Source organism: Vicugna pacos, unplaced genomic scaffold, assembly GCF_048564905.1.
Source record: "Vicugna pacos unplaced genomic scaffold, VicPac4 scaffold_20, whole genome shotgun sequence".
Taxonomy (NCBI): domain Eukaryota; kingdom Metazoa; phylum Chordata; class Mammalia; order Artiodactyla; family Camelidae; genus Vicugna; species Vicugna pacos.
This window is the reverse complement of record NW_027328741.1, coordinates 29682725-29754813: the sequence shown is the minus strand read 5'-3', so window position 1 is coordinate 29754813 and position 72089 is coordinate 29682725. Positions and strand designations below refer to the sequence as shown.

The 72089-nt window shown below is 45.9% G+C and overlaps 4 long non-coding RNA genes across 4 annotated transcripts; all 4 read left to right on the top strand.

The window, feature by feature from the left end:
* Positions 1-2422: 2422 nt before the first annotated feature.
* Positions 2423-4097, top strand: LOC140694193 (uncharacterized). Its single transcript, XR_012069934.1, has 3 exons — positions 2423-2488; positions 3586-3656; positions 3865-4097. It is a non-coding gene; the product is annotated as an uncharacterized lncRNA (long non-coding RNA).
* A 16175-nt stretch (positions 4098-20272) lies between these two features.
* LOC140694191 (uncharacterized) lies at positions 20273-25284 on the top strand. The gene is made up of 4 exons (XR_012069932.1): positions 20273-20418; positions 23627-23699; positions 24755-24867; positions 25076-25284. It is a non-coding gene; the product is annotated as an uncharacterized lncRNA (long non-coding RNA).
* Positions 25285-41475: 16191 nt separating this feature from the next.
* LOC140694192 (uncharacterized) lies at positions 41476-46497 on the top strand. The gene is made up of 4 exons (XR_012069933.1): positions 41476-41632; positions 44840-44912; positions 45968-46080; positions 46289-46497. It is a non-coding gene; the product is annotated as an uncharacterized lncRNA (long non-coding RNA).
* A 347-nt stretch (positions 46498-46844) lies between these two features.
* Positions 46845-51838, top strand: LOC140694190 (uncharacterized). Its single transcript, XR_012069931.1, has 3 exons — positions 46845-46934; positions 51270-51382; positions 51591-51838. It is a non-coding gene; the product is annotated as an uncharacterized lncRNA (long non-coding RNA).
* The last annotated feature ends 20251 nt before the right edge of the window (positions 51839-72089 follow it).

The window sequence follows — 72089 nt, the reverse complement described above, 5'->3', positions numbered from 1 at the left end:
TTCGCTTCAAACAGAGAGTCCAATAAGCTGATTCACTTAAGAGAGTGCTTCCAATCACCTATGATTTCCTGCTTCCCTCTCCCATCTTTAGCGTTTTGATGTCCTCCTTGCCTTCTTCTTGTTTCTTCTTTGCCACTCATGCTCTTCTTGCATTTCCAATAATGGTTTTCTTCTTTCCATTTCATCTTGCTGCTTTTCTATTCAGGGGAGTATTCTCAACCTTCCTTTTAGAAGAAGTTTTGAACTGCGGAATTCTTTTAAGATTTGCCGGTCTGTGGAATTCTCTAGCTCTGCCATTATTAGAAATGGTGGTCCTGGGGCATAGGCTACCCTAGGTGGCCGCATTTGGCCATTCAGGATATGGTCTGTGTCCTGGCACTCCTCCCTGTCCTGCAATATTGCTGCCGAGATATCAGCTGAAACCCCTCTGGAGGTTCCCTTGTGACTATGTTGTTTCCTCCAGGTGCATTTTAAATCACTGGGATATTCGTGAACTTTGTTGATTTGAATCATACAGCTGCTGGTAGGTCTATTGGGATTCCACCTCCTTTGGATGCTGTGTAATCCCTGAATTCGCATAGATGATTCTTTCTTGGCTTTCAGCACGTTTCAGTCTGATTTTTCTACAGATACATTTTCAGACAGTTGTTGTTTCTTTATCTCTTGCTTTTCCATCTGGGACTCTTATGAACTCTAGTCTTTCATGCCCTGTCTTAACCCAGGATTCAACAGCAATGTTTCATTGGTTTGCACTTGCTTTCCTATGTCTGCTTCTGACCGAGGGATTTCTGTTCCCCTGCCTTCACAGTCATTCACGCGTCCCTCTGCATTATCTAGTCTGCTAAGGGCTGAATTTTGGCCCTGATATGATCACATCCATTGAGTTTTCTGATATTTTTTGGCTCGTCTTTAGACTTTCTCTTCCCCTTTTCTGATATTCTGCCTTTTGTGATTCTGAGACAATGTTATTCTTCAGGGTTTTCCAGACCTCCAATTTCAACACTTGGTCTGGATAGCGTTTTGCAGTCTAGTTGTTTGAAAGCTTATCTTCTGGGCCTTCAATATCTTTGGAACTGAAAATGGTACTTCCTGTTTCTTTTACTGTACTTCTTCATCTCTACTGGTCAGGTAATATCAGGTATCTAATGTAGACTTCTAGGGCTTTGTTAAGTGAAAATTTTAGACACTTGTCTCTACGCAATTCCATGGGATTTCTGTGAGGACAACTTCTCCTAGACATTGATGCCATATTCTGTTCCTGTGTGTGTTGTCTGGTATATCTCCAATTGCTGGTGTTGCATTTGTTGTGATGAACATCCCATACTATTTCGATTAACATAACTTCATTTCGATTACGCATATCTCACAATTCTAAAAGTGCGCAGGACACTTCCTCTTGTGGAAATGAGGCTTCTAAAGGTTCTCAGCTCTGCATTCTGCTCTATGTCATTTTGGAGTGTTTAAAAAAAAGCAAACTGAGAGTGCGCTTGTGCTTTGTAGTGCCACGGGAATGTCCCAATGAAAGCCGTTCTTCCCAGTGCTTCTCTGTCTACTGAAACACCAGTGGAAGCTCATCCATGGATGTCACACATCAGGGCCTGCTGGAATGATCCCGCAGACCTACCTTGGTGTCCTCGGTGCCGTACCGTGCCGGTGCCATCCAAAATGTAGCATCCGCTTTTGGGAGATAGTGCTGAAGGAAATGCTTCCTCTTCTCACGCTGTGGACTTGGACCACTCTTCCTTGGCCTCTCATCCTTGTGGCACGGGTGCACGAAAGCAACCACGGAGCTGTTGCGCATCCTATGCCTCAAACCAAACCATAATCCCAGCCCAGGTTATGAATGTAGCAGATCCTAAGGCTTTTCATTCTGATTTCAAACCCAAGGTCCCCTGGATCCCTCAGACCAGATGCACGATAGCTCTGATTCAGCCCCACACGTGCTCTATTGGCAAGATGCCCAATTGGTCCCTGGTCCTGCAGATGCACTGGGTGTGGCCATGGGACATATCGGTAATCTCAACCGTGCGACCAGTGTGGTTGCTTTATCATTGGTACACAGTTCGGTTTGCTCTCTTGATTCGACCCACCACATCCCACAATGCACTCCAGATCCCTGAGAATCAGCGTGAGCCATCATCCGTAGCCCTATCCCTCACTGAACGTTGCCTCTGCTACCTCAAATTTGGCAGCTCGCATCTTGGTCTCAGAATCAACTGTGGGGATATTTTGCGCTGGTTTCTTTGAGTTCTGTCAGCCAAGCATCTGCTGTGCACTCTTGTAAATCTCAGCACATCACCTTCAATCCCATGTCTCCTGTCTGCTTGAGAGTGTGCGTCCAAGGTAAACAGAATTTCACCCTTGTTGCTCCATCACCAGGATTCCATTCCCTGCTTTGCCTTCTCCTGCTTCCAGTTGTCCCGAGGCCTCATCCTGTCTTTGGAAGTAACAGGCCTCTCTTCGGCAAGTGTCCTGTGCCAAGGGCTGGGTGAGTGGATGTTTCCATTGCTCTGTACATGGGAGTGAGTGAGTGCAGGTTGCACTTCTTCTCTGCCAACTGGGCATCGATGAATCAACACTATCCAGATACATTTCACAGAAATGTGATATTTGCTTAGCTCTTTGTTTCTATACAGCCTTGGTGGGAGGGATTGTCCGAAGACACCTGTTTTGACAGTGTGTTGATATCTCATTTGCAGTCTTTAAGAAGTTTAACAGAATTCATTTACATGTTTTGGGAGTATACGAAAATGAAGTTATTTTTTGAAACACACTGTATCGACCTAGAAGCCAGACTTGTCAATTTTGGTAACATTTTGTCAGCTCTACGGAAAACCTAGACAGAAAGAATGCAAACTTCCAGTCCAAACTCTTAAAGGGGTCATGTCAGCTCTTTACGGTTGAAGCCTCCGAAACCAACAGGAACCATGAAATAACTATTGGAAACATGAAATAACCCCCAACCTTGGATACACTTGTGCATGTGGTGCCCTTTACTCCCAGTGACACCTACTGGCCAATGTTGGCATTTCAAGGGGTAACATCCCTCTCTAGGAAAATACAAGAGGAAACAAACCAAATATATACATTGAGGTTTGAATCCAAAAGCACCTAGAGGCATTATAGCTAGGACAACCCTGCTGCAGTTATGCTAGTCTATTGAGAACCAGGTGTTCTTCTATCAGTGATGAGAACGATTAATCATCCGATCATGTTGGGTAAAGCCATTTAACGCAACCAAGTCTGCACCCCCATGATATAGTGCCCCCGGGGGCTTGACTCAATTGAAAGACGATCCACAGAAGCTGTGTCTTTAATGTCATTGGCGACTTTGACAGTACAGTTCACTTTCTGACATGTACTATTTACCTATACTGTCTTGAAAAACTGAGGCCTAATACAGATTCAAGTTCAGTCAAAGATTCCCCTCACTTACCACACTCCCTTCACCCCAGGGAAGACATAAACACAACATTTGCTGAATCTAGCGGAAGGCCATCGTTTCTAGGTGTGAGCTAAGTATTCAATTCCTATCGATTTCAGCCGAGACTATTTGACCTTTAAGGAGTTCACTGTTGTTCACAGAGTGTGAAGCTGGAGGAAGTCTGATTCTAGGAGGGGCTTGCTCTTCTCGTAATGGCTTCATTGCAGCTCAGGTACTGATCCTTCAAAATGGATGCCTGAGTGGAGGGGAGGGAAGGGCAAGTGCTTGCTAGCTAGGCCCAAACCTGGGAAAAGGCTTACCTGGGCTTGGTGAATTCTGGTCTGAATGGCTTGGGAATGCCCCTTGGGACGTGTGGATTCTCACGACCTCTTCCAAGAACAGGAGCGTTTTGATCATCTCTGCCATCTCTTCTCTTGCAGATGTCAGGGACCTTGGACCCGTTCTTGGAGAAGAGAATTGAGGAACTTCCTCAAGTCCACGTTGGCACTCCGTATGTTTCTGCCAGTATCAGCGAGGATCAATAGGTCTCATGAATGTCTTTTGAGCCTGGTATCCTCTACAGCTGTCTCCACGCCAGTATTCTCCATTGTAGCAGAACATCTCTCATCCATGTGTTCGCATCTCTCCTCAATCCGTGCAGCCAGCTTTTCGCCCAGCTTCTCTTCGTGTCTCCCCTAAAGTCGACTTCACCAGGACTGGGCAAGTCTGAGAGTACCTCGGAGCCTCACCAGTAAGCTGATGACAGGCAGATCTTCCACTGTCTGCTCTGAAAGGTTCTGGAAACTGACCTGTGAACTCAGGTCTTTGGGCAGCAGCAGTATCTCGAACTTACACAGCTTCCCGGACCAAACACCTAAGCCAAGCTCCACAGAGGGCGGCAGCCCCTCCATCACACTGATCCACCCACAGAACTCTGCCCGGTTACCTAGGATCCAACAGCCACAACAAGCCTCGCGGTACACACCAACATTCCACCTGGAATCCAACCGGTAACTGCCATCCCCAATGGCTGCTGCATCTTGTCAGTGTTGGGGGAGGGGCTGCATCCGACGAGAGGTGCCTAAGGTAAATGTGATTCTACCCACTAGCGTCCCATGGGCCTTTCTTCTTCCCTCTTTCCTTTTGTTCAGATCTGTATGCACAGTACCAATGGAGGGAAGTGGGTCCCTTTTTAGTTGATGGTTTCACACGTCTTTAAACTTTCTAACAGTTCACAGTACACAGAGACCCTCTAAAGGAGACTTATGTTCCTATGATATCCGTACACCCGGAATACATATGCGTCGCCTGATTTCTGCTGAAACACCCGCACTCTCAGGACATGGATCCATTTGTTTCATGGGGGCTGAAATTCCAGGAAATGAAACCAACCCCAATGTGCACTTTACTGTCTGTCTCTTTTGCTCTTAGTACACTTTGGCAGATCTACGTGCCTTTGTTATAGGCTTCTTACATTTCTTCTCTACGTAGCGTAGAATATGGCATTCCTTCATCCTGTCGGAAGACATACAAGTCTACATCACGGACTAGGAATCCATTTGATTCCAAATCGGCATTTGGGTTAGGTCACGATATGCTCTTATGAATCAATATTTACGAATATGAATGCACGCCTCTGATTTCCGAAGACAAGTGTGCTGAGTACATGCAAGCCGCGATACTGGGTCGATGCGTGCTGAATGATCCTTGACATCACCTTGAGTATTTTCTTTTGAATAATCATGATTCCCTTGGTAGATGTCAGCCAACCGTACCCTTTTGGTGCTTGTTTGTTGGTTTGATTCTTGGTTGGTCTGCTTCTTGCTTGTTTTGCAAACACGTCAGGCCATGCAGCTCTCCTTTCGCTTCAAACAGAGAGTCCAATAAGCTGATTCACTTAAGAGAGTGCTTCCAATCACCTATGATTTCCTGCTTCCCTCTCCCATCTTTAGCGTTTTGATGTCCTCCTTGCCTTCTTCTTGTTTCTTCTTTGCCACTCATGCTCTTCTTGCATTTCCAATAATGGTTTTCTTCTTTCCATTTCATCTTGCTGCTTTTCTATTCAGGGGAGTATTCTCAACCTTCCTTTTAGAAGAAGTTTTGAACTGCGGAATTCTTTTAAGATTTGCCAGTCTGTGGAATTCTCTAGCTCTGCCGTTATTAGAAATGGTGGTCCTGGGGCATAGGCTACCCTAGGTGGCCGCATTTGGCCATTCAGGATATGGTCTGTGTCCTGGCACTCCTCCCTGTCCTGCAATATTGCTGCCGAGATATCAGCTGAAACCCCTCTGGAGGTTCCCTTGTGACTATGTTGTTTCCTCCAGGTGCATTTTAAATCACTGGGATATTCGTGAACTTTGTTGATTTGAATCATACAGCTGCTGGTAGGTCTATTGGGATTCCACCTCCTTTGGATGCTGTGTAATCCCTGAATTCGCATAGATGATTCTTTCTTGGCTTTCAGCACGTTTCAGTCTGATTTTTCTACAGATACATTTTCAGACAGTTGTTGTTTCTTTATCTCTTGCTTTTCCATCTGGGACTCTTATGAACTCTAGTCTTTCATGCCCTGTCTTAACCCAGGATTCAACAGCAATGTTTCATTGGTTTGCACTTGCTTTCCTATGTCTGCTTCTGACCGAGGGATTTCTGTTCCCCTGCCTTCACAGTCATTCACGCGTCCCTCTGCATTATCTAGTCTGCTAAGGGCTGAATTTTGGCCCTGATATGATCACATCCATTGAGTTTTCTGATATTTTTTGGCTCGTCTTTAGACTTTCTCTTCCCCTTTTCTGATATTCTGCCTTTTGTGATTCTGAGACAATGTTATTCTTCAGGGTTTTCCAGACCTCCAGTTTCAACACTTGGTCTGGATAGCGTTTTGCAGTCTAGTTGTTTGAAAGCTTATCTTCTGGGCCTTCAATATCTTTGGAACTGAAAATGGTACTTCCTGTTTCTTTTACTGTACTTCTTCATCTCTACTGGTCAGGTAATATCAGGTATCTAATGTAGACTTCTAGGGCTTTGTTAAGTGAAAATTTTAGACTCTTGTCTCTACGCAATTCCATGGGATTTCTGTGAGGACAACTTCTCCTAGACATTGATGCCATATTCTGTTCCTGTGTGTGTTGTCTGGTATATCTCCAATTGCTGGTGTTGCATTTGTTGTGATGAACATCCCATACTATTTCGATTAACATAACTTCATTTCGATTACGCATATCTCACAATTCTAAAAGTGCGCAGGACACTTCCTCTTGTGGAAATGAGGCTTCTAAAGGTTCTCAGCTCTGCATTCTGCTCTATGTCATTTTGGAGTGTTTAAAAAAAAGCAAACTGAGAGTGCGCTTGTGCTTTGTAGTGCCACGGGAATGTCCCAATGAAAGCCGTTCTTCCCAGTGCTTCTCTGTCTACTGAAACACCAGTGGAAGCTCATCCATGGATGTCACACATCAGGGCCTGCTGGAATGATCCCGCAGACCTACCTTGGTGTCCTCGGTGCCGTACCGTGCCGGTGCCATCCAAAATGTAGCATCCGCTTTTGGGAGATAGTGCTGAAGGAAATGCTTCCTCTTCTCACGCTGTGGACTTGGACCACTCTTCCTTGGCCTCTCATCCTGGTGGCACGGGTGCACGAAAGCAACAACAGAGCTGTTGCGCATCCTATGCCTCAAACCAAACCATAATCCCAGCCCAGGTTATGAATGTAGCAGATCCTAAGGCTTTTCATTCTGATTTCAAACCCAAGGTCCCCTGGATCCCTCAGACCAGATGCACGATAGCTCTGATTCAGCCCCACACGTGCTCTATTGGCAAGATGCCCAATTGGTCCCTGGTCCTGCAGATGCACTGGGTGTGGCCATGGGACATATCGGTAATCTCAACCGTGCGACCAGTGTGGTTGCTTTATCATTGGTACACAGTTCGGTTTGCTCTCTTGATTCGACCCACCACATCCCACAATGCACTCCAGATCCCTGAGAATCAGCGTGAGCCATCATCCGTAGCCCTATCCCTCACTGAACGTTGCCTCTGCTACCTCAAATTTGGCAGCTCGCATCTTGGTCTCAGAATCAACTGTGGGGATATTTTGCGCTGGTTTCTTTGAGTTCTGTCAGCCAAGCATCTGCTGTGCACTCTTGTAAATCTCAGCACATCACCTTCAATCCCATGTCTCCTGTCTGCTTGAGAGTGTGCGTCCAAGGTAAACAGAATTTCACCCTTGTTGCTCCATCACCAGGGGTCAGACCCTGCACTGGTTTCCATTCCCTGCTTTGCCTTCTCCTGCTTCCAGGTGTCCTGAGGCCTCATCCTGTCTTTGGAAGTAACAGGCCTCTCTTCGGCAATTGTCCTGTGCCAAGGGCTGGGTGAGTGGATGTTTCCATTGCTCTGTACATGGGAGCGAGTGAGTGCAGGTTGCACTTCTTCTCTGCCAACTGGGCATCGATGAATCAACACTATCCATATACATTTCACAGAAATGTGATATTTGCTTAGCTCTTTGTTTCTATACAGCCTTGGTGGGAGGGATTGTCCGAAGACACCTGTTTTGACAGTGTGTTGATATCTCATTTGCAGTCTTTAAGAAGTTTAACAGAATTCATTTACATGTTTTGGGAGTATACGAAAATGAAGTTATTTTTTGAAACACACTGTATCGACCTAGAAGCCAGACTTGTCAATTTTGGTAACATTTTGTCAGCTCTACGGAAAACCTAGACAGAAAGAATGCAAACTTCCAGTCCAAACTCTTAAAGGGGTCATGTCAGCTCTTTACGGTTGAAGCCTCCGAAACCAACAGGAACCATGAAATAACTATTGGAAACATGAAATAACCCCCAACCTTGGATACACTTGTGCATGTGGTGCCCTTTACTCCCAGTGACACCTACTGGCCAATGTTGGCATTTCAAGGGGTAACATCCCTCTCTAGGAAAATACAAGAGGAAACAAACCAAATATATACATTGAGGTTTGAATCCAAAAGCACCTAGAGGCATTATAGCTAGGACAACCCTGCTGCAGTTATGCTAGTCTATTGAGAACCAGGTGTTCTTCTATCAGTGATGAGAACGATTAATCATCCGATCATGTTGGGTAAAGCCATTTAACGCAACCAAGTCTGCACCCCCATGATATAGTGCCCCCGGGGGCTTGACTCAATTGAAAGACGATCCACAGAAGCTGTGTCTTTAATGTCATTGGCGACTTTGACAGTACAGTTCACTTTCTGACATGTACTATTTACCTATACTGTCTTGAAAAACTGAGGCCTAATACAGATTCAAGTTCAGTCAAAGATTCCCCTCACTTACCACACTCCCTTCACCCCAGGGAAGACATAAACACAACATTTGCTGAATCTAGCGGAAGGCCATCGTTTCTAGGTGTGAGCTAAGTATTCAATTCCTATTGATTTCAGCCGAGACTATTTGACCTTTAAGGAGTTCACTGTTGTTCACAGAGTGTGAAGCTGGAGGAAGTCTGATTCTAGGAGGGGCTTGCTCTTCTCGTAATGGCTTCATTGCAGCTCAGGTACTGATCCTTCAAAATGGATGCCTGAGTGGAGGGGAGGGAAGGGCAAGTGCTTGCTAGCTAGGCCCAAACCTGGGAAAAGGCTTACCTGGGCTTGGTGAATTCTGGTCTGAATGGCTTGGGAATGCCCCTTGGGACGTGTGGATTCTCACGACCTCTTCCAAGAACAGGAGCGTTTTGATCATCTCTGCCATCTCTTCTCTTGCAGATGTCAGGGACCTTGGACCCGTTCTTGGAAAAGGGAATTGAGGAACTTCCTCAAGTCCACGTTGGCACTCCGTATGTTTCTGCCAGTATCAGCGAGGATCAATAGGTCTCATGAATGTCTTTTGAGCCTGGTATCCTCTACAGCTGTCTCCACGCCAGTATTCTCCATTGTAGCAGAACATCTCTCATCCATGTGTTCGCATCTCTCCTCAATCCGTGCAGCCAGCTTTTCGCCCAGCTTCTCTTCGTGTCTCCCCTAAAGTCGACTTCACCAGGACTGGGCAAGTCTGAGAGTACCTCGGAGCCTCACCAGTAAGCTGATGACAGGCAGATCTTCCACTGTCTGCTCTGAAAGGTTCTGGAAACTGACCTGTGAACTCAGGTCTTTGGGCAGCAGCAGTATCTCGAACTTACACAGCTTCCCGGACCAAACACCTAAGCCAAGCTCCACAGAGGGCGGCAGCCCCTCCATCACACTGATCCACCCACAGAACTCTGCCCGGTTACCTAGGATCCAACAGCCACAACAAGCCTCGCGGTACACACCAACATTCCACCTGGAATCCAACCGGTAACTGCCATCCCCAATGGCTGCTGCATCTTGTCAGTGTTGGGGGAGGGGCTGCATCCGACGAGAGGTGCCTAAGGTAAATGTGATTCTACCCACTAGCGTCCCATGGGCCTTTCTTCTTCCCTCTTTCCTTTTGTTCAGATCTGTATGCACAGTACCAATGGAGGGAAGTGGGTCCCTTTTTAGTTGATGGTTTCACACGTCTTTAAACTTTCTAACAGTTCACAGTACACAGAGACCCTCTAAAGGAGACTTATGTTCCTATGATATCCGTACACCCGGAATACATATGCGTCGCCTGATTTCTGCTGAAACACCCGCACTCTCAGGACATGGATCCATTTGTTTCATGGGGGCTGAAATTCCAGGAAATGAAACCAACCCCAATGTGCACTTTACTGTCTGTCTCTTTTGCTCTTAGTACACTTTGGCAGATCTACGTGCCTTTGTTATAGGCTTCTTACATTTCTTCTCTACGTAGCGTAGAATATGGCATTCCTTCATCCTGTCGGAAGACATACAAGTCTACATCACGGACTAGGAATCCATTTGATTCCAAATCGGCATTTGGGTTAGGTCACGATATGCTCTTATGAATCAATATTTACGAATATGAATGCACGCCTCTGATTTCCGAAGACAAGTGTGCTGAGTACATGCAAGCCGCGATACTGGGTCGATGCGTGCTGAATGATCCTTGACATCACCTTGAGTATTTTCTTTTGAATAATCATGATTCCCTTGGTAGATGTCAGCCAACCGTACCCTTTTGGTGCTTGTTTGTTGGTTTGATTCTTGGTTGGTCTGCTTCTTGCTTGTTTTGCAAACACGTCAGGCCATGCAGCTCTCCTTTCGCTTCAAACAGAGAGTCCAATAAGCTGATTCACTTAAGAGAGTGCTTCCAATCACCTATGATTTCCTGCTTCCCTCTCCCATCTTTAGGGTTTTGATGTCCTCCTTGCCTTCTTCTTGTTTCTTCTTTGCCACTCATGCTCTTCTTGCATTTCCAATAATGGTTTTCTTCTTTCCATTTCATCTTGCTGCTTTTCTATTCAGGGGAGTATTCTCAACATTCCTTTTAGAAGAAGTTTTGAACTGCGGAATTCTTTTAAGATTTGCCGGTCTGTGGAATTCTCTAGCTCTGCCGTTATTAGAAACGGTGGTCATGGGGCATAGGCTACCCTAGGTGGCCGCATTTGGCCATTCAGGATATGGTCTGTGTCCTGGCACTCCTCCCTGTCCTGCAATATTGCTGCCGAGATATCAGCTGAAACCCCTCTGGAGGTTCCCTTGTGACTATGTTGTTTCCTCCAGGTGCATTTTAAATCACTGGGATATTCGTGAACTTTGTTGATTTGAATCATACAGCTGCTGGTAGGTCTATTGGGATTCCACCTCCTTTGGATGCTGTGTAATCCCTGAATTCGCATAGATGATTCTTTCTTGGCTTTCAGCACGTTTCAGTCTGATTTTTCTACAGATACATTTTCAGACAGTTGTTGTTTCTTTATCTCTTGCTTTTCCATCTGGGACTCTTATGAACTCTAGTCTTTCATGCCCTGTCTTAACCCAGGATTCAACAGCAATGTTTCATTGGTTTGCACTTGCTTTCCTATGTCTGCTTCTGACCGAGGGATTTCTGTTCCCCTGTCTTCACAGTCATTCACGCGTCCCTCTGCATTATCTAGTCTGCTAAGGGCTGAATTTTGGCCCTGATATGATCACATCCATTGAGTTTTCTGATATTTTTTGGCTCGTCTTTAGACTTTCTCTTCCCCTTTTCTGATATTCTGCCTTTTGTGATTCTGAGACAATGTTGTTCTTCAGGGTTTTCCAGACCTCCAATTTCAACACTTGGTCTGGATAGCGTTTTGCAGTCTAGTTGTTTGAAAGCTTATCTTCTGGGCCTTCAATATCTTTGGAACTGAAAATGGTACTTCCTGTTTCTTTTACTGTACTTCTTCATCTCTACTGGTCAGGTAATATCAGGTATCTAATGTAGACTTCTAGGGCTTTGTTAAGTGAAAATTTTAGACTCTTGTCTCTACGCAATTCCATGGGATTTCTGTGAGGACAACTTCTCCTAGACATTGATGCCATATTCTGTTCCTGTGTGTGTTGTCTGGTATATCTCCAATTGCTGGTGTTGCATTTGTTGTGATGAACATCCCATACTATTTCGATTAGCATAACTTCATTTCGATTACGCATATCTCACAATTCTGAAAGTGCGCAGGACACTTCCTCTTGTGGAAATGAGGCTTCTAAAGGTTCTCAGCTCTGCATTCTGCTCTATGTCATTTTGGAGTGTTTAAAAAAAAGCAAACTGAGAGTGCGCTTGTGCTTTGTAGTGCCACGGGAATGTCCCAATGAAAGCCGTTCTTCCCAGTGCTTCTCTGTCTACTGAAACACCAGTGGAAGCTCATCCATGGATGTCACACATCAGGGCCTGCTGGAATGATCCCGCAGACCTACCTTGGTGTCCTCGGTGCCGTACCGTGCCGGTGCCATCCAAAATGTAGCATCCGCTTTTGGGAGATAGTGCTGAAGGAAGTGCTTCCTCTTCTCACGCTGTGGACTTGGACCACTCTTCCTTGGCCTCTCATCCTTGTGGCACGGGTGCACGAAGGCAACCACAGAGCTGTTGCGCATCCTATGCCTCAAACCAAACCATAATCCCAGCCCAGGTTATGAATGTAGCAGATCCTAAGGCTTTTCATTCTGATTTCAAACCCAAGGTCCCCTGGATCCCTCAGACCAGATGCACGATAGCTCTGATTCAGCCCCACACGTGCTCTATTGGCAAGATGCCCAATTGGTCCCTGGTCCTGCAGATGCACTGGGTGTGGCCATGGGACATATCGGTAATCTCAACCGCGCGACCAGTGTGGTTGCTTTATCATTGGTACACAGTTCGGTTTGCTCTCTTGATTCGACCCACCACATCCCACAATGCACTCCAGATCCCTGAGAATCAGCGTGAGCCATCATCTGTAGCCCTATCCCTCACTGAACGTTGCCTCTGCTACCTCAAATTTGGCAGCTCGCATCTTGGTCTCAGAATCAACTGTGGGGATATTTTGCGCTGGTTTCTTTGAGTTCTGTCAGCCAAGCATCTGCTGTGCACTCTTGTAAATCTCAGCACATCACCTTCAATCCCATGTCTCCTGTCCGCTTGAGAGTGTGCGTCCAAGGTAAACAGAGTTTCACCCTTGTTGCTCCATCACCAGGGGTCAGACCCTGCACTGGTTTCCATTCCCTGCTTTGCCTTCTCCTGCTTCCAGGTGTCCCGAGGCCTCATCCTGTCTTTGGAAGTAACAGGCCTCTCTTCGGCAAGTGTCCTGTGCCAAGGGCTGGGTGAGTGGATGTTTCCATTGCTCTGTACATGGGAGCGAGTGAGTGCAGGTTGCACTTCTTCTCTGCCAACTGGGCATCGATGAATCAACACTATCCAGATACATTTCACAGAAATGTGATATTTGCTTAGCTCTATGTTTCTATACAGCCTTGGTGGGAGGGATTGTCCGAAGACACCTGTTTTGACAGTGTGTTGATATCTCATTTGCAGTCTTTAAGAAGTTTAACAGAATTCATTTACATGTTTTGGGAGTATACGAAAATGAAGTTATTTTTTGAAACACACTGTATCGACCTAGAAGCCAGACTTGTCAATTTTGGTAACATTTTGTCAGCTCTACGGAAAACCTAGACAGAAAGAATGCAAACTTCCAGTCCAAACTCTTAAAGGGGTCATGTCAGCTCTTTACGGTTGAAGCCTCCGAAACCAACAGGAACCATGAAATAACTATTGGAAACATGAAATAACCCCCAACCTTGGATACACTTGTGCATGTGGTGCCCTTTACTCCCAGTGACACCTACTGGCCAATGTTGGCATTTCAAGGGGTAACATCCCTCTCTAGGAAAATACAAGAGGAAACAAACCAAATATATACATTGAGGTTTGAATCCAAAAGCACCTAGAGGCATTATAGCTAGGACAACCCTGCTGCAGTTATGCTAGTCTATTGAGAACCAGGTGTTCTTCTATCAGTGATGAGAACGATTAATCATCCGATCATGTTGGGTAAAGCCATTTAACGTAACCAAGTCTGCACCCCCATGATATAGTGCCCCCGGGGCTTGACTCAATTGAAAGACGATCCACAGAAGCTGTGTCTTTAATGTCATTGGTGACTTTTCCAGTACAGTTCACTTTCTGACATGTACTATTTACCGATACTGTCTTGAAAAACTGAGGCCTAATACAGATTCAAGTTCAGTCAAAGATTCCCCTCACTTACCACACTCCCTTCACCCCAGGGAAGACATAAACACAACATTTGCTGAATCTAGCGGAAGGCCATCGTTTCTAGGTGTGAGCTAAGTATTCAATTCCTATCGATTTCAGCCGAGACTATTTGACCTTTAAGGAGTTCACTGTTGTTCACAGAGTGTGAAGCTGGAGGAAGTCTGATTCTAGGAGGGGCTTGCTCTTCTCGTAATGGCTTCATTGCAGCTCAGGTACTGATCCTTCAAAATGGATGCCTGAGTGGAGGGGAGGGAAGGGCAAGTGCTTGCTAGCTAGGCCCAAACCTGGGAAAAGGCTTACCTGGGCTTGGTGAATTCTGGTCTGAATGGCTTGGGAATGCCCCTTGGGACGTGTGGATTCTCACGACCTCTTCCAAGAACAGGAGCGTTTTGATCATCTCTGCCATCTCTTCTCTTGCAGATGTCAGGGACCTTGGACCCGTTCTTGGAGAAGAGAATTGAGGAACTTCCTCAAGTCCACGTTGGCACTCCGTATGTTTCTGCCAGTATCAGCGAGGATCAATAGGTCTCATGAATGTCTTTTGAGCCTGGCATCCTCTACAGCTGTCTCCACGCCAGTATTCTCCATTGTAGCAGAACATCTCTCATCCATGTGTTCGCATCTCTCCTCAATCCGTGCAGCCAGCTTTTCGCCCAGCTTCTCTTCGTGTCTCCCCTAAAGTCGACTTCACCAGGACTGGGCAAGTCTGAGAGTACCTCGGAGCCTCACCAGTAAGCTGATGACAGGCAGATCTTCCACTGTCTGCTCTGAAAGGTTCTGGAAACTGACCTGTGAACTCAGGTCTTTGGGCAGCAGCAGTATCTCGAACTTACACAGCTTCCCGGACCAAACACCTAAGCCAAGCTCCACAGAGGGCGGCAGCCCCTCCATCACACTGATCCACCCACAGAACTCTGCCCGGTTACCTAGGATCCAACAGCCACAACAAGCCTCGCGGTACACACCAACATTCCACCTGGAATCCAACCGGTAACTGCCATCCCCAATGGCTGCTGCATCTTGTCAGTGTTGGGGGAGGGGCTGCATCCGACGAGAGGTGCCTAAGGTAAATGTGATTCTACCCACTAGCGTCCCATGGGCCTTTCTTCTTCCCTCTTTCCTTTTGTTCAGATCTGTATGCACAGTACCAATGGAGGGAAGTGGGTCCCTTTTTAGTTGATGGTTTCACACGTCTTTAAACTTTCTAACAGTTCACAGTACACAGAGACCCTCTAAAGGAGACTTATGTTCCTATGATATCCGTACACCCGGAATACATATGCGTCGCCTGATTTCTGCTGAAACACCCGCACTCTCAGGACATGGATCCATTTGTTTCATGGGGGCTGAAATTCCAGGAAATGAAACCAACCCCAATGTGCACTTTACTGTCTGTCTCTTTTGCTCTTAGTACACTTTGGCAGATCTACGTGCCTTTGTTATAGGCTTCTTACATTTCTTCTCTACGTAGCGTAGAATATGGCATTCCTTCATCCTGTCGGAAGACATACAAGTCTACATCACGGACTAGGAATCCATTTGATTCCAAATCGGCATTTGGGTTAGGTCACGATATGCTCTTATGAATCAATATTTACGAATATGAATGCACGCCTCTGATTTCCGAAGACAAGTGTGCTGAGTACATGCAAGCCGCGATACTGGGTCGATGCGTGCTGAATGATCCTTGACATCACCTTGAGTATTTTCTTTTGAATAATCATGATTCCCTTGGTAGATGTCAGCCAACCGTACCCTTTTGGTGCTTGTTTGTTGGTTTGATTCTTGGTTGGTCTGCTTCTTGCTTGTTTTGCAAACACGTCAGGCCATGCAGCTCTCCTTTCGCTTCAAACAGAGAGTCCAATAAGCTGATTCACTTAAGAGAGTGCTTCCAATCACCTATGATTTCCTGCTTCCCTCTCCCATCTTTAGGGTTTTGATGTCCTCCTTGCCTTCTTCTTGTTTCTTCTTTGCCACTCATGCTCTTCTTGCATTTCCAATAATGGTTTTCTTCTTTCCATTTCATCTTGCTGCTTTTCTATTCAGGGGAGTATTCTCAACATTCCTTTTAGAAGAAGTTTTGAACTGCGGAATTCTTTTAAGATTTGCCGGTCTGTGGAATTCTCTAGCTCTGCCGTTATTAGAAACGGTGGTCATGGGGCATAGGCTACCCTAGGTTGCCGCATTTGGCCATTCAGGATATGGTCTGTGTCCTGGCACTCCTCCCTGTCCTGCAATATTGCTGCCGAGATATCAGCTGAAACCCCTCTGGAGGTTCCCTTGTGACTATGTTGTTTCCTCCAGGTGCATTTTAAATCACTGGGATATTCGTGAACTTTGTTGATTTGAATCATACAGCTGCTGGTAGGTCTATTGGGATTCCACCTCCTTTGGATGCTGTGTAATCCCTGAATTCGCATAGATGATTCTTTCTTGGCTTTCAGCACGTTTCAGTCTGATTTTTCTACAGATACATTTTCAGACAGTTTTTGTTTCTTTATCTCTTGCTTTCCCATCTGGGACTCTTATGAACTCTAGTCTTTCATGCCCTGTCTTAACCCAGGATTCAACAGCAATGTTTCATTGGTTTGCACTTGCTTTCCTATGTCTGCTTCTGACCGAGGGATTTCTGTTCCCCTGTCTTCACAGTCATTCACGCGTCCCTCTGCATTATCTAGTCTGCTAAGGGCTGAATTTTGGCCCTGATATGATCACATCCATTGAGTTTTCTGATATTTTTTGGCTCGTCTTTAGACTTTCTCTTCCCCTTTTCTGATATTCTGCCTTTTGTGATTCTGAGACAATGTTGTTCTTCAGGGTTTTCCAGACCTCCAATTTCAACACTTGGTCTGGATAGCGTTTTGCAGTCTAGTTGTTTGAAAGCTTATCTTCTGGGCCTTCAATATCTTTGGAACTGAAAATGGTACTTCCTGTTTCTTTTACTGTACTTCTTCATCTCTACTGGTCAGGTAATATCAGGTATCTAATGTAGACTTCTAGGGCTTTGTTAAGTGAAAATTTTAGACTCTTGTCTCTACGCAATTCCATGGGATTTCTGTGAGGACAACTTCTCCTAGACATTGATGCCATATTCTGTTCCTGTGTGTGTTGTCTGGTATATCTCCAATTGCTGGTGTTGCATTTGTTGTGATGAACATCCCATACTATTTCGATTAGCATAACTTCATTTCGATTACGCATATCTCACAATTCTGAAAGTGCGCAGGACACTTCCTCTTGTGGAAATGAGGCTTCTAAAGGTTCTCAGCTCTGCATTCTGCTCTATGTCATTTTGGAGTGTTTAAAAAAAAGCAAACTGAGAGTGCGCTTGTGCTTTGTAGTGCCACGGGAATGTCCCAATGAAAGCAGTTCTTCCCAGTGCTTCTCTGTCTACTGAAACACCAGTGGAAGCTCATCCATGGATGTCACACATCAGGGCCTGCTGGAATGATCCCGCAGACCTACCTTGGTGTCCTCGGTGCCGTACCGTGCCGGTGCCATCCAAAATGTAGCATCCGCTTTTGGGAGATAGTGCTGAAGGAAATGCTTCCTCTTCTCACGCTGTGGACTTGGACCACTCTTCCTTGGCCTCTCATCCTTGTGGCACGGGTGCACGAAGGCAACCACAGAGCTGTTGCGCATCCTATGCCTCAAACCAAACCATAATCCCAGCCCAGGTTATGAATGTAGCAGATCCTAAGGCTTTTCATTCTGATTTCAAACCCAAGGTCCCCTGGATCCCTCAGACCAGATGCACGATAGCTCTGATTCAGCCCCACACGTGCTCTATTGGCAAGATGCCCAATTGGTCCCTGGTCCTGCAGATGCACTGGGTGTGGCCATGGGACATATCGGTAATCTCAACCGCGCGACCAGTGTGGTTGCTTTATCATTGGTACACAGTTCGGTTTGCTCTCTTGATTCGACCCACCACATCCCACAATGCACTCCAGATCCCTGAGAATCAGCGTGAGCCATCATCCGTAGCCCTATCCCTCACTGAACGTAGCCTCTGCTACCTCAAATTTGGCAGCTCGCATCTTGGTCTCAGAATCAACTGTGGGGATATTTTGCGCTGGTTTCTTTGAGTTCTGTCAGCCAAGAATCTGCTGTGCACTCTTGTAAATCTCAGCACATCACATTCAATCCCATGTCTCCTGTCCGCTTGAGAGTGTGCGTCCAAGGTAAACAGAGTTTCACCCTTGTTGCTCCATCACCAGGGGTCAGACCCTGCACTGGTTTCCATTCCCTGCTTTGCCTTCTCCTGCTTCCAGGTGTCCTGAGGCCTCATCCTGTCTTTGGAAGTAACAGGCCTCTCTTCGGCAATTGTCCTGTGCCAAGGGCTGGGTGAGTGGATGTTTCCATTGCTCTGTACATGGGAGTGAGTGAGTGCAGGTTGCACTTCTTCTCTGCCAACTGGGCATCGATGAATCAACACTATCCATATACATTTCACAGAAATGTGATATTTGCTTAGCTCTTTGTTTCTATACAGCCTTGGTGGGAGGGATTGTCCGAAGACACCTGTTTTGACAGTGTGTTGATATCTCATTTGCAGTCTTTAAGAAGTTTAACAGAATTCATTTACATGTTTTGGGAGTATACGAAAATGAAGTTATTTTTTGAAACACACTGTATCGACCTAGAAGCCAGACTTGTCAATTTTGGTAACATTTTGTCAGCTCTACGGAAAACCTAGACAGAAAGAATGCAAACTTCCAGTCCAAACTCTTAAAGGGGTCATGTCAGCTCTTTACGGTTGAAGCCTCCGAAACCAACAGGAACCATGAAATAACTATTGGAAACATGAAATAACCCCCAACCTTGGATACACTTGTGCATGTGGTGCCCTTTACTCCCAGTGACACCTACTGGCCAATGTTGGCATTTCAAGGGGTAACATCCCTCTCTAGGAAAATACAAGAGGAAACAAACCAAATATATACATTGAGGTTTGAATCCAAAAGCACCTAGAGGCATTATAGCTAGGACAACCCTGCTGCAGTTATGCTAGTCTATTGAGAACCAGGTGTTCTTCTATCAGTGATGAGAACGATTAATCATCCGATCATGTTGGGTAAAGCCATTTAACGCAACCAAGTCTGCACCCCCATGATATAGTGCCCCCGGGGGCTTGACTCAATTGAAAGACGATCCACAGAAGCTGTGTCTTTAATGTCATTGGCGACTTTGACAGTACAGTTCACTTTCTGACATGTACTATTTACCTATACTGTCTTGAAAAACTGAGGCCTAATACAGATTCAAGTTCAGTCAAAGATTCCCCTCACTTACCACACTCCCTTCACCCCAGGGAAGACATAAACACAACATTTGCTGAATCTAGCGGAAGGCCATCGTTTCTAGGTGTGAGCTAAGTATTCAATTCCTATCGATTTCAGCCGAGACTATTTGACCTTTAAGGAGTTCACTGTTGTTCACAGAGTGTGAAGCTGGAGGAAGTCTGATTCTAGGAGGGGCTTGCTCTTCTCGTAATGGCTTCATTGCAGCTCAGGTACTGATCCTTCAAAATGGATGCCTGAGTGGAGGGGAGGGAAGGGCAAGTGCTTGCTAGCTAGGCCCAAACCTGGGAAAAGGCTTACCTGGGCTTGGTGAATTCTGGTCTGAATGGCTTGGGAATGCCCCTTGGGACGTGTGGATTCTCACGACCTCTTCCAAGAACAGGAGCGTTTTGATCATCTCTGCCATCTCTTCTCTTGCAGATGTCAGGGACCTTGGACCCGTTCTTGGAGAAGAGAATTGAGGAACTTCCTCAAGTCCACGTTGGCACTCCGTATGTTTCTGCCAGTATCAGCGAGGATCAATAGGTCTCATGAATGTCTTTTGAGCCTGGTATCCTCTACAGCTGTCTCCACGCCAGTATTCTCCATTGTAGCAGAACATCTCTCATCCATGTGTTCGCATCTCTCCTCAATCCGTGCAGCCAGCTTTTCGCCCAGCTTCTCTTCGTGTCTCCCCTAAAGTCGACTTCACCAGGACTGGGCAAGTCTGAGAGTACCTCGGAGCCTCACCAGTAAGCTGATGACAGGCAGATCTTCCACTGTCTGCTCTGAAAGGTTCTGGAAACTGACCTGTGAACTCAGGTCTTTGGGCAGCAGCAGTATCTCGAACTTACACAGCTTCCCGGACCAAACACCTAAGCCAAGCTCCACAGAGGGCGGCAGCCCCTCCATCACACTGATCCACCCACAGAACTCTGCCCGGTTACCTAGGATCCAACAGCCACAACAAGCCTCGCGGTACACACCAACATTCCACCTGGAATCCAACCGGTAACTGCCATCCCCAATGGCTGCTGCATCTTGTCAGTGTTGGGGGAGGGGCTGCATCCGACGAGAGGTGCCTAAGGTAAATGTGATTCTACCCACTAGCGTCCCATGGGCCTTTCTTCTTCCCTCTTTCCTTTTGTTCAGATCTGTATGCACAGTACCAATGGAGGGAAGTGGGTCCCTTTTTAGTTGATGGTTTCACACGTCTTTAAACTTTCTAACAGTTCACAGTACACAGAGACCCTCTAAAGGAGACTTATGTTCCTATGATATCCGTACACCCGGAATACATATGCGTCGCCTGATTTCTGCTGAAACACCCGCACTCTCAGGACATGGATCCATTTGTTTCATGGGGGCTGAAATTCCAGGAAATGAAACCAACCCCAATGTGCACTTTACTGTCTGTCTCTTTTGCTCTTAGTACACTTTGGCAGATCTACGTGCCTTTGTTATAGGCTTCTTACATTTCTTCTCTACGTAGCGTAGAATATGGCATTCCTTCATCCTGTCGGAAGACATACAAGTCTACATCACGGACTAGGAATCCATTTGATTCCAAATCGGCATTTGGGTTAGGTCACGATATGCTCTTATGAATCAATATTTACGAATATGAATGCACGCCTCTGATTTCCGAAGACAAGTGTGCTGAGTACATGCAAGCCGCGATACTGGGTCGATGCGTGCTGAATGATCCTTGACATCACCTTGAGTATTTTCTTTTGAATAATCATGATTCCCTTGGTAGATGTCAGCCAACCGTACCCTTTTGGTGCTTGTTTGTTGGTTTGATTCTTGGTTGGTCTGCTTCTTGCTTGTTTTGCAAACACGTCAGGCCATGCAGCTCTCCTTTCGCTTCAAACAGAGAGTCCAATAAGCTGATTCACTTAAGAGAGTGCTTCCAATCACCTATGATTTCCTGCTTCCCTCTCCCATCTTTAGCGTTTTGATGTCCTCCTTGCCTTCTTCTTGTTTCTTCTTTGCCACTCATGCTCTTCTTGCATTTCCAATAATGGTTTTCTTCTTTCCATTTCATCTTGCTGCTTTTCTATTCAGGGGAGTATTCTCAACCTTCCTTTTAGAAGAAGTTTTGAACTGCTGAATTCTTTTAAGATTTGCCGGTCTGTGGAATTCTCTAGCTCTGCCGTTATTAGAAACGGTGGTCATGGGGCATAGGCTACCCTAGGTGGCCGCATTTGGCCATTCAGGATATGGTCTGTGTCCTGGCACTCCTCCCTGTCCTGCAATATTGCTGCCGAGATATCAGCTGAAACCCCTCTGGAGGTTCCCTTGTGACTATGTTGTTTCCTCCAGGTGCATTTTAAATCACTGGGATATTCGTGAACTTTGTTGATTTGAATCATACAGCTGCTGGTAGGTCTATTGGGATTCCACCTCCTTTGGATGCTGTGTAATCCCTGAATTCGCATAGATGATTCTTTCTTGGCTTTCAGCACGTTTCAGTCTGATTTTTCTACAGATACATTTTCAGACAGTTTTTGTTTCTTTATCTCTTGCTTTCCCATCTGGGACTCTTATGAACTCTAGTCTTTCATGCCCTGTCTTAACCCAGGATTCAACAGCAATGTTTCATTGGTTTGCACTTGCTTTCCTATGTCTGCTTCTGACCGAGGGATTTCTGTTCCCCTGTCTTCACAGTCATTCACGCGTCCCTCTGCATTATCTAGTCTGCTAAGGGCTGAATTTTGGCCCTGATATGATCACATCCATTGAGTTTTCTGATATTTTTTGGCTCGTCTTTAGACTTTCTCTTCCCCTTTTTTGATGTTCTGCCTTTTGTGATTCTGAGACAATGTTGTTCTTCAGGGTTTTCCAGACCTCCAATTTCAACACTTGGTCTGGATAGCGTTTTGCAGTCTAGTTGTTTGAAAGCTTATCTTCTGGGCCTTCAATATCTTTGGAACTGAAAATGGTACTTCCTGTTTCTTTTACTGTACTTCTTCATCTCTACTGGTCAGGTAATATCAGGTATCTAATGTAGACTTCTAGGGCTTTGTTAAGTGAAAATTTTAGACTCTTGTCTCTACGCAATTCCATGGGATTTCTGTGAGGACAACTTCTCCTAGACATTGATGCCATATTCTGTTCCTGTGTGTGTTGTCTGGTATATCTCCAATTGCTGGTGTTGCATTTGTTGTGATGAACATCCCATACTATTTCGATTAGCATAACTTCATTTCGATTACGCATATCTCACAATTCTGAAAGTGCACAGGACACTTCCTCTTGTGGAAATGAGGCTTCTAAAGGTTCTCAGCTCTGCATTCTGCTCTATGTCATTTTGGAGTGTTTAAAAAAAAGCAAACTGAGAGTGCGCTTGTGCTTTGTAGTGCCACGGGAATGTCCCAATGAAAGCAGTTCTTCCCAGTGCTTCTCTGTCTACTGAAACACCAGTGGAAGCTCATCCATGGATGTCACACATCAGGGCCTGCTGGAATGATCCCGCAGACCTACCTTGGTGTCCTCGGTGCCGTACCGTGCCGGTGCCATCCAAAATGTAGCATCCGCTTTTGGGAGATAGTGCTGAAGGAAATGCTTCCTCTTCTCACGCTGTGGACTTGGACCACTCTTCCTTGGCCTCTCATCCTTGTGGCACGGGTGCACGAAGGCAACCACAGAGCTGTTGCGCATCCTATGCCTCAAACCAAACCATAATCCCAGCCCAGGTTATGAATGTAGCAGATCCTAAGGCTTTTCATTCTGATTTCAAACCCAAGGTCCCCTGGATCCCTCAGACCAGATGCACGATAGCTCTGATTCAGCCCCACACGTGCTCTATTGGCAAGATGCCCAATTGGTCCCTGGTCCTGCAGATGCACTGGGTGTGGCCATGGGACATATCGGTAATCTCAACCGCGCGACCAGTGTGGTTGCTTTATCATTGGTACACAGTTCGGTTTGCTCTCTTGATTCGACCCACCACATCCCACAATGCACTCCAGATCCCTGAGAATCAGCGTGATCCATCATCCGTAGCCCTATCCCTCACTGAACGTAGCCTCTGCTACCTCAAATTTGGCAGCTCGCATCTTGGTCTCAGAATCAACTGTGGGGATATTTTGCGCTGGTTTCTTTGAGTTCTGTCAGCCAAGCATCTGCTGTGCACTCTTGTAAATCTCAGCACATCACCTTCAATCCCATGTCTCCTGTCCGCTTGAGAGTGTGCGTCCAAGGTAAACAGAGTTTCACCCTTGTTGCTCCATCACCAGGGGTCAGACCCTGCACTGGTTTCCATTCCCTGCTTTGCCTTCTCCTGCTTCCAGGTGTCCTGAGGCCTCATCCTGTCTTTGGAAGTAACAGGCCTCTCTTCGGCAATTGTCCTGTGCCAAGGGCTGGGTGAGTGGATGTTTCCATTGCTCTGTACATGGGAGCGAGTGAGTGCAGGTTGCACTTCTTCTCTGCCAACTGGGCATCGATGAATCAACACTATCCAGATACATTTCACAGAAATGTGATATTTGCTTAGCTCTTTGTTTCTATACAGCCTTGGTGGGAGGGATTGTCCGAAGACACCTGTTTTGACAGTGTGTTGATATCTCATTTGCAGTCTTTAAGAAGTTTAACAGAATTCATTTACATGTTTTGGGAGTATACGAAAATGAAGTTATTTTTTGAAACACACTGTATCGACCTAGAAGCCAGACTTGTCAATTTTGGTAACATTTTGTCAGCTCTACGGAAAACCTAGACAGAAAGAATGCAAACTTCCAGTCCAAACTCTTAAAGGGGTCATGTCAGCTCTTTACGGTTGAAGCCTCCGAAACCAACAGGAACCATGAAATAACTATTGGAAACATGAAATAACCCCCAACCTTGGATACACTTGTGCATGTGGTGCCCTTTACTCCCAGTGACACCTACTGGCCAATGTTGGCATTTCAAGGGGTAACATCCCTCTCTAGGAAAATACAAGAGGAAACAAACCAAATATATACATTGAGGTTTGAATCCAAAAGCACCTAGAGGCATTATAGCTAGGACAACCCTGCTGCAGTTATGCTAGTCTATTGAGAACCAGGTGTTCTTCTATCAGTGATGAGAACGATTAATCATCCGATCATGTTGGGTAAAGCCATTTAACGCAACCAAGTCTGCACCCCCATGATATAGTGCCCCCGGGGGCTTGACTCAATTGAAAGACGATCCACAGAAGCTGTGTCTTTAATGTCATTGGCGACTTTGACAGTACAGTTCACTTTCTGACATGTACTATTTACCTATACTGTCTTGAAAAACTGAGGCCTAATACAGATTCAAGTTCAGTCAAAGATTCCCCTCACTTACCACACTCCCTTCACCCCAGGGAAGACATAAACACAACATTTGCTGAATCTAGCGGAAGGCCATCGTTTCTAGGTGTGAGCTAAGTATTCAATTCCTATCGATTTCAGCCGAGACTATTTGACCTTTAAGGAGTTCACTGTTGTTCACAGAGTGTGAAGCTGGAGGAAGTCTGATTCTAGGAGGGGCTTGCTCTTCTCGTAATGGCTTCATTGCAGCTCAGGTACTGATCCTTCAAAATGGATGCCTGAGTGGAGGGGAGGGAAGGGCAAGTGCTTGCTAGCTAGGCCCAAACCTGGGAAAAGGCTTACCTGGGCTTGGTGAATTCTGGTCTGAATGGCTTGGGAATGCCCCTTGGGACGTGTGGATTCTCACGACCTCTTCCAAGAACAGGAGCGTTTTGATCATCTCTGCCATCTCTTCTCTTGCAGATGTCAGGGACCTTGGACCCGTTCTTGGAGAAGAGAATTGAGGAACTTCCTCAAGTCCACGTTGGCACTCCGTATGTTTCTGCCAGTATCAGCGAGGATCAATAGGTCTCATGAATGTCTTTTGAGCCTGGCATCCTCTACAGCTGTCTCCACGCCAGTATTCTCCATTGTAGCAGAACATCTCTCATCCATGTGTTCGCATCTCTCCTCAATCCGTGCAGCCAGCTTTTCGCCCAGCTTCTCTTCGTGTCTCCCCTAAAGTCGACTTCACCAGGACTGGGCAAGTCTGAGAGTACCTCGGAGCCTCACCAGTAAGCTGATGACAGGCAGATCTTCCACTGTCTGCTCTGAAAGGTTCTGGAAACTGACCTGTGAACTCAGGTCTTTGGGCAGCAGCAGTATCTCGAACTTACACAGCTTCCCGGACCAAACACCTAAGCCAAGCTCCACAGAGGGCGGCAGCCCCTCCATCACACTGATCCACCCACAGAACTCTGCCCGGTTACCTAGGATCCAACAGCCACAACAAGCCTCGCGGTACACACCAACATTCCACCTGGAATCCAACCGGTAACTGCCATCCCCAATGGCTGCTGCATCTTGTCAGTGTTGGGGGAGGGGCTGCATCCGACGAGAGGTGCCTAAGGTAAATGTGATTCTACCCACTAGCGTCCCATGGGCCTTTCTTCTTCCCTCTTTCCTTTTGTTCAGATCTGTATGCACAGTACCAATGGAGGGAAGTGGGTCCCTTTTTAGTTGATGGTTTCACACGTCTTTAAACTTTCTAACAGTTCTCAGTACACAGAGACCCTCTAAAGGAGACTTATGTTCCTATGATATCCGTACACCCGGAATACATATGCGTCGCCTGATTTCTGCTGAAACACCCGCACTCTCAGGACATGGATCCATTTGTTTCATGGGGGCTGAAATTCCAGGAAATGAAACCAACCCCAATGTGCACTTTACTGTCTGTCTCTTTTGCTCTTAGTACACTTTGGCAGATCTACGTGCCTTTGTTATAGGCTTCTTACATTTCTTCTCTACGTAGCGTAGAATATGGCATTCCTTCATCCTGTCGGAAGACATACAAGTCTACATCACGGACTAGGAATCCATTTGATTCCAAATCGGCATTTGGGTTAGGTCACGATATGCTCTTATGAATCAATATTTACGAATATGAATGCACGCCTCTGATTTCCGAAGACAAGTGTGCTGAGTACATGCAAGCCGCGATACTGGGTCGATGCGTGCTGAATGATCCTTGACATCACCTTGAGTATTTTCTTTTGAATAATCATGATTCCCTTGGTAGATGTCAGCCAACCGTACCCTTTTGGTGCTTGTTTGTTGGTCTGATTCTTGGTTGGTCTGCTTCTTGCTTGTTTTGCAAACACGTCAGGCCATGCAGCTCTCCTTTCGCTTCAAACAGAGAGTCCAATAAGCTGATTCACTTAAGAGAGTGCTTCCAATCACCTATGATTTCCTGCTTCCCTCTCCCATCTTTAGGGTTTTGATGTCCTCCTTGCCTTCTTCTTGTTTCTTCTTTGCCACTCATGCTCTTCTTGCATTTCCAATAATGGTTTTCTTCTTTCCATTTCATCTTGCTGCTTTTCTATTCAGGGGAGTATTCTCAACCTTCCTTTTAGAAGAAGTTTTGAACTGCTGAATTCTTTTAAGATTTGCCGGTCTGTGGAATTCTCTAGCTCTGCCGTTATTAGAAACGGTGGTCATGGGGCATAGGCTACCCTAGGTGGCCGCATTTGGCCATTCAGGATATGGTCTGTGTCCTGGCACTCCTCCCTGTCCTGCAATATTGCTGCCGAGATATCAGCTGAAACCCCTCTGGAGGTTCCCTTGTGACTATGTTGTTTCCTCCAGGTGCATTTTAAATCACTGGGATATTCGTGAACTTTGTTGATTTGAATCATACAGCTGCTGGTAGGTCTATTGGGATTCCACCTCCTTTGGATGCTGTGTAATCCCTGAATTCGCATAGATGATTCTTTCTTGGCTTTCAGCACGTTTCAGTCTGATTTTTCTACAGATACATTTTCAGACATTTTTTGTTTCTTTATCTCTTGCTTTTCCATCTGGGACTCTTATGAACTCTAGTCTTTCATGCCCTGTCTTAACCCAGGATTCAACAGCAATGTTTCATTGGTTTGCACTTGCTTTCCTATGTCTGCTTCTGACCGAGGGATTTCTGTTCCCCTGTCTTCACAGTCATTCACGCGTCCCTCTGCATTATCTAGTCTGCTAAGGGCTGAATTTTGGCCCTGATATGATCACATCCATTGAGTTTTCTGATATTTTTTGGCTCGTCTTTAGACTTTCTCTTCCCCTTTTCTGATATTCTGCCTTTTGTGATTCTGAGACAATGTTGTTCTTCAGGGTTTTCCAGACCTCCAATTTCAACACTTGGTCTGGATAGCGTTTTGCAGTCTAGTTGTTTGAAAGCTTATCTTCTGGGCCTTCAATATCTTTGGAACTGAAAATGGTACTTCCTGTTTCTTTTACTGTACTTCTTCATCTCTACTGGTCAGGTAATATCAGGTATCTAATGTAGACTTCTAGGGCTTTGTTAAGTGAAAATTTTAGACTCTTGTCTCTACGCAATTCCATGGGATTTCTGTGAGGACAACTTCTCCTAGACATTGATGCCATATTCTGTTCCTGTGTGTGTTGTCTGGTATATCTCCAATTGCTGGTGTTGCATTTGTTGTGATGAACATCCCATACTATTTCGATTAGCATAACTTCATTTCGATTACGCATATCTCACAATTCTGAAAGTGCGCAGGACACTTCCTCCTGTGGAAATGAGGCTTCTAAAGGTTCTCAGCTCTGCATTCTGCTCTATGTCATTTTGGAGTGTTTAAAAAAAAGCAAACTGAGAGTGCGCTTGTGCTTTGTAGTGCCACGGGAATGTCCCAATGAAAGCAGTTCTTCCCAGTGCTTCTCTGTCTACTGAAACACCAGTGGAAGCTCATCCATGGATGTCACACATCAGGGCCTGCTGGAATGATCCCGCAGACCTACCTTGGTGTCCTCGGTGCCGTACCGTGCCGGTGCCATCCAAAATGTAGCATCCGCTTTTGGGAGATAGTGCTGAAGGAAATGCTTCCTCTTCTCACGCTGTGGACTTGGACCACTCTTCCTTGGCCTCTCATCCTTGTGGCACGGGTGCACGAAGGCAACCACAGAGCTGTTGCGCATCCTATGCCTCAAACCAAACCATAATCCCAGCCCAGGTTATGAATGTAGCAGATCCTAAGGCTTTTCATTCTGATTTCAAACCCAAGGTCCCCTGGATCCCTCAGACCAGATGCACGATAGCTCTGATTCAGCCCCACACGTGCTCTATTGGCAAGATGCCCAATTGGTCCCTGGTCCTGCAGATGCACTGGGTGTGGCCATGGGACATATCGGTAATCTCAACCGCGCGACCAGTGTGGTTGCTTTATCATTGGTACACAGTTCGGTTTGCTCTCTTGATTCGACCCACCACATCCCACAATGCACTCCAGATCCCTGAGAATCAGCGTGAGCCATCATCCGTAGTCCTATCCCTCACTGAACGTTGCCTCTGCTACCTCAAATTTGGCAGCTCGCATCTTGGTCTCAGAATCAACTGTGGGGATATTTTGCGCTGGATTCTTTGAGTTCTGTCAGCCAAGCATCTGCTGTGCACTCTTGTAAATCTCAGCACGTCACCTTCAATCCCATGTCTCCTGTCTGCTTGAGAGTGTGCGTCCAAGGTAAACAGAGTTTCACCCTTGTTGCTCCATCACCAGGGGTCAGACCCTGCACTGGTTTCCATTCCCTGCTTTGCCTTCTCCTGCTTCCAGGTGTCCCGAGGCCTCATCCTGTCTTTGGAAGTAACAGGCCTCTCTTCGGCAATTGTCCTGTGCCAAGGGCTGGGTGAGTGGATGTTTCCATTGCTCTGTACATGGGAGCGAGTGAGTGCAGGTTGCACTTCTTCTCTGCCAACTGGGCATCGATGAATCAACACTATCCAGATACATTTCACAGAAATGTGATATTTGCTTAGCTCTTTGTTTCTATACAGCCTTGGTGGGAGGGATTGTCCGAAGACACCTGTTTTGACAGTGTGTTGATATCTCATTTGCAGTCTTTAAGATGTTTAACAGAATTCATTTACATGTTTTGGGAGTATACGAAAATGAAGTTATTTTTTGAAACACACTGTATCGACCTAGAAGCCAGACTTGTCAATTTTGGTAACATTTTGTCAGCTCTACGGAAAACCTAGACAGAAAGAATGCAAACTTCCAGTCCAAACTCTTAAAGGGGTCATGTCAGCTCTTTACGGTTGAAGCCTCCGAAACCAACAGGAACCATGAAATAACTATTGGAAACATGAAATAACCCCCAACCTTGGATACACTTGTGCATGTGGTGCCCTTTACTCCCAGTGACACCTACTGGCCAATGTTGGCATTTCAAGGGGTAACATCCCTCTCTAGGAAAATACAAGAGGAAACAAACCAAATATATACATTGAGGTTTGAATCCAAAAGCACCTAGAGGCATTATAGCTAGGACAACCCTGCTGCAGTTATGCTAGTCTATTGAGAACCAGGTGTTCTTCTATCAGTGATGAGAACGATTAATCATCCGATCATGTTGGGTAAAGCCATTTAACGCAACCAAGTCTGCACCCCCATGATATAGTGCCCCCGGGGGCTTGACTCAATTGAAAGACGATCCACAGAAGCTGTGTCTTTAATGTCATTGGCGACTTTGACAGTACAGTTCACTTTCTGACATGTACTATTTACCTATACTGTCTTGAAAAACTGAGGCCTAATACAGATTCAAGTTCAGTCAAAGATTCCCCTCACTTACCACACTCCCTTCACCCCAGGGAAGACATAAACACAACATTTGCTGAATCTAGCGGAAGGCCATCGTTTCTAGGTGTGAGCTAAGTATTCAATTCCTATCGATTTCAGCCGAGACTATTTGACCTTTAAGGAGTTCACTGTTGTTCACAGAGTGTGAAGCTGGAGGAAGTCTGATTCTAGGAGGGGCTTGCTCTTCTCGTAATGGCTTCATTGCAGCTCAGGTACTGATCCTTCAAAATGGATGCCTGAGTGGAGGGGAGGGAAGGGCAAGTGCTTGCTAGCTAGGCCCAAACCTGGGAAAAGGCTTACCTGGGCTTGGTGAATTCTGGTCTGAATGGCTTGGGAATGCCCCTTGGGACGTGTGGATTCTCACGACCTCTTCCAAGAACAGGAGCGTTTTGATCATCTCTGCCATCTCTTCTCTTGCAGATGTCAGGGACCTTGGACCCGTTCTTGGAGAAGAGAATTGAGGAACTTCCTCAAGTCCACGTTGGCACTCCGTATGTTTCTGCCAGTATCAGCGAGGATCAATAGGTCTCATGAATGTCTTTTGAGCCTGGTATCCTCTACAGCTGTCTCCACGCCAGTATTCTCCATTGTAGCAGAACATCTCTCATCCATGTGTTCGCATCTCTCCTCAATCCGTGCAGCCAGCTTTTCGCCCAGCTTCTCTTCGTGTCTCCCCTAAAGTCGACTTCACCAGGACTGGGCAAGTCTGAGAGTACCTCGGAGCCTCACCAGTAAGCTGATGACAGGCAGATCTTCCACTGTCTGCTCTGAAAGGTTCTGGAAACTGACCTGTGAACTCAGGTCTTTGGGCAGCAGCAGTATCTCGAACTTACACAGCTTCCCGGACCAAACACCTAAGCCAAGCTCCACAGAGGGCGGCAGCCCCTCCATCACACTGATCCACCCACAGAACTCTGCCCGGTTACCTAGGATCCAACAGCCACAACAAGCCTCGCGGTACACACCAACATTCCACCTGGAATCCAACCGGTAACTGCCATCCCCAATGGCTGCTGCATCTTGTCAGTGTTGGGGGAGGGGCTGCATCCGACGAGAGGTGCCTAAGGTAAATGTGATTCTACCCACTAGCGTCCCATGGGCCTTTCTTCTTCCCTCTTTCCTTTTGTTCAGATCTGTATGCACAGTACCAATGGAGGGAAGTGGGTCCCTTTTTAGTTGATGGTTTCACACGTCTTTAAACTTTCTAACAGTTCACAGTACACAGAGACCCTCTAAAGGAGACTTATGTTCCTATGATATCCGTACACCCGGAATACATATGCGTCGCCTGATTTCTGCTGAAACACCCGCACTCTCAGGACATGGATCCATTTGTTTCATGGGGGCTGAAATTCCAGGAAATGAAACCAACCCCAATGTGCACTTTACTGTCTGTCTCTTTTGCTCTTAGTACACTTTGGCAGATCTACGTGCCTTTGTTATAGGCTTCTTACATTTCTTCTCTACGTAGCGTAGAATATGGCATTCCTTCATCCTGTCGGAAGACATACAAGTCTACATCACGGACTAGGAATCCATTTGATTCCAAATCGGCATTTGGGTTAGGTCACGATATGCTCTTATGAATCAATATTTACGAATATGAATGCACGCCTCTGATTTCCGAAGACAAGTGTGCTGAGTACATGCAAGCCGCGATACTGGGTCGATGCGTGCTGAATGATCCTTGACATCACCTTGAGTATTTTCTTTTGAATAATCATGATTCCCTTGGTAGATGTCAGCCAACCGTACCCTTTTGGTGCTTGTTTGTTGGTCTGATTCTTGGTTGGTCTGCTTCTTGCTTGTTTTGCAAACACGTCAGGCCATGCAGCTCTCCTTTCGCTTCAAACAGAGAGTCCAATAAGCTGATTCACTTAAGAGAGTGCTTCCAATCACCTATGATTTCCTGCTTCCCTCTCCCATCTTTAGGGTTTTGATGTCCTCCTTGCCTTCTTCTTGTTTCTTCTTTGCCACTCATGCTCTTCTTGCATTTCCAATAATGGTTTTCTTCTTTCCATTTCATCTTGCTGCTTTTCTATTCAGGGGAGTATTCTCAACCTTCCTTTTAGAAGAAGTTTTGAACTGCTGAATTCTTTTAAGATTTGCCGGTCTGTGGAATTCTCTAGCTCTGCCGTTATTAGAAACGGTGGTCATGGGGCATAGGCTACCCTAGGTGGCCGCATTTGGCCATTCAGGATATCGTCTGTGTCCTGGCACTCCTCCCTGTCCTGCAATATTGCTGCCGAGATATCAGCTGAAACCCCTCTGGAGGTTCCCTTGTGACTATGTTGTTTCCTCCAGGTGCATTTTAAATCACTGGGATATTCGTGAACTTTGTTGATTTGAATCATACAGCTGCTGGTAGGTCTATTGGGATTCCACCTCCTTTGGATGCTGTGTAATCCCTGAATTCGCATAGATGATTCTTTCTTGGCTTTCAGCACGTTTCAGTCTGATTTTTCTACAGATACATTTTCAGACAGTTGTTGTTTCTTTATCTCTTGCTTTTCCATCTGGGACTCTTATGAACTCTAGTCTTTCATGCCCTGTCTTAACCCAGGATTCAACAGCAATGTTTCATTGGTTTGCACTTGCTTTCCTATGTCTGCTTCTGACCGAGGGATTTCTGTTCCCCTGTCTTCACAGTCATTCACGCGTCCCTCTGCATTATCTAGTCTGCTAAGGGCTGAATTTTGGCCCTGATATGATCACATCCATTGAGTTTTCTGATATTTTTTGGCTCGTCTTTAGACTTTCTCTTCCCCTTTTCTGATATTCTGCCTTTTGTGATTCTGAGACAATGTTGTTCTTCAGGGTTTTCCAGACCTCCAATTTCAACACTTGGTCTGGATAGCGTTTTGCAGTCTAGTTGTTTGAAAGCTTATCTTCTGGGCCTTCAATATCTTTGGAACTGAAAATGGTACTTCCTGTTTCTTTTACTGTACTTCTTCATCTCTACTGGTCAGGTAATATCAGGTATCTAATGTAGACTTCTGGGGCTTTGTTAAGTGAAAATTTTAGACTCTTGTCTCTACGCAATTCCATGGGATTTCTGTGAGGACAACTTCTCCTAGACATTGATGCCATATTCTGTTCCTGTGTGTGTTGTCTGGTATATCTCCAATTGCTGGTGTTGCATTTGTTGTGATGAACATCCCATACTATTTCGATTAGCATAACTTCATTTCGATTACGCATATCTCACAATTCTGAAAGTGCGCAGGACACTTCCTCCTGTGGAAATGAGGCTTCTAAAGGTTCTCAGCTCTGCATTCTGCTCTATGTCATTTTGGAGTGTTTAAAAAAAAGCAAACTGAGAGTGCGCTTGTGCTTTGTAGTGCCACGGGAATGTCCCAATGAAAGCAGTTCTTCCCAGAGCTTCTCTGTCTACTGAAACACCAGTGGAAGCTCATCCATGGATGTCACACATCAGGGCCTGCTGGAATGATCCCGCAGACCTACCTTGGTGTCCTCGGTGCCGTACCGTGCCGGTGCCATCCAAAATGTAGCATCCGCTTTTGGGAGATAGTGCTGAAGGAAATGCTTCCTCTTCTCACGCTGTGGACTTGGACCACCCTTCCTTGGCCTCTCATCCTTGTGGCACGGGTGCACGAAGGCAACCACAGAGCTGTTGCGCATCCTGTGCCTCAAACCAAACCATAATCCCAGCCCAGGTTATGAATGTAGCAGATCCTAAGGCTTTTCATTCTGATTTCAAACCCAAGGCCCCCTGGATCCCTCAGACCAGATGCACGATAGCTCTGATTCAGCCCCACACGTGCTCTATTGGCAAGATGCCCAATTGGTCCCTGGTCCTGCAGATGCACTGGGTGTGGCCATGGGACATATCGGTAATCTCAACCGCGCGACCAGTGTGGTTGCTTTATCATTGGTACACAGTTCGGTTTGCTCTCTTGATTCGACCCACCACATCCCACAATGCACTCCAGATCCCTGAGACTCAGCGTGTGCCATCATCCGTAGCCCAATCCCTCACTGACCGTTGCCTCTGCTACCTCAAATTTGGCAGCTCGCATCTTGGTCTCAGAATCAACTGTGGGGATATTTTGCGCTGGATTCTTTGAGTTCTGTCAGCCAAGCATCTGCTGTGCACTCTTGTAAATCTCAGCACATCACCTTCAATCCCATGTCTCCTGTCCGCTTGAGAGTGTGCGTCCAAGGTAAACAGAGTTTCACCCTTGTTGCTCCATCACCAGGGGTCAGACCCTGCACTGGTTTCCATTCCCTGCTTTGCCTTCTCCTGCTTCCAGGTGTCCTGAGGCCTCATCCTGTCTTTGGATGTAACAGGCCTCTCTTCGGCAATTGTCCTGTGCCAAGGGCTGGGTGAGTGGATGTTTCCATTGCTCTGTACATGGGAGCGAGTGAGTGCAGGTTGCACTTCTTCTCTGCCAACTGGGCATCGATGAATCAACACTATCCAGATACATTTCACAGAAATGTGATATTTGCTTAGCTCTTTGTTTCTATACAGCCTTGGTGGGAGGGATTGTCCGAAGACACCTGTTTTGACAGTGTGTTGATATCTCATTTGCAGTCTTTAAGAAGTTTAACAGAATTCATTTACATGTTTTGGGAGTATACGAAAATGAAGTTATTTTTTGAAACACACTGTATCGACCTAGAAGCCAGACTTGTCAATTTTCTTAACATTTTGTCAACTCTACGGAAAACCTAGACAGATAGAATGCAATCTAGCAGTCCAATCTTTTAAAGGGGTCATGTCAGCTCTTTTCGGTTGAAGTTTCCGAAACCAACAGGAACCATGAAATAACTATTGGAAACATGAAATAACCCCCAACCTTGGATACACTTGTGCATGTGGTGCCCTTTACTCCCAGTGACACCTACTGGCCAATGTTGGCATTTCAAGGGGTAACATCCCTCTCTAGGAAAATACAAGAGGAAACAAACCAAATATATACATTGAGGTTTGAATCCAAAAGCACCTAGAGGCATTATAGCTAGGACAACCCTGCTGCAGTTATGCTAGTCTATTGAGAACCAGGTGTTCTTCTATCAGTGATGAGAACGATTAATCATCCGATCATGTTGGGTAAAGCCATTTAACGCAACCAAGTCTGCACCCCCATGATATAGTGCCCCCGGGGGCTTGACTCAAATGAAAGACGATCCACATAAGCTGTTTCTTTAATGTCATTGGCGACTTTTACAGTACAGTTCAATTTCTTACTTATACTATTTACCTATACTGTCTTGAAAAACTGAGGCCTAATACAGATTCAAGTTCAGTCAAAGATTCCCCTCACTTACCACACTCCTTTCACCCCAGGGAAGACATAAACACAACATTTGCTGAATCTTTCCGAAGGCCATCGTTTCTAGGTGTGAGCTAAGTATTCAATTCCTATCGATTTCAGCCGAGACTATTTGACCTTTAAGGAGTTCACTGTTGTTCACAGAGTGTGAAGCTGGAGGAACTCTGATTCTAGGAGGGGCTTGCTCTTCTCGTAATGGCTTCGTTGCAGCTCAGGTACTGATCCTTCAAAATGGATGCCTGAGTGGAGGGGAGGGAAGGGCATGTGCTTGCTAGCTAGGCCCAAACCTGGGAAAAGGCTTACCTGGGCTTGGTGAATTCTGGTCTGTATGTCTTGGAAATGCCCCTTGGGGCGTGTGGATTCTCACGACCTATTCCGAGAACAGGAGCGTTTTGATCATCTCTGCCATCTCTTCTCTTGCAGATGTCAGGGACCTTGGACACGTTCTTGGAGAAAAGAATTGAGGAACTTCCTCAAGTCCACGTTGGCACTCCGTATGTTTCTGCCAGTATCAGCGAGGTTCAATAAGTCTCATGAATGTCTTTTGAGCCTGGTATCCTCTACAGCTGTCTCCCCGCAAGTATTCTCCATTGTAGCAGAACATCTCTCATCCATGTGTTCGCATCTCTCCTCAATCCGTGCAGCCAACTTTTTGGCCTACTCCCTTCTTGTCTCCCATAAAGTCGACTTCTACATGACTGGGCAAGTCTGAAAGCACCTCGTTGCCTCACCAGTAAGCTGGTGACAGGCAGATCTTCCACTATCTGCCCTTTCAGGTTCTTTAAACTGACCCGTGAACTCAGGTCTTTGGGCAGCAGCAGTATCTCGAACTGACACAGCTTCCCGGACCAAACACCTAAGCAAAGCTTCACAGAGGGAGGCAGCCCAAACTTCAAACTGATCCACCCACAGATCTCTGCCCGGTTACCTTGGATCCACCAGCCACCACAAGCTTCGCGGTACACACCAATATTCCACCTGGAATCCAACCGATATCTGCCATCCACAATGGATGCTGCATCTTGTCAATGTTTGGGGGAGGGGCTGTATCCGACGAGAGGTTCCTAATTTACATGTGATTCGACCCACTAGAGTCCCATGTGCCTTTGTTCTTCCCTCTTTCCTTTTGTTGAGATCTGTATGCCCAGTACTAAAGGAGGGAATTGTGTCCATTTTCAGTTGATGGTTTCACACTTTTTTTAACTTTCTAACACTGCACAGTACACAGAGACCCATTAAAGGAAACTTATGTTCCTGTAACGTCTGTACGCCCTTAATACATATCCGTCGTTTGATTTGTGCTTAAACACCCGCACTCTCTGGACATGGATCCATTTGTTTCATGGGGGCTTAATTTCCTAGAAATGAAACCAACCCCAATGTGGACTTTATTTCTGTCTCTTTTGCTCTTAGTACACTTTTGCAGAGCTACTTTTCTTTGTTTTAGGCGTATGCCATTTCCTCTCTACGTAGGGTAATATATGTAATTCATTCATCCTGTTGTAAGACTTGCAAGACTATATCACCGACTAGGAACCCATTTGATTCCAAATTGGCATTTAGTTTAGGTCACGATATGCTCTTATGAATCAATAATGAAGAATAGAAATGCATGCCTCTGATTTCCGATTACAAGTGTACTGAATACATGCAAGCCGCGATACTGGGTCGATGCGTGCTGAATGATCCTTGACATCACCTTGGGTATTTTCTTTTGAATAATCATGCTTCCCTTGGGAAATGTCAGCCAACCGTACCCTTTGATGCTTCCTTAATTGTGTGATTCTTTGTTGGTCTGCTTCTCGCTTGTTTTGCAAACACGTCAAGACATGCATCTCTCCATATGCTTCAAACAGAGAGTCATATAAACTGATTCACTTAAGATAGTGCTTCCAATCACATACGATTTCCTGCTTCCCTCTCCCATCTTTAGGATTTTGATGTCCTCCTTTCCTTCTCCTTGTTTCTTCTTTGCCACTCATTCTCTTCTTGCATTTCCAATAATGGTTTTCTTCTTTCCATTTCATCTTGCTGCTTTTTATTTCAGGGGATAATTCTCAACCTATCTTTTAGGATATGTTTCGAACTGCTGAATTCTTTTAAGATTTGTTGGTCTGTGGCATTCTCTAGCTCTGACGTTATTAAAAATGACGGCCATGTGGCATAGTTTTCCATAGATGGCAGTATTTTGCCATTCAGGCTATGGTCTATGTCCTGGCACTCCTCCCTGTCCTGCAATATTGCTGCCGAGATATCAGCTAAAATCCCTCTGGAGGTTCTCTTGTGACTATGTTGCTATCCTCCAGGTGCAATTTAAATTACTGGGATGCTCATGAACTTTGTTGATTTGAATCATACAGCTGCTGGTAATTCTATTGGAATTCCAACTCATTTGGATGCTGTGTACTTCCTGAATTCGCATAAATGATTCTTTGTTGGCTTTCAGAAAGTTTCAGTCTGATTTTCCTACAGATAAATTCTCATACATTTTTTGTTTCTTTATCTCTTGCTTTTCAATCTGGGAATCATATGAATCCTAGTCTTTTATGCTTTTCCTTACACCAGGATTCAACAGCAATATTTTCATTGGTTTGCACTTGCTTTCCTATATCTGCTTCTGCCCGAGGGATTTCTATTACCCTGTCTTCACAGTCATTCACGCGTCCATCTGCATTACCTAGTCTGCTTAGGACTGAATTTTAGCCCTGAGAGTATCTGATCCATTGAGTTTCCTGATATTATTTGGCTCGTTTTTGCACTTTCTCTTGCCCTCTTCTGGTATTCTGCCTTTTGTGATTTTGAGACACTGTTGTTCTTCAGTGTTTCCCTCACCTCCATTTTCGATACTTGCTCTGGATAGCGTACTGTAGTCTAGATCATTGAAAGCTTATCTTTTGGGCCTTCAATATCTTTGGAACTGAAAATGGTAATTCCTTTTTCTTTTACTGTTCTTCTTCGTCTCTTCTGGTCAGGTAATATCAGGTATCTAATGTAGACTTTTAGAGCTTTGTTTAGTAAATATTTTAGACTCTTGGCTCTATGCAATTCCATGGGATTTCTGTGAGGACAATTTTTCCTAGACATTGATGCCATGTCCTGTTCCTGTGTGTGTTGACTGGTAAATCTCCAATTGCTTGTGTTACCTTTGTTGTGATGAACAACCCATTCTATTTCGATTAGCATATCCTCATTTTGATTACGCTTATTTCACAATTCTGAAAGTAGAGAGGACACTTCCTCTTGTTGAAATGAAGCTTCTAAATGTTCTCAGCTCTGCATTCTGCTCTGTGTCATTTTGGAGTGTTTCCAAAACAGCAAACTGGGACTGAGATTGTGCTTTTTAGTGCCACGGGAATGTCCCAATGAAACCAGTTCTTCCCAGAGCTTCTCTGTCTACAGAAACACCAGTGGAAGCTCATCCATGGATGTCACACATCAGGGCCTGCTGGAATGATCCCGCAGACCTACCTTGGTGTCCTCGGTGCCGTACCGTGCCGGTGCCATCCAAAATGTAGCATCCGCTTTTGGGAGATAGTGCTGAAGGAAATGCTTCCTCTTCTCACGCTGTGGACTTGGACCACTCTTCCTTGTCCTCTCATCCTTGTGGCACGGGTGCACGAAGGCAACCACAGAGCTGTTGCGCATCCTGTGCCTCAAACCAAACCATAATCCCAGCCCAGGTTATGAATGTAGCAGATCCTAAGGCTTTTCATTCTGATTTCAAACCCTAGGCTCCCTGGATCCTTCACACCAGATACAGTATATCACTGATTCAGCCCCACAAGTGCTGTATTGGCAAAATGCCATAAAGATCACTGGTCCTGCAGATGCACTGTGTGTGGCCATGGGACATATCGATAATCTCAACCGCGCACGCCAGTGTGGCTGCTTTCTCATTGGAGTCACAGGTCGGTTTGCTCTCTTGATAGGACCCACCACATCCCACAATGCACTCCAGATCCCTGAGACTCACCATGTGCCATCATCGGTAGCCCATTCCCTACCTGACCGCTGCCTCTGCTACCTCAAATTTGGCAGCTCGTATCTTGGTCTCAGAATCAAATGTGGGGATATTTTGCCTTGCTTTCTTTGAGTTCTATCAGCCAAGCATCTGCTGTGCACTCTTGTAAATCTCAGCACATCACCTTCAATCCCATGTCTCCTGTCCGCTTGAGAGTGTGCGTCCAAGGTAAACAGAGTTTCACCCTTGTTGCTCCATCACCAGGGGTCAGACCCTGCACTGGTTTCCATTCCCTGCTTTGCCTTCTCCTCCTTCCAGGTGTCCTGAGGCCTCATCCTGTCTTTGGAAGTAACAGGCCTCTCTTCGGCAATTGTCCTGTGCCAAGGGCTGGGTGAGTGGATGTTTCCATTGCTCTGTACATGGGAGCGAGTGAGTGCAGGTTGCACTTCTTCTCTGCCAACTGGGCATCGATGAATCAACACTATCCAGATACATTTCACAGAAATGTGATATTTGCTTAGCTCTTTGTTTCTATACAGCCTTGGTGGGAGGGATTGTCCGAAGACACCTGTTTTGACAGTGTGTTGATATCTCATTTGCAGTCTTTAAGAAGTTTAACAGAATTCATTTACATGTTTTGGGAGTATACGAAAATGAAGTTATTTTTTGAAACACACTGTATCGACCTAGAAGCCAGACTTGTCAATTTTGGTAACATTTTGTCAGCTCTTCGGAAAACCTAGACAGAAAGAATGCAAACTTCCAGTCCAAACTCTTAAAGGGGTCATGTCAGCTCTTTACGGTTGAAGCCTCCGAAACCAACAGGAACCATGAAATAACTATTGGAAACATGAAATAACCCCCAACCTTGGATACACTTGTGCATGTGGTGCCCTTTACTCCCAGTGACACCTACTGGCCAATGTTGGCATTTCAAGGGGTAACATCCCTCTCTAGGAAAATACAAGAGGAAACAAACCAAATATATACATTGAGGTTTGAATCCAAAAGCACCTAGAGGCATTATAGCTAGGACAACCCTGCTGCAGTTATGCTAGTCTATTGAGAACCAGGTGTTCTTCTATCAGTGATGAGAACGATTAATCATCCGATCATGTTGGGTAAAGCCATTTAACGCAACCAAGTCTGCACCCCCATGATATAGTGCCCCCGGGGGCTTGACTCAATTGAAAGACGATCCACAGAAGCTGTGTCTTTAATGTCATTGGCGACTTTGACAGTACAGTTCACTTTCTGACATGTACTATTTACCTATACTGTCTTGAAAAACTGAGGCCTAATACAGATTCAAGTTCAGTCAAAGATTCCCCTCACTTACCACACTCCCTTCACCCCAGGGAAGACATAAACACAACATTTGCTGAATCTAGCGGAAGGCCATCGTTTCTAGGTGTGAGCTAAGTATTCAATTCCTATCGATTTCAGCCGAGACTATTTGACCTTTAAGGAGTTCACTGTTGTTCACAGAGTGTGAAGCTGGAGGAAGTCTGATTCTAGGAGGGGCTTGCTCTTCTCGTAATGGCTTCATTGCAGCTCAGGTACTGATCCTTCAAAATGGATGCCTGAGTGGAGGGGAGGGAAGGGCAAGTGCTTGCTAGCTAGGCCCAAACCTGGGAAAAGGCTTACCTGGGCTTGGTGAATTCTGGTCTGAATGGCTTGGGAATGCCCCTTGGGACGTGTGGATTCTCACGACCTCTTCCAAGAACAGGAGCGTTTTGATCATCTCTGCCATCTCTTCTCTTGCAGATGTCAGGGACCTTGGACCCGTTCTTGGAGAAGAGAATTGAGGAACTTCCTCAAGTCCACGTTGGCACTCCGTATGTTTCTGCCAGTATCAGCGAGGATCAATAGGTCTCATGAATGTCTTTTGAGCCTGGTATCCTCTACAGCTGTCTCCACGCCAGTATTCTCCATTGTAGCAGAACATCTCTCATCCATGTGTTCGCATCTCTCCTCAATCCGTGCAGCCAGCTTTTCGCCCAGCTTCTCTTCGTGTCTCCCCTAAAGTCGACTTCACCAGGACTGGGCAAGTCTGAAAGTACCTCGGAGCCTCACCAGTAAGCTGATGACAGGCAGATCTTCCACTGTTTGCTCTGAAAGGTTCTGGAAACTGACCTGTGAACTCAGGTCTTTGGGCAGCAGCAGTATCTCGAACTTACACAGCTTCCCGGACCAAACACCTAAGCCAAGCTCCACAGAGGGCGGCAGCCCCTCCATCACACTGATCCACCCACAGAACTCTGCCCGGTTACCTAGGATCCAACAGCCACAACAAGCCTCGCGGTACACACCAACATTCCACCTGGAATCCAACCGGTAACTGCCATCCCCAATGGCTGCTGCATCTTGTCAGTGTTGGGGGAGGGGCTGCATCCGACGAGAGGTGCCTAAGGTAAATGTGATTCTACCCACTAGCGTCCCATGGGCCTTTCTTCTTCCCTCTTTCCTTTTGTTCAGATCTGTATGCACAGTACCAATGGAGGGAAGTGGGTCCCTTTTTAGTTGATGGTTTCACATGTCTTTAAACTTTCTAACAGTTCACAGTACACAGAGACCCTCTAAAGGAGACTTATGTTCCTATGATATCCGTACACCCGGAATACATATGCGTCGCCTGATTTCTGCTGAAACACCCGCACTCTCAGGACATGGATCCATTTGTTTCATGGGGGCTGAAATTCCAGGAAATGAAACCAACCCCAATGTGCACTTTACTGTCTGTCTCTTTTGCTCTTAGTACACTTTGGCAGATCTACGTGCCTTTGTTATAGGCTTCTTACATTTCTTCTCTACGTAGCGTAGAATATGGCATTCCTTCATCCTGTCGGAAGACATACAAGTCTACATCACGGACTAGGAATCCATTTGATTCCAAATCGGCATTTGGGTTAGGTCACGATATGCTCTTATGAATCAATATTTACGAATATGAATGCACGCCTCTGATTTCCGAAGACAAGTGTGCTGAGTACATGCAAGCCGCGATACTGGGTCGATGCGTGCTGAATGATCCTTGACATCACCTTGAGTATTTTCTTTTGAATAATCATGATTCCCTTGGTAGATGTCAGCCAACCGTACCCTTTTGGTGCTTGTTTGTTGGTCTGATTCTTGGTTGGTCTGCTTCTTGCTTGTTTTGCAAACACGTCAGGCCATGCAGCTCTCCTTTCGCTTCAAACAGAGAGTCCAATAAGCTGATTCACTTAAGAGAGTGCTTCCAATCACCTATGATTTCCTGCTTCCCTCTCCCATCTTTAGGGTTTTGATGTCCTCCTTGCCTTCTTCTTGTTTCTTCTTTGCCACTCATGCTCTTCTTGCATTTCCAATAATGGTTTTCTTCTTTCCATTTCATCTTGCTGCTTTTCTATTCAGGGGAGTATTCTCAACCTTCCTTTTAGAAGAAGTTTTGAACTGCGGAATTCTTTTAAGATTTGCCGGTCTGTGGAATTCTCTAGCTCTGCCGTTATTAGAAACGGTGGTCATGGGGCATAGGCTACCCTAGGTGGCCGCATTTGGCCATTCAGGATATGGTCTGTGTCCTGGCACTCCTCCCTGTCCTGCAATATTGCTGCCGAGATATCAGCTGAAACCCCTCTGGAGGTTCCCTTGTGACTATGTTGTTTCCTCCAGGTGCATTTTAAATCACTGGGATATTCGTGAACTTTGTTGATTTGAATCATACAGCTGCTGGTAGGTCTATTGGGATTCCACCTCCTTTGGATGCTGTGTAATCCCTGAATTCGCATAGATGATTCTTTCTTGGCTTTCAGCACGTTTCAGTCTGATTTTTCTACAGATACATTTTCAGACAGTTGTTGTTTCTTTATCTCTTGCTTTTCCATCTGGGACTCTTATGAACTCTAGTCTTTCATGCCCTGTCTTAACCCAGGATTCAACAGCAATGTTTCATTGGTTTGCACTTGCTTTCCTATGTCTGCTTCTGACCGAGGGATTTCTGTTCCCCTGTCTTCACAGTCATTCACGCGTCCCTCTGCATTATCTAGTCTGCTAAGGGCTGAATTTTGGCCCTGATATGATCACATCCATTGAGTTTTCTGATATTTTTTGGCTCGTCTTTAGACTTTCTCTTCCCCTTTTCTGATATTCTGCCTTTTGTGATTCTGAGACAATGTTGTTCTTCAGGGTTTTCCAGACCTCCAATTTCAACACTTGGTCTGGATAGCGTTTTGCAGTCTAGTTGTTTGAAAGCTTATCTTCTGGGCCTTCAATATCTTTGGAACTGAAAATGGTACTTCCTGTTTCTTTTACTGTACTTCTTCATCTCTACTGGTCAGGTAATATCAGGTATCTAATGTAGACTTCTAGGGCTTTGTTAAGTGAAAATTTTAGACTCTTGTCTCTACGCAATTCCATGGGATTTCTGTGAGGACAACTTCTCCTAGACATTGATGCCATATTCTGTTCCTGTGTGTGTTGTCTGGTATATCTCCAATTGCTGGTGTTGCATTTGTTGTGATGAACATCCCATACTATTTCGATTAGCATAACTTCATTTCGATTACGCATATCTCACAATTCTGAAAGTGCGCAGGACACTTCCTCTTGTGGAAATGAGGCTTCTAAAGGTTCTCAGCTCTGCATTCTGCTCTATGTCATTTTGGAGTGTTTAAAAAAAGCAAACTGAGAGTGCGCTTGTGCTTTGTAGTGCCACGGGAATGTCCCAATGAAAGCAGTTCTTCCCAGTGCTTCTCTGTCTACTGAAACACCAGTGGAAGCTCATCCATGGATGTCACACATCAGGGCCTGCTGGAATGATCCCGCAGACCTACCTTGGTGTCCTCGGTGCCGTACCGTGCCGGTGCCATCCAAAATGTAGCATCCGCTTTTGGGAGATAGTGCTGAAGGAAATGCTTCCTCTTCTCACGCTGTGGACTTGGACCACTCTTCCTTGGCCTCTCATCCTTGTGGCACGGGTGCACGAAGGCAACCACAGAGCTGTTGCGCATCCTATGCCTCAAACCAAACCATAATCCCAGCCCAGGTTATGAATGTAGCAGATCCTAAGGCTTTTCATTCTGATTTCAAACCCAAGGTCCCCTGGATCCCTCAGACCAGATGCACGATAGCTCTGATTCAGCCCCACACGTGCTCTATTGGCAAGATGCCCAATTGGTCCCTGGTCCTGCAGATGCACTGGGTGTGGCCATGGGACATATCGGTAATCTCAACCGCGCGACCAGTGTGGTTGCTTTATCATTGGTACACAGTTCGGTTTGCTCTCTTGATTCGACCCACCACATCCCACAATGCACTCCAGATCCCTGAGAATCAGCGTGAGACATCATCCGTAGCCCTATCCCTCACTGAACGTTGCCTCTGCTACCTCAAATTTGGCAGCTCGCATCTTGGTCTCAGAATCAACTGTGGGGATATTTTGCGCTGGTTTCTTTGAGTTCTGTCAGCCAAGCATCTGCTGTGCACTCTTGTAAATCTCAGCACATCACCTTCAATCCCATGTCTCCTGTCTGCTTGAGAGTGTGCGTCCAAGGTAAACAGAGTTTCACCCTTGTTGCTCCATCACCAGGGGTCAGACCCTGCACTGGTTTCCATTCCCTGCTTTGCCTTCTCCTGCTTCCAGGTGTCCTGAGGCCTCATCCTGTCTTTGGAAGTAACAGGCCTCTCTTCGGCAATTGTCCTGTGCCAAGGGCTGGGTGAGTGGATGTTTCCATTGCTCTGTACATGGGAGCGAGTGAGTGCAGGTTGCACTTCTTCTCTGCCAACTGGGCATCGATGAATCAACACTATCCAGATACATTTCACAGAAATGTGATATTTGCTTAGCTCTTTGTTTCTATACAGCCTTGGTGGGAGGGATTGTCCGAAGACACCTGTTTTGACAGTGTGTTGATATCTCATTTGCAGTCTTTAAGAAGTTTAACAGAATTCATTTACATGTTTTGGGAGTATACGAAAATGAAGTTATTTTTTGAAACACACTGTATCGACCTAGAAGCCAGACTTGTCAATTTTGGTATCATTTTGTCAGCTCTACGGAAAACCTAGACAGAAAGAATGCAAACTTCCAGTCCAAACTCTTAAAGGGGTCATGTCAGCTCTTTACGGTTGAAGCCTCCGAAACCAACAGGAACCATGAAATAACTATTGGAAACATGAAATAACCCCCAACCTTGGATACACTTGTGCATGTGGTGCCCTTTACTCCCAGTGACACCTACTGGCCAATGTTGGCATTTCAAGGGGTAACATCCCTCTCTAGGAAAATACAAGAGGAAACAAACCAAATATATACATTGAGGTTTGAATCCAAAAGCACCTAGAGGCATTATAGCTAGGACAACCCTGCTGCAGTTATGCTAGTCTATTGAGAACCAGGTGTTCTTCTATCAGTGATGAGAACGATTAATCATCCGATCATGTTGGGTAAAGCCATTTAACGCAACCAAGTCTGCACCCCCATGATATAGTGCCCCCGGGGGCTTGACTCAATTGAAAGACGATCCACAGAAGCTGTGTCTTTAATGTCATTGGCGACTTTGACAGTACAGTTCACTTTCTGACATGTACTATTTACCTATACTGTCTTGAAAAACTGAGGCCTAATACAGATTCAAGTTCAGTCAAAGATTCCCCTCACTTACCACACTCCCTTCACCCCAGGGAAGACATAAACACAACATTTGCTGAATCTAGCGGAAGGCCATCGTTTCTAGGTGTGAGCTAAGTATTCAATTCCTATCGATTTCAGCCGAGACTATTTGACCTTTAAGGAGTTCACTGTTGTTCACAGAGTGTGAAGCTGGAGGAAGTCTGATTCTAGGAGGGGCTTGCTCTTCTCGTAATGGCTTCATTGCAGCTCAGGTACTGATCCTTCAAAATGGATGCCTGAGTGGAGGGGAGGGAAGGGCAAGTGCTTGCTAGCTAGGCCCAAACCTGGGAAAAGGCTTACCTGGGCTTGGTGAATTCTGGTCTGAATGGCTTGGGAATGCCCCTTGGGACGTGTGGATTCTCACGACCTCTTCCAAGAACAGGAGCGTTTTGATCATCTCTGCCATCTCTTCTCTTGCAGATGTCAGGGACCTTGGACCCGTTCTTGGAGAAGAGAATTGAGGAACTTCCTCAAGTCCACGTTGGCACTCCGTATGTTTCTGCCAGTATCAGCGAGGATCAATAGGTCTCATGAATGTCTTTTGAGCCTGGCATCCTCTACAGCTGTCTCCACGCCAGTATTCTCCATTGTAGCAGAACATCTCTCATCCATGTGTTCGCATCTCTCCTCAATCCGTGCAGCCAGCTTTTCGCCCAGCTTCTCTTCGTGTCTCCCCTAAAGTCGACTTCACCAGGACTGGGCAAGTCTGAGAGTACCTCGGAGCCTCACCAGTAAGCTGATGACAGGCAGATCTTCCACTGTTTGCTCTGAAAGGTTCTGGAAACTGACCTGTGAACTCAGGTCTTTGGGCAGCAGCAGTATCTCGAACTTACACAGCTTCCCGGACCAAACACCTAAGCCAAGCTCCACAGAGGGCGGCAGCCCCTCCATCACACTGATCCACCCACAGAACTCTGCCCGGTTACCTAGGATCCAACAGCCACAACAAGCCTCGCGGTACACACCAACATTCCACCTGGAATCCAACCGGTAACTGCCATCCCCAATGGCTGCTGCATCTTGTCAGTGTTGGGGGAGGGGCTGCATCCGACGAGAGGTGCCTAAGGTAAATGTGATTCTACCCACTAGCGTCCCATGGGCCTTTCTTCTTCCCTCTTTCCTTTTGTTCAGATCTGTATGCACAGTACCAATGGAGGGAAGTGGGTCCCTTTTTAGTTGATGGTTTCACACGTCTTTAAACTTTCTAACAGTTCACAGTACACAGAGACCCTCTAAAGGAGACTTATGTTCCTATGATATCCGTACACCCGGAATACATATGCGTCGCCTGATTTCTGCTGAAACACCCGCACTCTCAGGACATGGATCCATTTGTTTCATGGGGGCTGAAATTCCAGGAAATGAAACCAACCCCAATGTGCACTTTACTGTCTGTCTCTTTTGCTCTTAGTACACTTTGGCAGATCTACGTGCCTTTGTTATAGGCTTCTTACATTTCTTCTCTACGTAGCGTAGAATATGGCATTCCTTCATCCTGTCGGAAGACATACAAGTCTACATCACGGACTAGGAATCCATTTGATTCCAAATCGGCATTTGGGTTAGGTCACGATATGCTCTTATGAATCAATATTTACGAATATGAATGCACGCCTCTGATTTCCGAAGACAAGTGTGCTGAGTACATGCAAGCCGCGATACTGGGTCGATGCGTGCTGAATGATCCTTGACATCACCTTGAGTATTTTCTTTTGAATAATCATGATTCCCTTGGTAGATGTCAGCCAACCGTACCCTTTTGGTGCTTGTTTGTTGGTTTGATTCTTGGTTGGTCTGCTTCTTGCTTGTTTTGCAAACACGTCAGGCCATGCAGCTCTCCTTTCGCTTCAAACAGAGAGTCCAATAAGCTGATTCACTTAAGAGAGTGCTTCCAATCACCTATGATTTCCTGCTTCCCTCTCCCATCTTTAGGGTTTTGATGTCCTCCTTGCCTTCTTCTTGTTTCTTCTTTGCCACTCATGCTCTTCTTGCATTTCCAATAATGGTTTTCTTCTTTCCATTTCATCTTGCTGCTTTTCTATTCAGGGGAGTATTCTCAACCTTCCTTTTAGAAGAAGTTTTGAACTGCGGAATTCTTTTAAGATTTGCCGGTCTGTGGAATTCTCTAGCTCTGCCGTTATTAGAAACGGTGGTCATGGGGCATAGGCTACCCTAGGTGGCCGCATTTGGCCATTCAGGATATGGTCTGTGTCCTGGCACTCCTCCCTGTCCTGCAATATTGCTGCCGAGATATCAGCTGAAACCCCTCTGGAGGTTCCCTTGTGACTATGTTGTTTCCTCCAGGTGCATTTTAAATCACTGGGATATTCGTGAACTTTGTTGATTTGAATCATACAGCTGCTGGTAGGTCTATTGGGATTCCACCTCCTTTGGATGCTGTGTAATCCCTGAATTCGCATAGATGATTCTTTCTTGGCTTTCAGCACGTTTCAGTCTGATTTTTCTACAGATACATTTTCAGACAGTTGTTGTTTCTTTATCTCTTGCTTTTCCATCTGGGACTCTTATGAACTCTAGTCTTTCATGCCCTGTCTTAACCCAGGATTCAACAGCAATTTTTCATTGGTTTGCACTTGCTTTCCTATGTCTGCTTCTGACCGAGGGATTTCTGTTCCCCTGTCTTCACAGTCATTCACGCGTCCCTCGGCATTATCTAGTCTGCTAAGGGCTGAATTTTGGCCCTGATATGATCACATCCATTGAGTTTTCTGATATTTTTTGGCTCGTCTTTAGACTTTCTCTTCCCCTTTTCTGATATTCTGCCTTTTGTGATTCTGAGACAATGTTGTTCTTCAGGGTTTTCCAGACCTCCAATTTCAACACTTGGTCTGGATAGCGTTTTGCAGTCTAGTTGTTTGAAAGCTTATCTTCTGGGCCTTCAATATCTTTGGAACTGAAAATGGTACTTCCTGTTTCTTTTACTGTACTTCTTCATCTCTACTGGTCAGGTAATATCAGGTATCTAATGTAGACTTCTAGGGCTTTGTTAAGTGAAAATTTTAGACTCTTGTCTCTACGCAATTCCATGGGATTTCTGTGAGGACAACTTCTCCTAGACATTGATGCCATATTCTGTTCCTGTGTGTGTTGTCTGGTATATCTCCAATTGCTGGTGTTGCATTTGTTGTGATGAACATCCCATACTATTTCGATTAGCATAACTTCATTTCGATTACGCATATCTCACAATTCTGAAAGTGCGCAGGACACTTCCTCTTGTGGAAATGAGGCTTCTAAAGGTTCTCAGCTCTGCATTCTGCTCTATGTCATTTTGGAGTGTTTAAAAAAAAGCAAACTGAGAGTGCGCTTGTGCTTTGTAGTGCCACGGGAATGTCCCAATGAAAGCAGTTCTCCCCAGAGATTCTCTGTCTACTGAAACACCAGTGGAAGCTCATCCATGGATGTCACACATCAGGGCCTGCTGGAATGATCCCGCAGACCTACCTTGGTGTCCTCGGTGCCGTACCGTGCCGGTGCCATCCAAAATGTAGCATCCGCTTTTGGGAGATAGTGCTGAAGGAAATGCTTCCTCTTCTCACGCTGTGGACTTGGACCACTCTTCCTTGGCCTCTCATCCTTGTGGCACGGGTGCACGAAGGCAACCACAGAGCTGTTGCGCATCCTGTGCCTCAAACCAAACCATAATCCCAGCCCAGGTTATGAATGTAGCAGATCCTAAGGCTTTTCATTGTGATTTCAAACCCAAGGCCCCCTGGATCCCTCAGACCAGATGCACGATAGCTCTGATTCAGCCCCACACGTGCTCTATTGGCAAGATGCCCAATTGGTCCCTGGTCCTGCAGATGCACTGGGTGTGGCCATGGGACATATCGGTAATCTCAACCGCGCGACCAGTGTGGTTGCTTTATCATTGGTACACAGTTCGGTTTGCTCTCTTGATTCGACCCACCACATCCCACAACGCACTCCAGATCCCTGAGACTCAGCGTGTGCCATCATCCGTAGCCCTATCCCTCACTGACCGTTGCCTCTGCTACCTCAAATTTGGCAGCTCGGATCTTGGTCTCAGAATCAACTGTGGGGATATTTTGCGCTGGTTTCTTTGAGTTCTGTCAGCCAAGCATCTGCTGTGCACTCTTGTAAATCTCAGCACATCACCTTCAATCCCATGTCTCCTGTCCGCTTGAGAGTGTGCGTCCAAGGTAAACAGAGTTTCACCCTTGTTGCTCCATCACCAGGGGTCAGACCCTGCACTGGTTTCCATTCCCTGCTTTGCCTTCTCCTGCTTCCAGGTGTCCTGAGGCCTCATCCTGTCTTTGGAAGTAACAGGCCTCTCTTCGGCAATTGTCCTGTGCCAAGGGCTGGGTGAGTGGATGTTTCCATTGCTCTGTACATGGGAGCGAGTGAGTGCAGGTTGCACTTCTTCTCTGCCAACTGGGCATCGATGAATCAACACTATCCAGATACATTTCACAGAAATGTGATATTTGCTTAGCTCTTTGTTTCTATACAGCCTTGGTGGGAGGGATTGTCCGAAGACACCTGTTTTGACAGTGTGTTGATATCTCATTTGCAGTCTTTAAGAAGTTTAACAGAATTCATTTACATGTTTTGGGAGTATACGAAAATGAAGTTATTTTTTGAAACACACTATATCGACCTAGAAGCCAGACTTGTCAATTTTCTTAACATTTTGTCAACTCTACGGAAAACCTATACAGATATAATGCAATCTAGCAGTCCAAACTTTTAAAGGGGTCATGTCAGCTCTTTTCGGTTGAAGTTTCTGAAACCAACAGGAACCATGAAATAACTATTGGAAAAATGAAATAACCCCCAACCTTGGATACACTTTTGCATGTGGTGCCCTTTACTCCCAGTGACACCTACTGGCCAATGTTGGCATTTGAAGGGGTAACATCCCTCTCTAGGAAAATATAAGAGGAAACTAACCAAATATATACATTGAGGTTTGAATCCAAAAGCACCTAGAGGCATTATAGCTAGGACAACCCTGCTGCAGTTATGCTAGTCTATTGAGAACCAGGTGTTCTTCTATCAGTAATGGAAGGATTAATCATCCGATCATGTTGGGTAAAGCCATTTAACGCAACCAAGTCTGCACCCCCATGATATAGTGCCCCCGGGGGCTTGACTCAAGTGAAAGACGATCCACATAAGCTGTTTCTTTAATGTCATTGGCGACTTTTACAGTACAGTTCATTTTCTTACTTATACTATTTACCTATACTGTCTTGAAAAACTGAGGCCTAATACAGATTCAAGTTCAGTCAAAGATTCCCCTCACTTACCACACTCCTTTCACCCCAGGGAAGACATAAACACAACATTTGCTGAATCTTTCCGAAGGCCATCGTTTCTAGGTGTGAGCTAAGTATTCAATTCCTATCTATTTCAGCCGAGACTATTTGACCTTTAAGGAGTTCACTGTTGTTCACAGAGTGTGAAGCTGGAGGAACTCTGATTCTAGGAGGGGCTTGCTCTTCTCGTAATGGCTTCGTTGCAGCTCAGGTACTGATCCTTCAAAATGAATGCCTGAGTGGAGGGGAGGGAAGGGCATGTGCTTGCTAGCTAGGCCCAAACCTGGGAAAAGGCTTACCTGGGCTTGGTGAATTCTGGTCTGAATCGCTTGGAAATGCCCCTTGGGGCGTGTGGATTCTCACGACCTATTCCGAGAACAGGAGCGTTTTGATCATCTCTGCCATCTCTTCTCTTGCAGATGTCAGGGACCTTGGACCCGTTCTTGGAGAAAAGAATTGAGGAACTTCCTCAAGTCCACGTTGGCACTCCGTATGTTTCTGCCAGTATCAGCGAGGTTCAATAAGTCTCATGAATGTCTTTTGAGCCTGGTATCCTCTACAGCTGTCTCCCCGCAAGTATTCTCCATTGTAGCAAAACATCTCTCATCCATGTGTTCGCATCTCTCCTCAATCCGTGCAGCCAACTTTTTGGCCTACTCCCTTCTTGTCTCCCATAAAGTCGACTTCTACATGACTGGGCAAGTCTGAAAGCACCTCGTTGCCTCACCAGTAAGCTGGTGACAGGCAGATCTTCCACTATCTGCCCTTTCAGGTTCTTTAAACTGACCCGTGAACTCAGGTCTTTGGGCAGCAGCAGTATCTCGAACTGACACAGCTTCCCGGACCAAACACCTAAGCAAAGCTTCACAGAGGGAGGCAGCCCAAACTTCAAACTGATCCACCCACAGATCTCTGCCCGGTTACCTTGGATCCACCAGCCACCACAAGCTTCGCGGTACACACCAATATTCCACCTGGAATCCAACCGATATCTGCCATCCACAATGGATGCTGCATCTTGTCAATGTTTGGGGGAGGGGCTGTATCCGACGAGAGGTTCCTAATTTACATGTGATTCGACCCACTAGAGTTCCATGTGCCTTTGTTCTTCCCTCTTTCCTTTTGTTGAGATCTGTATGCCCAGTACTAAAGGAGGGAATTGTGTCCATTTTCAGTTGATGGTTTCACACTTTTTTTAACTTTCTTACACTGCACAGTACACAGAGTCCCATTAACGGAAACTTATGTTCCTGTAACGTCTGTACGCCCTTAATACATATCCGTCGTTTGATTTGTGCTTAAACACCCGCACTCTCTGGACATGGATCCATTTGTTTCATGGGGGCTTAATTTCCTAGAAATGAAACCAACCCCAATGTGGACTTTATTTCTGTCTCTTTTGCTCTTAGTACACTTTTGCAGAGCTACTTTTCTTTGTTTTAGGCGTATGCCATTTCCTCTCTACGTAGGGTAATATATGTAATTCATTCATCCTGTTGTAAGACTTGCAAGACTATATCACCGACTAGGAACCCATTTGATTCCAAATTGGCATTTAGTTTAGGTCACGATATGCTCTTATGAATCAATAATGAAGAATAGAAATGCATGCCTCTGATTTCCGATTACAAGTGTACTGAATACATGCAAGCCGCGATACTGGGTCGATGCGTGCTGAATGATCCTTGACATCACCTTGGGTATTTTCTTTTGAATAATCATGCTTCCCTTGGGAAATGTCAGCCAACCGTACCCTTTGATGCTTCCTTAATTGTGTGATTCTTTGTTGGTCTGCTTCTCGCTTGTTTTGCAAACACGTCAAGACATGCATCTCTCCATATGCTTCACACAGAGAGTCATATAAACTGATTCACTTAAGATAGTGCTTCCAATCACATACGATTTCCTGCTTCCCTCTCCCATCTTTAGGATTTTGATGTCCTCCTTTCCTTCTCCTTGTTTCTTCTTTGCCACTCATTCTCTTCTTGCATTTCCAATAATGGTTTTCTTCTTTCCATTTCATCTTGCTGCTTTTTATTTCAGGGGATAATTCTCAACCTATCTTTTAGGATATGTTTCGAACTGCTGAATTCTTTTAAGATTTGTTGGTCTGTGGCATTCTCTAGCTCTGACGTTATTAAAAATGACGGCCATGTGGCATAGTTTTCCATAGATGGCAGTATTTTGCCATTCAGGCTATGGTCTATGTCCTGGCACTCCTCCCTGTCCTGCAATATTGCTGCCGAGATATCAGCTAAAATCCCTCTGGAGGTTCTCTTGTGACTATGTTGCTATCCTCCAGGTGCAATTTAAATTACTGGGATGCTCATGAACTTTGTTGATTTGAATCATACAGCTGCTGGTAATTCTATTGGAATTCCAACTCATTTGGATGCTGTGTACTTCCTGAATTCGCATAAATGATTCTTTGTTGGCTTTCAGAAAGTTTCAGTCTGATTTTCCTACAGATAAATTCTCATACATTTTTTGTTTCTTTATCTCTTGCTTTTCAATCTGGGAATCATATGAATCCTAGTCTTTTATGCTTTTCCTTACACCAGGATTCAACAGCAATATTTTCATTGGTTTGCACTTGCTTTCCTATATCTGCTTCTGCCCGAGGGATTTCTATTACCCTGTCTTCACAGTCATTCACGCGTCCATCTGCATTACCTAGTCTGCTTAGGACTGAATTTTAGCCCTGAGAGTATCTGATCCATTGAGTTTCCTGATATTATTTGGCTCGTTTTTGCACTTTCTCTTGCCCTCTTCTGGTATTCTGCCTTTTGTGATTTTGAGACACTGTTGTTCTTCAGTGTTTCCCTCACCTCCATTTTCGATACTTGCTCTGGATAGCGTACTGTAGTCTAGATCATTGAAAGCTTATCTTTTGGGCCTTCAATATCTTTGGAACTGAAAATGGTAATTCCTTTTTCTTTTACTGTTCTTCTTCGTCTCTTCTGGTCAGGTAATATCAGGTATCTAATGTAGACTTTTAGAGCTTTGTTTAGTAAATATTTTAGACTCTTGGCTCTATGCAATTCCATGGGATTTCTGTGAGGACAATTTTTCCTAGACATTGATGCCATGTCCTGTTCCTGTGTGTGTTGACTGGTAAATCTCCAATTGCTTGTGTTACCTTTGTTGTGATGAACAACCCATTCTATTTCGATTAGCATATCCTCATTTTGATTACGCTTATTTCACAATTCTGAAAGTAGAGAGGACACTTCCTCTTGTTGAAATGAAGCTTCTAAATGTTCTCAGCTCTGCATTCTGCTCTGTGTCATTTTGGAGTGTTTCCAAAACAGCAAACTGGGACTGAGATTGTGCTTTTTAGTGCCACGGGAATGTCCCAATGAAACCAGTTCTTCCCAGAGCTTCTCTGTCTACAGAAACACCAGTGGAAGCTCATCCATGGATGTCACACATCAGGGCCTGCTGGAATGATCCCGCAGACCTACCTTGGTGTCCTCGGTGCCGTACCGTGCCGGTGCCATCCAAAATGTAGCATCCGCTTTTGGGAGATAGTGCTGAAGGAAATGCTTCCTCTTCTCACGCTGTGGACTTGGACCACTCTTCCTTGTCCTCTCATCCTTGTGGCACGGGTGCACGAAGGCAACCACAGAGCTGTTGCGCATCCTGTGCCTCAAACCAAACCATAATCCCAGCCCAGGTTATGAATGTAGCAGATCCTAAGGCTTTTCATTCTGATTTCAAACCCTAGGCTCCCTGGATCCTTCACACCAGATACAGTATATCACTGATTCAGCCCCACAAGTGCTGTATTGGCAAAATGCCATAAAGATCACTGGTCCTGCAGATGCACTGTGTGTGGCCATGGGACATATCGATAATCTCAACCGCGCACGCCAGTGTGGCTGCTTTCTCATTGGAGTCACAGGTCGGTTTGCTCTCTTGATAGGACCCACCACATCCCACAATGCACTCCAGATCCCTGAGACTCACCGTGTGCCATCATCGGTAGCCCATTCCCTACCTGACCGCTGCCTCTGCTACCTCAAATTTGGCAGCTCGTATCTTGGTCTCAGAATCAAATGTGGGGATATTTTGCCTTGGTTTCTTTGAGTTGTGTCAGCCAAGCATCTGCTGTGCACTCTTCTAACACTCAGCGCATCACCTTCAATCCCATGTCTACTGTCCGCTTGAGCGTGTGCGTCCAAGGTAAAGAGAGTTTCACCTTTGCTGCTCCATCACCTGGTGTCATACCCACACTGGTTTCCAATCCCTGCTTTGCCTTCTCCTGCTTCCTGGTGTTCTGAGGCCTCATCCTGTCTTTGGAAGTAACAGACCTCTCTCCGGCATTTGTCCTGTGCCAAGGGCTGAGTGAGTGGATATTTCCATTGCTGTGTACATGGGAGCGAGTGAGTGCAGGTTGCACTGCTTCTCTGCCAACGGAGTATCAATGAATCAATACGTTCCAGATACATTTCACAGAAATTTGGTTTTTGTTTAGCTCTTTGATTCCATACAGCCGTGGTGGGAGGGATTGTCCGAAGACTCCAGTTTTGACATTGTGTTGATATCTCATTTGCAGTCTTTAAAAAGTTTAATAGAAATGATTTACATGTTTTGGGTGTTTTACAGAAATGAAGTTAGTTTTTGAAACACACTGTATCGACCTAGAAGCCAGACTTGTCAATTTTGGTAACATTTTGTCAGCTCTAAAGAAAACAGAGACAGATAGAATGCAAACTAGCAGTCCAAACTGTTAAAGAGTTCATGTCAACTCTTTACTGTTGAAGCCTCCCAAACCAACAGGAACCATGAATTATCTATTGGAAACTGAAATAACCCCCAACTTAGGATTCAGTTGTTCATTTGGTGCCCTTTACTCCCAATGACACCTACTGGACTATGTTGGCATTTCAAGGGGTTACAACCTCTCTTGGAAAATACAAGAGAAAACAAATCAAATTTATACATTTAGGTTTGAATCCAAAAGCAGCTAGAGCCGTTATAGCTGTGAGAACCCTGCTGTAGCTATGCTAGGCTATTGAGAACCAGGTGTACTTCTATCAGTGATGAGAACGCTTAATCATCTGATCATGTTGGGTAAAGCAATTTAACGCAACCAAGTCTGCACCCCCATGATATAGTGCCCCAGGGGGCTTGACTCAAGTGAAAGACTGTCCACGTAAGCAGTGTCTTTAATGTCATTGGCTACTTTTACAGTTCAGTTCACTATCTGACTTATAATATTTACCTACACTGTCTTGAAAAACTGAGGTCTAATACATATTACGGTTCAGTCAATGATTCCACTCACTTACCACACTCACTTCACCCCAGAATAGGCATAAACCCAGCATTTGCTGAATCTAACGGAAGGCCATCGTTTCTTTGTGGGAGCTAAGTGTTTAATTCCTATCTGTTTCAGTCGAGACTATTTGACCTTTAAGGAGTTCACTGTTGTTCACAGATTGTGATTCTGGGGAACTCTGATTCTAGGAGGGGCTTGCTCTTCTAGTACTGGCTTCTTTGCAGCTCAGGTTATGATCCTTCCAGATGGATGCCTCTGTGGAGGGGAGGGAAGAGCATATGCTTGCTAGCTAGGCCAAAACCTGGGGAAAGACTTACTAGGTCATGGTACATTTTAGTCTTAATAGCTTGGACATGCCCCTTGGGATGTGTTGATTCTCACGACCTCTTCCAAGAACGGGAGTGTTTTGATCATCTCAGCCATCTCTTCTCTTTTAGACGTCAGGGGTCTTGGATCCATTCTTGAAGCAGAGAATTGAGGAACATCCTCAAGTCCACGTTGGCACGCTGTATGTTTCTGCCAGTATCAACGAGGTTCAAAAATTCTCATGAATGTCTTTCAAACCTGGTATCCTCTACAGCTGTCTCCATGCCAGTATTCTCCATTGTAGCAGAACATCTCTCATCACTGTGTTCGCATCTCTCCCCAATCCGTGCAGCCAAGTTTTCGGCCAGCTTCTCTTCGTGTCTCCCATAAAGTCGACTTCAATAAGACTGGGCAATTCTGAAAGTACCTTGGAGCCTCACCAGTCAGCTGATTACTGGCAGATCTTCCACTGTCTGCCCTTTTAGGTTCTGGAAACTGACCCGTGATCTCAGGTCTTTGGTCAGCAGCAGTATCTCCAACTTACACAGATTCCCGGACCAAAGACTTAAGCCAAGCTCCACAGAGGGCAGCATCCCCTCCATCACACAGATCCACCCACAGATCTCTGCCCCCTTACCTAAGATCAACCAGCCACAACAAGCCTCGCGTTACTCACCTTCATTCCCTATAATTACCTTCCGTGTGCATGGGGATGCAGCCGCTGCTACTGGGATTTCCAGCAAAACCCTCAAGCTTTCCTTGGCAGTCAGATATAGGAAAACACTCAGGGGACACGAGCTAAGGGGTTCCATTAGAACCCACGTGCTGACAACCGTTGGTGGATCCTCCCCACGCTCAGGATTCCGGAACCCTTCTGTGTGCGTGGGGAAGCTCGAGAGACATATCCACGCATTTATCTTCAGTCACAGGTGTTCCCTGTTAGGGGATAGTCTGATAAATACCTTCCCTGACCTTGGGGAGGCAGCCACTTCCACTGGGATTCCCTGCACAACCCCCTAGCTTTCCCTGGCAGCCAGAATCAAGAAAACACTCAGGGGAGTCGATATAAGGGATTCCGTTAGAACCCATGCGCTGCCGACAGTTGGTGGAACCTCCCCACGCTTAATATTCAGGAACCATTCTCTGTACATGTGGTCGCATGAGAGACCGCTCCACACATCTGTAATCAGTCACAGGTGTTCCCTGTTAGGGGTAATTCCTATAATTACCTTCCCAGAGCATGGGGATGCAGACGCTGCCACTGGGCCTTCCAGCACAAACCCCAAGATTTCTCTGGCAGCCAGATTTAGAAAAACACACAGGGGTGACGAGTTAAGGGATTCCGTAATAACCAACGTGCTACCGACCTTTGGTGGAACCTCCCCACGCTCAGGATTCCGGAACACTTCTGTGTGAGTGGGGGAGCTCGATAGATCAGTCCACACAGCTGTCTTCAGTCACAGGTTTTCCCAGTTACGGGAAACACTGATAAATTATTTCCCAGACCTTGGGCTGGCAGCCGCTGTCACTGGGCTTTCCAGCACAAACCCCAAGCTTTCCCAGGCAGCCAGGATCAGGAAAACACTTAGGGGAGACGAGCAAATGGATTCCATTAGAACCCACGTGCTGCCGACCTTTGGTGGATCCTCCCAACGCTCAGGATTCCGGAAACATTCTGTGTCTGTGGGGGAGCACGAGAGACCGCACCACGCAGTTATCTTAATTCACAGGTATTCCCTGTTAGGGGGAAGTCCTATAATTACCTTCCCTGAGCATGGGGGTGCAGCTGCTGCCACTGGGATTTCCCGCACAACCCCCTAGCTTTCCTTGGCAGCCAGACGTTGGAAATCACTCAGGGGAAACGAGCTAAGGGATTCCATTAGTACCCACGTGCTGCCGACTGTTGGTGGAACCTCCCCACGCTTAGGATTCCAGAACCATTCTCTGTTCGTGGTGGAGCACGAGAGACGGCTCCACGAACCTATCTTCAGTCACAGGTATTCCCTGTTAGGGGGAAGTCCTATAATTAACTTTCCTATGCATGGGGATGCAGCCGCTGCCAATGGGCTTTTCAGCACAACCCCCTAGCATTCCCTGGCAGCCAGACTTAGGAAAACACTCAGGGGAGACGAGCTAAGGATTCCGTTTGAACCCAATCGCTGCCGACATTTGGTGGAACCTCCCCACGCTTTGGATTCTGGAACAATTCTCTGTGTGTGGGGAAGCACAAGAGACAGTTCCACAAAGCTATCTTCAGTCACAGGTGATCCTTTTTAGCGGGAAGTCCTATAATTAGCTTCATTTGAATGGGGATGCAGCTGCTGCCACTGGGGTTTCCAGCACAACCTCCTAGCTTTCCCTGGCAGCCAGACTTAAGAAAACACTCAGGGGAGATGTGCTAAGGGATTCGGTTAGAACCCATGCACTGCCGACCGCTGGTGGAACCTCCCCACGCTCAGGATTCCGGAATCATTCTCAGTGCATGGGGGAGCTCAAGAGAAAACACCACGCAGCTATTTTCATTCACATGTGTCCCCTGTTAGGGGAAAGTCTGATAAATACCTTCCCTGACCTTGGGGAAGCATCCGCTGCCACTTTGATTTTCAGCCCAAACCCCTAGATTTCCCTGTCAGCCAGACTGAGGAAAACACTCAGGGGATTTGAGCTAAGGGATTCCATTAGAAGCCACGTGCTGCCAACCGTTGGTGGATCCTCCCCACTCTCAGGATTCCGGAACACTTCTGTGTGTGTGGGGAATTTCGAGAGACAACTCCACGCAGCTATTTTCAGTCACAGGTGTACCCTGATGGGGGAAATTCTGATAAATAACTTCCCTGACCTTGGGGACGCAGCCGCAGCCTCTTGGGTTTCCAGGACAATCCCTTAGCTTGCGTTGGCAGTCAGACGGAAAACTCTCAGGGGAGATGAGCTAAGGGATTCCATTAGAACCCACGTGCTGCAGACCGTTGATGGAACCTCCCCACGCTTAGGATTCCAGAAGCATTCTCTGTGAGTTTGGGAGTTCGAGAGACAACTCCATGCAGCTATCTTCAGTCACAGGTGTTTTTGTTTGGGGGAAGTACAATAATTACCTTCCCTGAGCATGGGAGGCAGCTGCTGTTACTGGGCTTACCAGCACAACCCCCTAGCATTCCCTGGCAGCCAGAATCAGGAAAACACTCAGGGGAGATGAGATAAGGGATTCCATTAGAACCCACGTGCTGACGACAGTTGGTGGAGCCTCCCCACGCTAAGGATTCCGGAACAGTTCTGTGTGCGTGTGGGAGCTCGAGAGACACTCCCACGCATCTATTTTCAGTGATAGATTTTCCCTGCTAGGGAAAAGTCTCATAAATAACTTCCCTGATTTTGGGGAGGCAGCCGCTGCCACTGGGCTTTCCAGCACAACCCACTAGCTTTCCCTGGCAGCCAGAATCAGGAAAACACTCAGGGGAGACGAGCAAAGGGTTCCCATTAGAACCCACGTTCTGCCGACCATTGTTGGATCCTCCCCAAGCTCAGGATTCCGGAACCATTCTCTGTGAGTGGGGGAGCTCGAGAGACAACTCCATGCAGCTATCTTCAGTCACAGGTGTTCCCTGTTAGGGGGTCTTCCGATAATTAAATTCCCTGACCATGGGGATGCAGCCGCTGCCACTGGGATTTCCAGCAGAACCCCCTAGAATTCCTTGGCAGCCAGACTAGGAAAACACTCAGGAGTAATGAGCTTAGGGATTCCGTTAGAACCCAAGCGCTGCCGAACGTTGGTGGAACCTCCCAAAGCTCAGGATTCCGGAAACATTCTCTGTGCGTGGGGGAGATTGACAGATAACTCCATGCAGCTATCTTCAGACACAGGTGTTCCCTGATAGGGGGACTTCCAATAATTAACTTCACTGACCATGGGGATGCAGACGCTGCCACTGGGATTTCCAGCAGAACCCCCTAGCTTTCCCTGGCAGCCAGACTCAGGAAAACACTCAGGGGAGAAGAGCTAAGGGATGCCATTAGGACACACGCGCTGCCGAATTTGGTGGAACCTCCCCACGCTCAGGATTCCGGAAACATTCTCTGTGCGTGGGGGAGATTGACAGATAACTCCATGCAGCTATCTTCAGACACAGGTGTTCCCTGATAGGGGGACTTCCAATAATTTCCTTCCCTGAACATGGAGAGGTAGCTGCTGTCACTGGTCTTTCCAGCAAACCCCTAGCATTCTCTGGCAACAAGACATAGGAAAACCCTCAGGGGAATGAGCTAAGGGATTCAGATAGAACCCACACGCTGCCGACCGTTGTTGGAACCTCCCCACTCTCAGGATTCTGGAACCATTCTCTGTGCATGGGGGAGCTCGAGAGACAATTCCACGCAGCGATCTTCAGTCACAGGTGTTCCCTTTTAGGGGAAAGTCTGATAATATATTATCTGAACTTCTGGAGACAGCCGCTGCCACTGGGATTTCCAGCACATCCCCCTAGATTTTCCTGGCAGCCAGACTAAGGAAAACAATCAGGGGATTCGAGTTCAGGGATTTCATTAAAACCAACGTGCTGCAGAACTTTGGTGGAACCTCCCCAATCTCAGGACTCCGGAATGTTTCTGTATGTGCAGGGGAGCAAGGGATTACCCTCCACGCAGCTATCTTCACTCACAGGTGTTCCCTGTTAGGGGGAAGTCAGATAAATAAATTCCCTGATCTTGGGGAGGCAGCCGCTGCCACTGGGATTTCCTGCACAACCCCCTAATATTTCATGGCAGCCAGAAGAAAAGAAAGAACTCAGGGGAAACGAGCTTTGGGATTCCGTTAGAACCCACGCGCTTCCAAACGTTGGTGGAACCTCCCAAAGCTCAGGATTCCGGAAACATTCTCTGTGCGTGGGGGAGATTGACAGATAACTCCATGCAGCTACCTGCAGTCACAGATGTTCCCTGATAGGGGAAAGTCTGATAAATTGCTTCCCTGACCTTGGGGAAGCAGCCGCTGCCACTGGGCTTTCCAGCACAACCCCCTAGATTTCCCTGGCAGCCAGACTCAGGAAAACATTCAGGGGAGACGAGCTAAGGGATTCCGTTAGAACCCACGTGCTGCTGACAGTTGGTGGAACCTCCCCACGCTCAGGATTCCGTAACGCTTCTGTGTGCGTGGGGGAGCTCAAGAAAAACTTCAAAGCAACTATCTTCAGTCAAAGGTGTTCCCTGTTAGGGGGGCTTCCGAAAATTAACTTCCCTGAGCATGGGGATGCAGCCGCTGCCACTGGGCTTTCCAGCAAAACCCCGTATCTTTCCCTGGCAGCCAGACTCCGGAAAACACTCACGGGAGATGAGTTGAGGGATTCCATAAGAACTCACGAACTGTCTACCGTTGGTGGAACATCCCCCAGCTCAGGAATCCAGGAAAATTCTCTGTGTGTGGGGGAGCTTGAGAGACAACTCCATGCAGCTATCTTCCGTCACAGGTGTTCCCTGTTAGGGGAAAGTCTGATAAATACCTTCCCTGACCTTGTGGAGGCAGCTGCTGACACTGGGCTTACCAGCACAAACCCCTAGCTTTCCCTGGCAGCCAGACTTAGGAAAACACTCAATGGAGAGGACCTTAGGGATTCTGTTAGAACCCTCGTGCTGCCAAACGTTGGTGGAACCTCCCTACTGTCAGTATTACGGAACACTTCTGTGTGCATGGGGGAACATGAGAGAATGCTCCACGCAGCTGTCTTCATTCACAGTTGTTCCCTGTTAGGGGGAAGACCGATAATTTCCTTCCCTGAACATGGGGATTCTGCCGCTGTCACTGGGAATTCCAGCAACCCCCTAGCTTTCCCTGGCAGCCAGACATAGGAAAACCCTAAGGGGAAAAGAGCTTATGGATTCCGTTAGAACCCACAAGCAGCCGACCGTTGGTGGAACCTCCCCATGCTCAGGATTCCGGAAAAATTCTCTGTGCGTTTGGGAGCTCAAGAGAAACTCCAAGCAGCTCTCTTCAGTCACAGGTGTTCCCTGTTAGGGGAAACTCTAATAAATAAATTCCCTGACCTTGGGGAGGCATCCGCAGCCACTGGGTTTTCCAGCACAACCCCCAAGCATTCCTTGGCAGCCATGCTCAAGAAAACACTCAGGGGTGACGAGCTAAGGGATTCCATTAGAACCCATGCGCTACCGACCTTTGGTGGAACCTCCACACTTTCAGGATTCCTGAACTATTCTCTGTGTGTGGAGGGCTCGAGAGACAACTCCACGCAGCTATCTTCTGTCACAGGTGTTCCATTTTATGGAAAATTCTGATAAATACTTTCCCTGACCTTGGGGATGCAGTCGCTGCCATTGGGTTTTCCAGAACAACCCCCTAGCTTTCCCTGGCAGCCAGAATTTGGAAAACACTCAGGAGTGACGAGCTTAGGGATTCCGTTAGAACCCATGCGCTGCCAACCGTGTTTGGAACCTCCCCACGCTCAGGATTCCAGAATGCTTCTGTGTGCGTGGGGAGCTCCAGAGACACGTCCACGCAGCTATATTTAGTCACAGTTGTTCCATGTTAGGGGGACTTCCGATAATTAGCTTCCCTGAGCATGGGGATGCAGCTGCTGCCACTGGGCTTTCCAGTACAAACCCCTAGCTTTCCCTGTCAGCCAGACATAGGAAAACACTCAGGGGTGACGAGCTTAGGGATTCCGTTAGAACCCACGCACTGCCGACCTTTGATGGAACCTCCCCACGCTCAGTACTCCGGAACCATTCTCTGTGCGTGGGGGGATCTCGAGAGACAACACCACGCAGCAATCTTCAGTCACAGGTGTTCCCTTTTAGAGGAAAGTCTGATAAATAACTTTCCTTTCCCTGGGGAGGCAGCCGCTGCCACTGGGATTTCCAGCACAAACCCCTAGCTTTCCCTGGCAGCCAGACTCAGGAAAACACTCAGGGGAGACGAGGTAAATGATTCCATTACAACCGACGCCATGCCGAACGTTCGTAGAACCTCCCCATGCTCAGGACTCTGGAAAGACTCTGTGTTCGTGGGGGAACTCGATAAAATCCTCCACGCAGCTATCTTCACTCACAGGTGTTCCCTGTAAGGAGGAAGTCCGATAAATACCTTCCCTGAGCATGGGGAGGCAGCCGCTGTCACTGGGCTTTCCAGCAACCCCCTAGCTTTCCCTGGCAGCCACACATAGGAAAACCATCAGGGGAGACGAGATAAGGATTCCGTTAGATCCATCGCGCTGCCAAAAGTTGGAGGAACCTCCACACTCTCAGGAATCTGGAAACCTTCTGTGTGCATTGGGGAACTCGAGAAATTCCTCCATGCTGCTATCTTAAGTCACAGGTGTTCAATGTTAGGGGGTAGTCCGATAATTTCCTTCCCTGGACATGTGGAGGCAGCCGCTGACACTGAGCTTTCCAGCACAACCCCCTAGCTTTCCCTTGCAGCCAGACTGAGGAAAACACTCAGGAGAGACGAGCTAAGGGATTCCGTTAGAACCCATGTGCTGCCGACTTTTGGTGGAACCTCCCACGCTCAGGATTCCGGAAACATTCTGTGTGCGTGGGGCAGCACGTGAGAAAGCTCCACACAGCTATCTTCAGTCACAGTTGTTCTCTGTTAGTGGGAAGACCGGTAATTTACTTCCCTGAACATGGGGAAGCAGCTGCAATCACTGGGCATACCAGCAACCCCCTAGCTCTCCCTGGCAGCCAGACATAGGAAAACACTAAGGTGAGACGAAAAGGGATTCCATTAGAACCCTCGCGCTGCCGATAATTGGTGGAACCTCCTCAAGCTCAGGATTCCGGAACAATTCTCTGTGCGTGGGGGAGCTCGAGAGACAACTCCACGCAGCTATCTTCAGTCACACGTGTTCCCTGTTAGGGGAAATTCTGAGAAATACATTCCCTGACCTTGGGGAGGCATCTGCTGCCACTGGGATTTCCAGCACAACCCCCTAACTTTCCCTGGTAGCCATAATCAGGAAAACACTCAGGGGATAAGATCTAAGGGATTCCATTAGAACCAACGAGCTGCCGCCGTTGGTGGAACCTCCCCACGCTCAGGATTCTGGAAACCTTCTGTGGGCGTGGGGGAGATCGAGAGATACGTCCACACAGCTATCTTCAGTCACAGGTTTTCCCTGTTATGGGGAAGACCGATAATTTCCTTCCCTGACTTTGGGGTTGCAGCTGCTGCCACTGGGCTTTCCAGCAAAAACCCCTAGCTTTCCCTGACAGTCAGACTCAGGAAAACACTCACGAGAGACGAGCTAAGGGATTCCATTAGAACCCACAAGCTGCTGACCGTTGGTGTAACCTCCCCACGCTCAGGATTCCGGAAAATTTCTGTGTGCGTTGGGGAGCACGATAGACAGCTCCACGGAGCTATCTTCAGTCACAGGTGTTCCCTGTTAGGGGAAATTCTGATAAATTCCTTACTAGACCTTGGGGTGGCAGCCGCTGTCACTGGGCTTTCCAGCACAACCCCTAGCTTTCCCTGGCAGCCAGACTCATGTAAACACTCACGGGAGACGAGCTTACGAATTCCATTTGAACCCACGTGCTGCCGACAATAGTGGAACCTCCCATGCTCAGCATTCCGGAAAACTTCTGTGTGCGTGGGGGAGCACGATAGACAGCTCCACGCAGATATTTTCAGTCACAGTTGTTCCCTGTTAGGGGAAAGAATGATTATATCCTTCCCTGGACATGGGGAGGAAGCCGCTGTCACTGGGCTTTCCAGCAAACCCCTAGGTTTCCCAGGCAGCCAGACATAGGAAAACATTCTGGGGAGATGAGCTAAGGTATTCTGTTAGAACACTCGCTCTGCAGACCGTTGGTGGAATCTCCCCACCCTCAGGATTCCGGAACGCTTCTGTGTGCGTGGGGGAGTTTGAGACCACGTCCAAGCAGCTATCTTCAGTCACAAGTGTTCCCTGTTAGGGGGACTTCTGATAATTACCTTCCCTGAGCATGGGGATGCAGCCACTGGCACTGGGATTTCCAGCACAACCCCCTTGTTTTCCCTGGCAGACAGACTTATGAAAACAATCAGGAGATATGAGCTTAGGGATTCCGTTAGGACCCACGTGCTGCCGAACTTTGGTGGATCCTCCCCATGCTCAGGATTCCGGAACCATTCTCTGTGAGAGGGGGAGCTCGAGAGACAACTCCACACTGCTAACTTCAGTCACAGGTGTTCCCTGTTAGGGGAAATTCTGATAAATACCTTCCCTTACCTTGGGGATGCATTCGCTGCCTCTGGGCTTTCCAGCACAACCCCTAGCTTTCCCTGGCAGCCAGAATCAGGAAAATACTCAGAAGATGAGCTAAGGGTTCCCGTTAGAACCCACATGCTGCCAACCGTTGGTGGAACCTCCCCACGCTCAGGATTCCAGAACCATTCACTGTGCGTGGGGGAGCACGTGAGACCACTCCACGCAGCTATCTTCATTCACAGGGGTTCTCTCTCAGGGGAAATTCTGATAAATAACTTCCCTGACCTTGGGGACACTGTCGCTGCCACTGGGCTTTCCAGCACAACACCCTAGCTTTCCCTGGAATCCAGACTCAGGAAAACACTCAGGGGAGATGAGCTAAATTATTCCATTAGAACCCACGCGCTACCGACCTTTAGTGGAACCTCCCCACGCTCAGTATTCCGGAACCCTTCTGTGTGTTTGGGGGAGCACGAGAGACTGCACCATGCAGCTACCTTGAGTCACAGTTTTTCCCTGTTAGGGGGAAGACCGATAATTTCCTTCCCTGAACATGGGGAGGCAGCTGCTGTCACTGGGCTTTCCAGCAACCCCCTAGCTTTCCCTGACAGCCTGACATAGGAAAACTCTCAGGGGAGACGTGCTAAGGGATTCCGTTAGAACCCTCGTGCTGCCGACCGTTGGTGGAACCTCCCCACGCTCAGGATTCCGGAACACTTATGTGTGCATAGGGGAGCCCGAGAAACTCCTCCATGCAGCTATCTTCAGTCACAGGTGTTCCCTGTTAGTGGAAGTCTGATAATTTCCTTCCATGGACATGGGGAAGCAGCCGCTTACACTGGGCTTTCCAACACACCCCCCTAGCTTTCCCTAGCAGCCAGACTTAGGAAAACACTTAGGTGTGGCGAGCTAAGGGATTCCGTTAGAACCCATGTGCTGCCGACCTTTGGTGGAACCTCCCCACCCTCAGGATTCCGGAACGCTTCTGTGTGCGTGGGGGAGCTCGAGAGACACGTCCACGGAGCTATCTTCAGTCACAGGTGTTCCCTGTTAGGGGGAAGTCCTACAATTACCTTCCCTGAGCATGGGGATGCAGCCGCTGCCACTGGGCTTTCTAATGGACTCTTTTCACAGTACTTTTGGTTTTTTGGGGGGTGAGGGTGAGCTGGTCTTTGCTTTTGTGACCAGACAGCCAACCAGTTAGGGTTCTCTCATCTCTTAAATGGAATATTCTGTAGACACATATTATCTGTCTCTTGCTGTAATATTCTTATTGGGAATTAAAAATTAGGGTAAGTGGACAATACATGCATTCATCAAGAGAAAACATATTAAGCATCCACAATAAATCTGGCACTATATTAAGCACTCTGTTATGGTAAAAAAAAAAACCAATATTTACTCTTTTGTCATTGGATCTTGAACATGACCAATATTCCAGACTGAAGCTTTGGTATTAAATTTTAAACTGCTGACTAAGCTCTGGATTGACTCTTGATTAAATGAAACATCGTATATAAAGAACCTCACATGGTTCCTGGCAGTTGATGAGCGCTCAGTCCGGGTTAATTTCTTCCTTTCCTTCTTTACTTTTCTTTTCCTTGTTTTGCAAATGATTACATATGATGGCTTTTCGTGTTAGTTTTTGAAAACCAGTCATTCGTTTGCTTGAAAGGAATGGAATAAAATGTTAGATGTCTATTGGGTGATTTTTAAGGGAAAATATTAAATATACTAGTATACTTTGGTTCATATTTTGACTATTTGTGGATCATTTTAATACCATCTTATTTAATTTATCTTCATCTAAATATCCAACTATAATTTTTAAAATATAATTTTGTGAAACTATGAAGGCTGATGTATGTTAAAATGTTTAACATTTACTTCAGAATCCTATGTTTAATTTGCTAATTATTCTTTTGAAATCAGGAGATCCAAGAAATAAACCAAGTGCATTTGTTACTAAAGAATTTGGAAATTATTTTTGATATTAGTACTATTTTATACTTCAGTTTACTAGCAAATTATGGGAAAAAAATTACAAAACTTATGGGTGTATGGTAAATAATCTTCATAAAAATTAGACGTAAGATGTCAATTCAGTTGCTGACGGAGAAAATACAGCAAAAATAACAGAAAATTGAGAGTTAACATCATCTTAATGTGTATCAATTTATGGGACAAAGTTATTTCTTTCTCTCTCTCTCTTTTTCTCTAGTTCATAAAACTTCAACTGAGGTAAAACTGACTACAACAAACTGGTTATGAAGAGTAATATTTGATAAATCTTGGCATATGGGTATACACCTGTGAGTCCACCACCACAGTCAGGATAATAAACGTTCTTCACTCCCAAAAGTTTCCTGGTGCACTTAAAAAATTTTGTTGTTGTTGTTGTTTTGGGGGGGTGGGGGAGGTAATTAGGTTTATTTATTTATTTTTTAATGGAGGTGCTGGGGATTGAACCCAGGACCTCGTGCCATGAAGGCCCTTCTCCATAGGGTAACCCTGTTTTAACCCATCACCAAGGCCCCAGCTAACTTCATTGTTCATGCACAATTTGACTTATAAACGTCTCTCACCTTGCACAGCTCTTCAGAGCTCCTCTCTCCCTGCTACGTTAGATGCTGCCTGACACAAGGATCCTGGAATAGAAGCTTCCTAGGTGAGTATATTGTCTGTGGATCAGTTCCTTTAAGCAGTACCTCCGTTAAACTTTCAGTTCAGTGGAATAAGGAAACATTTTTTATGAAACACAGTTATCAAATTTCAATAACTTGCATGCCTACTTAAAAACCATGCCTTTCTTAGATTTTCTTCCCTTTTAATTTTAAAGCTTTTCTTTTTTTTTTTTTGAGAAGCTTATAAGAAAAGAGTTAGAGTAGATATTATTGGACTCCTCCCAGCGGCCACCTTCTCAGTGACAATAGTGAGTGCTGAGAGTCTCAGTTAAGGACTGGACCACACAGGATGCCTGGGAAAGGCTGCCCCTCATGCTGACCTCTGGGTAAGGGAAGCACTCTATTCTCTGCATCAGTGATCCTTCATCTTTAGCATGCATTTGAATGATGATTACCTGGAGAGCTTGTTAAATAAAACACAAATTCCTGGACCCCACCCCTAGTGGGCTGGAACCCATGACATTACATTTCTAGTAAACGATAAGGTACTGATATCGATGCTAACGTTCAAGAAGCTCATTGTGAGAGCTGCTGCTCGGATCGGTGGTCCTCCGCCCTACTTTGGAGGACCCCCACCCACTGCCAGGGAGTTCTGGGTGCAGGCAGTCCCCAGTTCACATGGTAGCACAGACCTGCAGAAATGCCCGCTCAGCTCCCTCAGTGCAAAGCGGTCTTAACAATCATTGGAAAAATTACACTGGCTCCCTGACCTTTAATCATTTTTTGTCAAAATATTAGAAAACTCTCTTACTGTTTATTTAATGTTGGGTACATTATTTTTTAAGTGAAACTAATGTTTATGACACTGCAATTTTAAGTGTCATAAATATTGAGAATAATGTTTTCTTTCTTTGTGGAAAATTTATCAGAAGTAATTGGAACAGTGCTTGCCTTCTCGTTCTAAAACATGTTAGGGAACGTGCAGTTTTCTGTGCTCTGGCAAATTTTCATACCCTTCTCCGAGTTTAGATCAGCTTCCAACGTTTTAGCCTTTGGACTTTCCACATTGTGAGATACCTCCAGGAGTTTATTTAATGTGAATTTTTTTGCCACTGACACTTCCTCAGGGACACCTTCATCCGGTTTTTTTTTCCCCACAACCATTTTCCTCATTTATGTTATAACTTTGCCTTCGGTAAGTTCCTCTGACTTCATGTCTAGAGTTTATGGAAAAGGGGATGGGAAGGGATAAATTTGGTAGTTAGAGATTTGCAAATCTTAGCCACTGCATATAAAAACTGATAAAACAACAAATTTCTTCTGTAGAGCACAGGGAACTACATTCAATAGCTTGTGATAACCTTTAATGGAAAAGAATATGAAAATGAATCTATGTATGTATATACCTGACTGGGACATGATGCTGTACACCAGAAACTGACACATTGTAACTGATGGTACTTCAATTAAAAAAGAAAGATTGAATAGAATCTGGAGCAATAGCGGGACTCAACATTCCCACGATCAGCTAATTCTCTTACTATTCATTTACACTTGATCTATAGCTCACTTTCAGCATTTTCACTTTTCCTTTCTTTGCTGCCCTCTTATCTTTGTTGGCCAATCTCCTGCATTGATTATCCGTCTTTATGACACTATGTGGGGGTATCACTGAGAGACCACTTTGCAGTCTACGTCTGTGACCTGAGTAACAGATGTGCAGTAACCACAGAGCTGCTGTAGAGTGATGTGACCGGTCACTGATCCTAATGCGCATTTGTTATTTTCATAGGGATCTGTGGGCTGAAGAAGTGGCAGTGGAGTTTACTTTCTATGCAATGACAGGCAGTTAATATGTCGTGGCACCAGAAATTTTAGTTGTTGGGGACTGGTGTTATTTAACTAAATGTGTAAATGAAACTTGCATTCAGAGCAAAGGCTGCATGGTCCTGTCCCTTCCTCAGATCAACAAAATTAGCATCTCTGAGATGCAACTTAGGCCATGGTATTATTTTAAAACCTCCCCCAGGTGATAGCTTATATAAAACCAGGTTTGAAACAATTGCTCTAGAACAGAGCTTCTCAAAATGTAGTGTTTATCAACATCATTTGAAGGATTTAAGACAGATTTTGGATCCCCGATCTCAGAAATTCTTATTCAGAGATCTGATAAATTGGTAAGTTACCTTTTCTAATTACCGGACAAATTACCTAGAATTTGAACTTTTCACAGTCTCGTAGGGAATTATGCTGATGCTTTTTTTTAATTGAAATACAATCAGTTACAATGTACCAATTTCTGGTGTACAGCACAATGTCCCAGTCATGCATATATATACATATATTCATTCATTTTCATATTCTTTTTCAGTAGAGGTTACTACAAGATATTGAATATAGTTCCCTGTGCTCTACAGAGGAAACTTCTTGTTTATCGATTTTTAAATATAGTGGTTAACCTTTGCAAATCTCAAACTCCCCATTTATCCATTCCCACTCCCTTACCCTCTGTAACCATTAGATTGTTGACTATGTGTCTGTTTCTGCTTTTTAGATGAGTTCATCAGTGTCCTCTTTTCTTTGTTTAGATTCCACATATGGGTGACATCAGATGGCATTTTTCTTTCTCCTTCTGCTGACTTCACTTAGAAGAACCATCTCATGATGCTGGTTGATGGCCACACTTGGACCAGTTGTCTGAATGTTATGAGAATATATTCTCTGAACATAAAGCTTGTAACAGAGGCACCTATTTTATTATGATGTAGAAAGACACTAGAGGATATATTTGGCATACGAAGGATAACCGTGCTGAGAGAATTATTGTAAACTAAAGACAGAAATCTGGCAATCTAGGGACCCTCAGGATCAAAGCACACTTAAACTCCTTCCTTAGACTTTTTGGTTGAATAAGCCAATAAATCCTCTTGAATTTAAAGCCTTTTTCACTTAAATCTTGATATTTACAACATCAAGAATTCAACCTCCTAAGAGGCTTGATTCACTGTTGTGTAAATTTCCCCTCACTTAAATGGTTCTGTTATTTTCCATTACATATTTAAAAAATGGGCAAGTGTAGAAGACCTTCAGGTTTTTTAGGTGACGTTTGAGTAGGGCCTGAGAAGATCCCATTATCCATACTGAGACTTAAGATAAAGCCCTCACTCATGTCAGGCTGTTGTGTATTCAAAGGTGATTTTCACAATCAGGACTGAAGACATTGTCCATGTATCTATTCGGCGATATCATTTGACTGATCTTTGAATGGCAGTATTTTTTTTTTTGTCTATGAGTTGATATCAAAACTTTCATGACCAAAAAGTTAGGATGAATATTTCAGTCTAATTTATTACAATGTATTCAACTTAACAAAATGACTAGAAAGTCCAATTATTTGCCCCTTTCATGTCATCTAATTATGTACATCTAAGACAGCTGATGAAAGTTATCCATTAAGTGAAACTTCTGATAGTCAAACACAAGTATTAAATTGACACACAGTATCCC